Here is a 72,089-nt window from a genome sequence, read left to right on the forward strand (position 1 = left end):
TCCTAGGTTTGATAGACCATAAAATTTCTGTGACTATGCCTGTACATAGGGGAGACTAATTTTTCCACTCCATGGAGTGTCATTGAAAACATTCTTCCCCAAATAGTTCGTTCTATGAAACAGGGAACAGAGCAGTTTTGTATCATATCTATTCTGCCAATGAGTCAAAGAAAAGGCCAGGGAAAATGTCAATTAATTCTTGTAGCCTAAAAAAAGAAGAAATGTCACATCTTTTCTCTGTAATTCTACATCAGTATCTTTACCAAGGCCTGTATGAAATGGCTTATAATAAACCATGAGAGGCCTCTGAACAGAGTGCAATAACCAAAAATGATGATGGAACTTAGCAACATTTCATTCAGAAATACAGTGGTTTCCTGAAAACCCCAGCTTCAGAATTTTGTGGTTTGGAAATCAAAGACAAGGCTTGTTTTGTAAGAATGCTTTGTTTTTAAAACAAAAAGAAATACTGAGTAGTTTGTTGAGTGTCCCACTACCCAAGCCTCCTGCTTCGTAAAACAATGCCAAGGAATGCCAGTGGTCTGGTGCACGTGTGTCTTGGCAGGTGCTTTATGCTTACGGGCACATGAGACTCTGTCAGATTGGACCAAACTGCTCTAGACATAACCGTGGAAAACCATCCCAGGGACATCTTAACTCCATCCCCAGAACATCGGGGAATCTCTTGAAAAATTAATAATGAATCATGAGGCAGAAATTTGATAAGTACTTATGACATGGGCATTAATATCAAATGATTTTTATCATGACTAATTTTACTATAATAAATACTAAGGGAACAAGAAATGATTTAGGCCATCATTTTAGGCCATCACTTACATAGGCCAAGGTACCCAAAGTGTAAACTTGTAACGAATATAGTAGTTTGTTGTGATGCCCCTAAGATGTAAAGTGTCACTTATCTGCATGTGACTCTATTTGGCATTCCAACAGTTCCACTGTTTATAGTTCAGAGCTATCTAATCTTGTGGTGGGGTACATTCCATAGCTCCCTCTGACAGAATAATTCCAGTGTGTCATTTCATAGGAATACTGAACTAGACCCTAACTTGGCTAATAGTTGGGTACTCCAAATTCCCAACGGATTGTTTTTGATGGGAATCTGGCCCCAACTGCTCTGAAATGCTCACGCTTAACCTCTACAACTAACCCAAGAACTGTCTATCCCAGATTTTGTGTTTGGTCCAGTAGGTCGTCCTGGGCTGACAAATGTAAAAATACTCTGTTGAAGAAAAATGGATTTGATCAAAATTCAGGACTACAACTTCAGGCTAATGATCATCACCAAAAGGCTTGTTCTTGTGCCTCAGGGCCACTACACTTCCATGACTGTAGAGATTGCCAGGGTCCACAGAAAGGATTTCATACACGATCTTTATATACATAAACACACACACAAACACACACACACACACACACACACACACAGTTCTCTGAAATGCCTGTAGTACTGAAGTCACAAACTTCAACTGTCTTAAAAACAGACTACATCTCTCTCCACTAGAATTTTTAGAGGTATGAACAAGTGAGAGTTTCACCATAGAATATAAAGTCCCTTTATGACATATTTTAAATTAAGCATAGATTTCTCATCTTATGAAGGTAACATATGTTTATTATAAATCTAGAAAATATGAGTAAGCAAAGAGATAAATTCATAATTGTACAACCTATAGATAACAACTATTAGTATTTTTGATGTTTATTCTTCTAGCTCTTCATTATTCAACATTGTAGCCACTACCCATATGAGGCTATTGAGCTCTTGAAATACAGCTTTTTTTTTCTTTTTTTTATTATTATTTAAGTTTTAGGGTACATATGCACAATGTGCAGGTTTGTTACATATGTATCCATGTGCCATGTTGGTGTGCTGCACCCATTAACTCGTCATTTAGCATTAGGTATATCTCCTAATGCTGTCCCTCCCCCCTCCCCCCACCCCACAACAGTCCCTGGAGTGTGATGTTCCCCTTCCTGTGTCCATGTGTTCTCACTGTTCAATTCCCACCTATGAGTGAGAACATGCAGTGTTTGGTTTTTTGTCCTTGTGATAGTTTACTGAGAATGATGGTTTCCAGTTTCATCCATGTCCCTACAAAGGACATGAACTCATCATTTTTATGGCTGCATAGTATTCCATGGTGTATATGTGCCACATTTTCTTAATCCAGTCTATCGTTGTTGGACATTTGGGTTGGTTCCAACTCTTTGCCATTGTGAATAGTGCCGCAGTAAAAATATATGTGCATGTGTCTTTATAGCAGCATGATTTATAGTCCTTTGGGTATATACCCAGTAATGGGATGGCTGGGTCAAATGGTATTTCTAGTTCTAGATCCCTGAGGAATCACCACACTGACTTCCACAATGGTTGAACTAGTTTATAGTCCCACCAACAGTGTAAAAGTGTTCCTATTTCTCCACATCCTCTCCAGCACCTGCTGTTTCCTGACATTTTAATGATGGCCATTCTAACTGGTGTGAGATGTTATCTCATTGTGGTTTTGATTTGCATTTCTCTGATGGCCAGTGATGATGAGCATTTTTTCATGTGTTTTTTGGCTGCACAAATGTCTTCTCTTGAGAAGTGTCTGTTCATATCCTTCGCTCACTTTTTGATGGGGTTGTTTGTTTTTTTCTTGTAAATTTGTTTGAGTTCATTATAGATTCTGGATATTAGCCCTTTGTCAGATGACTAGGTTGCAAAAATTTTCTCCCATTTTGTAGGTTGCCTGTTCATTCTGATGGTAGTTTCTTTTGCTGTGCAGAAGCTCTTTAGTTTAATTGGATCCCATTTGTCAATTTTGGCTTTTGTTGCCATTGCATTTGATGTTTTAGACATGAAGTCCTTGCCCATGCCTATGTCCTGAATGGTATTGCCTAGGTTTTCTTCTAGGGTTTTTATGGTTTTAGGTCTAACATGTAAGTCTTTAATCCATCTTGAATTAATTTTTGTATAAGGTGTAAGGAAGGGATCCAGTTTCAGTTTTCTACATATGGCTAGCCCATTTTCCCAGCACCACTTATTAAATAGGGAATCCTTTCCCCATTTCTTGTTTTTGTCAGGTTTGTCAAAGATCAGATAGTTGTAGATATGTGGCATTATTTCTGAGGGCTCTGTTCTGTTCCATTGATCTATGTCTCTGTTTTGGTAACAGGACCATGCTGTTTTGGTTACTGTAGCCTTGTAGTATAGTTTGAAGTCTGGTAGCGTGATGCCTCCAGCTTTGTTCTTTTGGCTTAGGATTGACTTGGTGATGCGGGCTCTTTTTTGGTTCCATATGAACTTTAAAGTAGTTTTTTCCAATTCTGTGAAGAAAGTCATTGGTAGCTTGATGGGGACGGCATTGAATCTATAAATTACCTTGGGCAGTATGGCCATTTTCACGATGTTGATTCTTCCATAGCCAAGGCTGGAGTGCAGTGGCACAATCTTGGCTCACTGCAACCTCCACCTCCTGGATTCAAGTGATTCTCCTGCCTCAGCCTTCCAAGTAGCTGGGTTTACAGTTGTGCACCACCATGCCTGGCTAATTTTTTTATTTTTGGTAGAGATGAGGTTTCACCATGTTGGCCAAGCTGGTCTTGAACTCCTGAACTCAGGTGATTTGCTCACCTCAGCCTCCCAAAGTGCTGGGATAACAGGCATGAACCACCACGCCTGGCCAAAATACAGCTATTTTGAGTTGAAATGTACTCTAATGGTAAAATATTGACTGGGTTTCAAAAACTGTACCAAGAGGCCCAGCACAGTGGAAGAAAAAGAAGTCTCTTTCTTTCTCGGTTTTCCAAAAGGTTTTCAAAATATATGACAATATTTGTCCTTCACCCAAAATAGAAAGATGAAAGAACAATAAATATCATTTGCCACAGTGGCTATTACTAAAATATGGATTGGAGCATCAATACAATTAATGGAATTGGCTTAGAACTTAAAAGCACAGTATAAATGCCCCTACTGTCCAGCTTTACTCAAGAGATCACACTCTACTTCAGTAAAATACGTAATATTCTGAGTTTAACCCCAGAAACTGGATGCTGTTTAACTGTGCTCTGTAAACATTTTATGAAAGTAAACCACATGTGTTGGTGGTATTCAGAACATTTTAAATGTGGGCAGAAATAAAATCCTAGAACCTTCATTGGTATTACATCCATTTTTAAGACAGTAAATAGAAGAGAAGTACCTATAAACACCCCCTCTCTTAAATATTCCTGGCTTTAAATCCAGTACTCTTGTTTTCTATTTTTCATTGAAATTTTTTTTGTACCATGTGAAATGTAGGTCAAGTTGTTGGTAAGTGCTGGATAAAAATCTGTTTATACCAAAAGTAAATAGTAAAATCCTCCCAGCCTACACAGTTTAAAAATATAACTCCTGCCAGTGTGCTGTTCAGGGTATCCCCAATAAATTTAATTTTGAAGAATTCTTAACATAGACCTCTCTGGATGCTAGACTTTAATCATAGCCACATAATATTCTCTTAAGGCAAAATTTATAAGAATTAAAATTCATATGGCCTTTTAGTCCTGGGGATCAATGATGAGAAGCACAATTACAATCTTATTCAGGTTGCTATGCTTTGTGTTCAGTAAAGTCATAGAAAGAACCAACATGCAACTAGGGGCAAGAAGGATGCTATGGACTTAATATGTGTGTCACCCCAAAATTCATATGTTGAAGTCCTAATCCCCAATGTGATGGAATAGATGTGGAGCCTTTGGAGGGGGTGGTAATTAGGTTTAGATGAGGTCCTGAAGTTGGAGCCCCCCTAATGAGACTGATGTCCTTGTACAGAGGAAGATACCAGAGGCCTCTCTCTCTCCATCATGAGGACACAGCAAGAAGGCAGCCATCTGCAAACCAGGAAGAGAACCTTCACCAGAAATCAAACCCTGCTGGCACCTTGATCTTGGACTTCCAGCCTCCAGAACTGTGAAGAACAAATGTATGTTGCTTAAGTCGCCCAGTGCATAGTATTTTGTTATAGCAGCCCTAGCAGATCTTAATTCACAAGGAGAAACTCCAGCACTGAAGGCAAGTCAGGCACCATAAAAGCCACCACTGGCTTCAGGTAGAATTGCCCCTAGTTCACATTAGAACCTATCAACATATATTGCTTTCTTAGCAGTGATTTTTGAACACTAGCTTACAAAAAAGCCTCAATGTTATAGCAGTAGCAGAGAATGTGGAAGTAGTATAAAATTTAAGTTCTTTGAAATCCACATATGAAACATTCAGCCCTTCTTCTGCTTGACTTGGGCCAGTGTGCCAGCTACTCTTAAAGTATCTGGAGCAGTGGGTAGTGAGGAGAGACAAAAAGATCTTGACTTTATGAAGACTGCTGAAAGATGTAAAAACAAACCTACGTACATGTGCGTTTCATATATGTATATACAGTCGTGCACTGCATAATGACATTTTGGTCAATGTCATTGACTAAATATACACTACATATACAATGGTAGTCCCACAAGATTACAACGGAGTTGAAAAATTCCTGTTGCCCAGTGACTTTGCAGCCATCTCCAAGTCACAGCACAATGCATTACTCACACGTTTGTGGTGAGGCCGCTGTAAACAAATCTACTGTGCTTTCAGTCCTTTAAAAGTATAGCACATACAATTATGTATAGTACATAATAATGACAATAAGTGACTATGTTCCTGGTTTATGTATTTACTATACTATACTTTTTATTGGTATTTTACCATGTGCATCATCTACTTATGAAAAAATATTAACTGTAAAACAGCTTCATGCAGGTCGTTCAGGAGGTACTCCAGAGAGTATTGTTCTCATAGGGAATGACAGCTCCATGCATGGTATTACTCCTGAAGACCTTCCAGTGGCACAAAATGTGGAGGTGGGAGACAGCAATATTGATGATCCTGACCCTGTGTAAGCCTAGGCTGATGTATGTGTGTGGTCTTAGTTTTTAACAAAACAAAAGAAAAACTAAGGTAAAAAATTTAAATAGAAGAAAACATATGGAACAAAAACATAAAGAATGAAAATACTTTTGTGTAGCTGTGCACTATGAGTTTTAAGCTAAGTGTTATTATAAAAGCATCAAAAGTTTAAAAAATTAAAAACTTTATAGAGTAAAATACTTACAGTAAGCTAAGGTTAATTTATTCTCAAAGAAAGAAACATATCTTTTAGAAATTTAGTGTAGCCTAAGTGTACAGTGTTTATAAAGTCTACAGTACTGAACAGTAGTGTCCTAGGCCTTCACATTCACTCAATATTCATTCACTGACTCACCCAGAGCAACTTCCAGTCCTGCAAGCTCTTCACAGTAAATATTCCTTACAGATATACCACTCCTTATCTTTTTTTTTTTTAAGATGAAGTCTTGCTCTTGTCCCCCAGGCTGGAGTGCAGTGGCATGATCTTGGCTAACTGCAACCTCTGCTTCCCGGGTTCAAACTATTCTTCTGCCTCAGCCTCCCGAGTAGCTGGGATTACAGGCGCCTGCCACCATGCTCGGCTAATTGTTGTATTTTTAGTAGAGATGGGGTTTCAACATGTTGGCCAGGCTGGTCTCGAACTCCCGACATCAGGTGATTTGCTCACCTCAGCCTCCCAAAGTGCTGGGATAACAGGCATGAACCACCACGCCCGGCCAAAATACAGCTATTTTGAGTTGAAATGTACTCTAATGGTAAAATATTGACTGGGTTTCAAAAACTGTACCAAGAGGCCTGGCACAGTGGAAGAAAAAGTACTGAGATTACCGGCATGAGCCATCACCCCCAACCCACTTCTTATCTTTTATACTGTATTTTTACTGAACCTTTTCTATGTTTGGCTACGTTTAGATACACCAGTATTTCCCATTGTGTTACAACTGCCTACAATTCAGTGCAGAAACATGCTGCATAGGTTTGAAGCCTAGGAGCAATGGGCTATACTGTATAGCCTGGGTAATAGTGGGCTATACTGTATAGCCTGGGTAATAGTGGGCTATACCATCTAGGTTTGTGAAAGTACACTCTACAATGTTCACACAACAACGAAATCGCTGAAGGATGTATTTCTCAGAATGTATCCCCATCGTTATTGTTAAGTAACACATACAAATCTAGGTTTGTTTGAAGATAACTTTTGCTAATTTAACCCTCAAATACAATGTTTTTATACAATGTCCAAGCATATAGGTATGGTCATTTTGGAAATGGGAATAAATTACATGATTATCAAGAATTCCTCCAATATAGCAACATAGTAACTATCACAGCTCTTGCTTGAATGATTGTCGTATGTGAGCATTAGAGTTTGTGAAATAGAATCGGTGAAGTGCTGAGCGTGGTAGGAGGGTGTTCTAAAGTAACTCTAGATCCTAGAGTAGTCCATCTTCTGGGTGAAGTCACCTGGCTTACAGTAATCTTGACCTGAATCAAACGATACTTATCTGGCAATACTCTTTCGGTATTCCATGAAGAAAAGTGTCACTGAAAGTAAAGCACCCACTACCATGAGACAAACCAGTGCTTCAACCACAATGGAAGAGAATGAAAACCCATCAAGGAAAAAGATGTGATGCCTACTAAGAAGGCATGAATCTAAAGTTCACAGATGTACAAGGTGTGCTCTGAGCAAGGTGACCCTTCTTAATCTCCAACCATTCAGTTCTAACACATGCTAAAACCGCAACTGTATTCCTGTTGCGAGTAGGACCTATGTTGTTAAATGACAACAGTTCTCCACAAGGACTCGCCTGGGTCTGGTTCTAGTTCTGGCTCCACCCAGACTAGATCATCACAAGTTTTCCATGAAAATGTTGCCAGTGCTTAGAAAATAGGTAGCATAATAGTGAGCCTATAAAGAAGGAAAAAAAAAGCGTTCCCAGTTGCAGTATATCTTCCCAGGGTTTGTCTAGGTTATGAGCCACATAAATTGGAGGTCTCTAATTCAGAGAACAGGAAATGAAGAGAGTTTGTTCCTCTAATAAAAATAGTATCAAATCCTTCCTGTGCATATTTTAAAAATAAATATTTTGCTTGCTTATGGTGATTTAAGTGCCCTTCAGTATATTCTTTTGGAACAACCCTTACCGTGAGTCAAGCCACCTTTGCACCAATAAACCTCAGTGCTCTGGCACATCGCGTTTTCTCAGGGTTTCAGTATGGGTGGCCAGGGAGCAATGCATCACTGGGTTCAACCTAGGGTAGGATCTACTAGCGCCGATTGGAGCCCCAATATTGGAGGTCACATTCTTTCAGGTTAGAAATGCTGTGGGCAAATCCCAAGGGGATGGGCATCAAAGAATCACCCAGTGGGAGTTGATGCTTCTGAAACTCCCCATTCTCCACCAGTACAGTACAAAAGGAGTGAAGCCAAACCTTGGGGGAATATACCAGGGATCTGAAACATAAGCACACAAATCTAGGTTCCCTGACCATCAGCACTCTCAGAGCCACAAAGCAAGGTCTCACTGAATTCCAGCATTCCTTGGATACCTTCTATGAGACAGGGTAGGTGCTGAAGAGACAGAAAAACAAATGAAGAGTGATGGGGTGGGTCCCTAGCCACAAGAAGCTCACCACCTAAAAGATTTTCTCACATGTTTTTGTTTAACAGTTTTGTTTTTTTTTGTTTGTTTGTTTGTTTTTGAGACGGAGTCTTGCTCTTTCACCCAGGCTGGAGTGCAGTGGCGCGATCTCGGCTCACTGCAGGCTCTGCCCCCCGGGGTTCACGCCATTCTCCTGCCTCAGCCTCTCTGAGTAGCTGGGACTACAGGCGCCCGCCACCTCGCCCGGCTAATTTTTTGTATTTTTAGTAGAGACGGGGTTTCACCGTGTTAGCCAGGATGGTCTCGATCTCCTGACCTCGTGATCCGCCCGCCTGGGCCTCCCAAAGTGCTGGGATTACAGGCGTGAGCCACCGCACCCGGCCTGTTTAACAGTTTTATAGTTTTTAGCTCTGACATTTAGATCTATGACCTATTTGGGGTTAAATTCTGTTTATGACGTGATGTAAGGGTCAAGGTTCACTTCTTTATACACAACTAGCCAATTGCTTCAGTGCCATTTGTTGAAAAGATCGTCCTTTTTGCATTGGATTTCCTTGATACCTTTTCTTAAATCAATTGACTATATATGTATGAGTCTATTTCTAGACTTTTTATTCTGTTCCATTGATTTATTTTTTTAATTTATAAAGAAAAGAGGTTTAATTGACTGACAGTTCCTATATGACTGGGGAGGCCTCAGGAAACTTTCAATCATGGCGGAAGGGGATGCAGGCATGTCTTACATGGCAGCAGGCAAGAGAGAGTATGTGAAGGAGAAACTGTCAAACCCTCAGATCTCGTGAGAACTCACTCACTATCATGAGAACAGCATGGCAGAAACCACCCTCAAAATCAAATTGCCTTCCACCATTTCCCTCCCTTGACACCTGAGGATTATTGGGATTACAATTTGAGATGAGATTTGGGTGGGGACACAGAGCCAAACCACATCATTCTGCCCCAGCCCCTCCCAAATATCACATTCTTTTTACACTTCAAAACCAATCATGCCTTCCCAACAGTTCCCCCAAAGTCTTAACTCATTCCAATGTTGACCCAGAAGTCCAAGTCCAAAGTCTCATCTGAGACAAGGCAAGTTCCTTCTGCCTAGGAGCCTGTAAAATAAAAAGCAAGTTAGTTACTTCCAAGATACAATGGGGTTACAGGCATTGGATAAATGCTCCCATTCCAAATAGGAGATATGAGCCAAAACGAAGGGGCTACAGGCCCTGTGCAAGTTTGAAATCCAGAAGGGCAGTCATTAATCTTTTGTTGTTGATGTTGGAAGACAGAGTCTCAATTTTTTTTTTTATCTTTACATCAAGACTACATCATCTTAGTTACCGTAGCTTTATCATAAGTCTTGAAATTAGGCTGCGTAAGTCTTCCAATTTTGTTCATCTTTTTCAAAATTGTTGTTTTGTTCTAGATCCTTTGCATTTTCACATAAAGTTTATAATGAGCTTATCAAAAAAAATTCTACTGGTATTTTGACTAGGTTTGAGTTGAATTTATGTCAATGGGGGAAAATTAACATCCTAATATTGACCATTTCTATTTGTGAACATACAGAATTACTTTTCGGCTCCTATACTTGTGTCTTCCATCTTTCTAAGTATTTTTCTGGGGCTTTTAAAGCACAGTATCTCTAATAGACTCTGCTGTATAACATGCAGTATTCAGGAAATAAATGATGTGTAATAAATGTCAAAATAAATAATACTACCCAAGAAGTGGTGTGAAAATGTATTATGTTTTATAACAAGTAACAGAAAACTAAGGCTGTTTTGTGCTGTTATGCTTTTTTACTAAGAGATTTTTTTTCAGCTAATATACTGTAAAGTCTTTATGTGTTTCTTCTCTTTAAATTGCATAAATAATTCGTCTAGTTTCACTTTTACTTGAAGGATATTCATCTTCACTTTCAGTCTTTCAGTCCCTAAAAGGGTAGATCCTCTGCTTTAACATAAACTGTTAGCAAAATTTGATCCCTGAATAGTAGAAAATGGTGAAAACCTCAAGACTCCACATCTAGATTCTTCCTAATGGATATAAGGGAAAAGTATCTCTCTTTGGATGCACCTGAGTATGACATATGGCTAGAATTTATATTCAACAATCCATGTAACATAGACCCAAAGAGTCAGAAAGGATACCCACCATAACTAACCCATAGAGCAATTTGTTGCAAACCAGCTAAAACTAAACCCTGTTAATAGACATTAGGACAGGTTTCCCTGTGCAAGCTCAAGTGCCTCATAGGAAAAGGCTGAACTTCCGTGAAATTTTAATAGATACAAAGTTGCTTCAACTGCCCACCCTTCCACTTTCTGAATTCCTAGTAGCCTCAGGCAGTTCCTGCTTCCCAGAGACCATCCTTGGAGTACCATGTCCCCACCCCCAGAACTGTTCCATGCTTCCAGTATTTCACTCCAACAAAACCTAGAATTATAGGCTTTCCGTGCTGAGAAGGATCTTAGAAACCATCTATTCCAATCCTCTTGTTTTACAAGCAGGAAAACGGCCTAGGAGCATAAAATAATAGGCAAAGTCATATACCATCTCATGCTAATGCAGAAATTGTAGTAGAACTCAAGGTCTCCATCATTGGCTGACTTCAAGAGCTGTCACAGAATATGGCATAATAGAAATTAGTTTCAGGTACTAATTATCCTGGGATAGCTCTATTTTTTCTTTCTAGTTACAGAATTAATACACAAAAAATTATATTTTATAATTTTTAAATAATGTAAATTATATAAAAGTTACTTTTGGTCCTACAGTACCTTACTCCCCTCTCCTGATGTACTTTTATTCTCAGATTGGTGTGTATCTTTCTCCCTGTGTATTTATATATAGATAACTTATTTTGCACAAGCAAACATTTGATTTAGCCATTTCTGTGAATATTTAGACATAAGGCACTAGTGCCTCAGAAACTAATGCCAAATAGATTACATTCTTAAAGTAGTGAACACTCTGGTAGTCACCAATATCTGGTTTTTAAATTTTTATTTATTTATTTATTTGTTTATTTATTTATTTTGAGACAGAGTTTCGCTCTTGTCACCCAAGCAATTCTTCCACCTCAGCTTCCTGAGTAGCTGGGATTACAGGCGCCAACCACCATGCCTGGCTAATTTTTGTATTTTTTGGTAGAGATGGGGTTTCGCCATGTTGGCCAGGCTGGTCTCGAGCTCTCAACCTCAGGTGATCAGCCCACCTCAAATTCCCAAAGAGCTGGGTTACAGGCGTGAGCCACTGTGCCCAGCTAAATTTTTTTTTATTTTTAGATGACAAACAAAAATTGTATATATTTGTGAGGTATAATGTGATGTTTTAATATGATGTGTACATTGCAAAATGATTAAATCAAGCTAATTAACATATTCATCACCTCACTTTTTTTGGTGAAAACATTTAAGATCTACTCTCTTAGCAATTTTTGAGTATATGATACATTAACTATAATCAGCATGCCACATACACTTTTAAGAATTCTAATAAAATTTTGCTTTAATTTCTGCATATAATTTTGTTTTTGAGGTGTTGTATTAGTCTATTCTCACGCTGCTATAAAGACATACCCGAGTATGTGTAATTATAAATTACCTGAGTATGGGTAATTTATAAAGGAAAGAGGTTTAATGGACTCACAGTTCCACTAGGCTGGGGAGGCCTCATAATCATGGCAGAAGGCGAATGAGGAGAAAAGGCACATCTTACATGGCAGCAGCCAAGAGAGTGTGTGCAGGGGAACTGCCCTTTATAAAACCATCTGATCCCTTTCCCCTGGCTGGCAGCGCGGAGGCTGCACAATGCCTGGGGAATTACTGTAAAGAACGTGAACTGGCCGGGCACGGTGGCTCACGCCTGTAATCCCAGCACTTTGGGAGGCCAAGGCAGGCGGATCACGAGGTCAGGAGATCAAGACCATCCTGGCTAACATGGTGAAACCCCGTCTCTACTAAAAAATACAAAAAATTAGCCGGGTGTGGTGGCGGGCACCTGTAGTCCCAGCTACTCGGAGAGGCTGAGGCAGGAGAATGGCGTGAACCCGGGAGGCAGAGCTTGCAGTGAGCCGAGATTGCGCCACTGCACTCCAGCCTGGCAACAGAGCGAGACTCTGTCTCAAAAAAAAAAAAAAAAAGAACATGAACCAGCAGGAGTTCATCAGAGCTCTGGCAGCCTTTCTCAAGAAGTCCGGGAAGCTGAAAGTCCCTGGATGGTTGGACACCGTCAAGCTGGCCAAGCACAAAGAGCTTCCTCCCTGTGATGAAAACTGGTTCTACACATGAGCTGCTTCCACAGCATAGCACCTGTACCTACAGGGTAGTGCTGGGGTTGACTCCATGACCAAGATCTATGGGGGACATCAGAGTAAAAGCATCATGCCCAGCCACTTCAGCCGAGGCTCCAAGAGAATGGCCCGCTGGGTCCTCCAAGCCCTGGAGAGGCTGAAAATGGTGGAAAAGGACCAAGATGGGGGCTGCAAACTGACACCTCAGGGACGAAAGATCTGGACAGAATCACCATACAGGTGGCAGCTGCCAACAAGAAGCATTAGAACAGCACAGGAAAAATTCACCCTCATGATTCAATTACCTCCCATGACACGTGGGAATTATGGGAGCTACAATTCAAGATGAGATTTGAGTGGGGACAGAGCCACACCATATCAGATGTTTTTAATCAAAAAATGTTGCTGGGCATCATGGCTCAAGCCTGTAATCTCAGCACTTTGGGAGGCCGAGGTGTGCAGATTACTTGAGGTCAGGAGTTTGAGACCAGCCTGGCCAACATGGTGAAACCCCGTCTCTACTAAAAATAAAAAAATTAGCCTGGTATGATGGCGAGTGCCTGTAATTCCAGCTACTCGGGAGGCTGAGGCAAGAGAATAGCTTGAACCCAGGTGGCAGAGGTTGCAGTGAGCCTAGATCGTGCCACTGCACTCCAGCTTGGGTGACAGAGAGACTCAGTCTCAAAAAAAAAAAAAAAAAATGTTATAACTACCTATTGTTGGTAAATTCAGTTTGCCTGTCTGTTTGGTGGCTTGCCATATTGGAAATCTGCCCCATTTACCAAAGTGTGCCAGATGATCTGTTATCCACTCAGCACTATATCTTCCTCTTTCTATGCCCTGCTCAGCATCACAAGAGAGAAGCTCAGAAATGCATTTCCCGGAATCCCTTATAACTATGGTTCTAAGTTAAATTTTGTTCATGAAAAGAGCTCCCTCAGGACTCAGATGGCAATAGAGAAGTTATTTTTCTCCAGCAGTTATTGCAGACATGTGGGCAAATGGAAGAAGATGGGAGCCTATAGCAGTTACTGAGAAAGCTCCTGAAAATCACCTGCTGCCCAACTTGTAAAAAGCCTCATGAAGAGCACGGATATGAATGAAAGACTATTTGAAAGCGAGAAATTCCAAAGATTTTTCTGGACCCAGGTTTAATTCCTGGATCAAGTGGGGCTGTCATCACCAACGTCCCATTGTCCATTTGTCCCTCCCAATCCCTCTTTAGATTCTCTTTTCCTAAAGTTTGTTTTGATTCAATGTCCTTTCAGTTAATCTTGAGGCAGCACTGTAAATCCCATTCTGGTATTTTCTTAGGGATATTGCTGAGGGCGCTGTTTCCTATATAAAGAGACATTGAGAAATTTCTTTCAGAAATAATTGCTGAAGGAAATATTTGCAGAGATAAGAGACTGGTGGATTAATCAATTAACAAATCGCTTTGGTTGGTAGGAAAATCAGAGTTAAACTTTTGCTCAATTTTCAGAAACTGTGTAGGTTTCAATGGCTCATGTGTACAGCATCTTCCTGGGTTTTTACCTTCTATATAAATTTGTTCTTTTTCTGCCCACACTTTTAGATTTATTTATACCTCCCCATTTCATTATGTATACACTGGTACTTTTTCCTAACTTTCCTAATTAAATACATATTTAAAAAATAAGTTTTAAAAAAATGCATGTACATCTGGGCATGGTGGCTGACACCTATAATCCCAGCACGTTGGGAGGCCATGGTGGTGGGATGGGATGGCTTGAGTCCAGGAGTTTGAGACCAGCCTGGGCAACATGGCTAAACCTCTTATCTACAATGTGTGCAAAAATTAACTGGGTGTGGTGGCATGCACCTTTAGTCCCAGCTACTTGGGAGGCTGAGGTGGGAGGATCAACTGAGCACCCAGGAGGTTGAGGTTGCAGTGAGCCAAAATCATACCACTGCACTCCAGCACAGGCAAGAGAGTGAGAGCCTGTCTCAAAAATACATAAATAAATAAACAAACAAATAAATAATACATGTAGCCCAAGTTTCCTCAGACCTCATCAGCATGCAGGTGCAAGGGATGACTTGAACAACAGCTAAAAGGTTACTGGTTTATATTCCCATTTTTTAATAAAAGTCCTTGGGTTCCTATAAAACATGCCTTCTCCACCCCCCAACCAAATGTTTCTGGAAGTCCTCAGTGGGTGTTTCACATGCACACCCATCTGTTCTATCAGGCATCACCATGGTAGCTGAACTTCATAGACATGTATTTCTTCCCTCAAGTAACAGTCCTCAAGTAACAGTCCTAGATGAGTGCTCAGGTCAGCAGGACAACTCCTCTCTTTGTGGGCATTCAGGATCCTAAGCTGATGCCACTCTGTCATTTTCATCATGTGACTTCCAAGGTTGCCCTGAGTGTCAACATCCAAATCAACTGAAGACAGTAAAACTTTATTTTTTTAATTTAAAGGCATAGAAAAACATGCGTGAGAAATTTTTATGAGTCAAACCTGTACATGGAATACATCATTTATGCTCACAAACCATTGGAGAGAACTTAGTCATATGACCACATGCAACTGCAAGGGAGGCTGGGAAATGTAGTGTGCCGTATATCAGGAAGAAGAGAAGGGATTCTGGTAGATAGCTGGTGGTCTCCTCCACAATATATTTTCTTCTAGTCTTATTGCAATACTGTTTCTACAAAATTATGATCATATTGCATTCTGCTATATTCATTTAAAATTATATTCAGCATTTCCCTGTCATAAAATTGTCCTCAAAAACCATTTAAAAGATAATATATTATTTCATCTAATATATACCAGAACTTACTTACCTACTCTCCTCCTGTTGGATATTTATCTTCTTTCCAATTTTTGGTTTAATAAACGAAGCTGAAATTTGAATATTACGTATCAGTTTTTTGTTTTTTTGGTTTGTTTTGTTTTGTTTTTTGAGATGGAGTCTCACTCTGTCGACTAGGCTGGAGTGCAGTGGCACAATCTTGGCTCACTGAAACCTCGGCCTCCCAGGTTCAAGCGATTCTCCTGCCTCAGCCTCCTGAGTAGCTGGGATTACAGGCGCACAGCACCACACCCAGCTAATTTTTGTATTTTTAGTAGAGATGGGGTTTCACCACGTTGGTCAGGCTGGTCTTCAACTCCTGACCTCGTGATCTGCTCACCTCGGCCTCCCAAAGTGCTGGGATTACAGGCATGAGCCACCAGCCCAGCCTACATATCAGTTTTTAGCAGCTTCCCTAAAATTTTTCTTAGGATGGATTCCTGCAAGTGGAAGCATAGGGACAAAGGATATATACATGTAAAAAGGCTGTGTTTAATTTCTGTTCCATTTGGTGAGTGGAGTGGCAGGGGTTGAGGGGGTGAGCTAGGCCTGTTTAGTCATACTGGGGTATAGAGTAGGAGATTTCTCTTTTCAACCATCAACCCTCTGGGTGTGAAGGGCCCCACTTGGAAGGCTCTCACCAATGCTGATATGAAGGGCATCTATGCAGATCCTCAGCACAGGCTACATATAATATTCACTCAAATGAAAACTGAATGGTCCACAGACACTGACTTTGCTCCCAAGTGATTCCCGGATGTTAGCAATAGATATACTCAATCTACTATAGGCTGGAGCCCACTCCATTCCTACCCACAAAATCTCTCCAGGTCCTACTGTGCCTTGACCCTGCCATATACGTATTTAAGGATTTTTCAAATTTTGGGAAATTTGCATTTTACTTACCAGTTGAGCATCCAAAACTCAAAAATTCAAAATCCAAAATGCTCCAAAGAGCATTTGCCTTGGATGTCTTGTCAGCACTGGAAAAGTTGCAGGTTTTGGAGCATTTCAGATTTTAGATTTTCAGATTTGGGATGCTCGACCTGTGCTTGTTAGCTGTGTCAAACTCCCTTTCCAATGCATTGGTCTACAAATAAGTAAATAAGAAAAATTACGTTCTGTAGGATAGGAGGCAGCAAACTACAGTCTCCAAGTCAAATCTGGCATGCAGCCTGCTTTTATAAATAAAGTTTTATTGAAATACTGCCACATCTATTCATTTCCATATTGTCCATGGCTGCTTTCTATTACAACTGCAAAACTGAGTAGTTGTGATAGAGGCCTATGGCCTCCAGGCTTAAAATATTTTCTGTCTGGCCCTTTACAGAAAAAGGTTGTTGACCTGTTCTTCAGAATCAGGCTACAACAATGAAGCTAGGGTGTGTACTCAAATACACCCCTATTTGTTCGATGAGCTTGTTCAGCTCCATATAACTTCCTTATTTTACTTATGAATGTCTTATACTATATTAATGCATCATTAATACATCTGGCCTTCATAACTTCAGACCTTGCCATAATTAATTTTTAAATTTCACTCCTCTCCTCATTCAATTTTGATTCACAATTTATGAACACACTATGTTTCAGTTACCCAAATTAATAATGAACATGCAAAGTGGTATTTTTCTCTGTGGAAATGAAAGACACAAGTATTTTCAAATGCTTGGTGAGCAGCACTATTGATATTTCTCTTTCTCTTATTCCAAGTAAATATTATGCTGCGTCTGTGTGGTCATAGCCATTTCCATCACAAAAGACTCTACTAACCCAGGGTTACCTCATCCCAATAGAAACAAAGGGGAAAAGGGAATTAGGCTGAAGGGAAAGCTGAAGTAAAACCATCTTCAGTGATTTCAAAGGGACTCAGAAATAACAAAGTATATTTCTTTCAAGTAAATGTGCCCTTTTCTCAAAAGACTACTGTGGCAGTCCTAAAAAATGCCATTAAATGCAGAGCATAGAAAAGATCATTAAAATTAAAAATCAATTAAATTCTAAAATTCAATTTGCCTAAATCAAATTAAATCGCCCAAGAGAAAACACACAGCTACTTGAGAAGTACATATAAAATTGCAAGATACTCCCGTCTCCTAAACAGCTAGTTAATCACTGTTTTCCAACTGACGTAACAAGGATGTGCTTGCGTGTATTATTTACAAGACCAAATACATGATTAATAAAAAGACGTAGTTTAAAACACCCTCTTTTAATGTTTTTGTTACACAAGTGGACCCAGATTTGTGATTAAAACTCATCAGAGAAGCATGTGAAAAAGTGGTATGAATCATTACTGATTTCCGGCCTTGCCCCTTTCCAAAGAAACTCATCCTTTCCCCCAATTGAAAACACATAAAAAGTTGACAGTTATAAAACCATGTAGTAAGAAAGCAATTTATTTTTTAAAAATTTTTTACTCTGTAATACAAAGCCTTCTTCCCTAAATGCTAATATGTCACTTAAGTCCTTCCTAGAGGTACAAACATGATTCATAGTTTAATATAGCTAGAGATAATTTTAGAAAGAGCCCCTTTTGTTTAAATGAATGTGAAACCTTTTGCCAAGCCTTGAAACTGCTGCCTTCATTGGCATGTTGACTTTTAAAAGGTGAGATAGTCTTTGGTAGCCTTAACTAGTCTTGTACGAGGAAAAAAAAGGAATGACTCAAGGATCTCAGGAGACTTTTTTTTTTACCCACATTACTGTGGTCCTACTGTCTGATGAAATCCAAGGGTTGTTCAAGTACAAAACAATTTTCACAACTTCACATGATGTTGAAAGATCCATTTCCAAGCCTTCATATTCAGGAGTCCTTCCCAAACTAACATTCATCCTTTTGCCTTTTTTTCCTTTCATCCAGGTGCTCTGGGAATTAGTTATTGAATTCATTTTCTCCCACCATTCCCAGCCCCATGACTACATCCCCTTTATAAAGTGTAAAAAATACCACTTTGGGGCAAAACGTGAAGAAAATGTCTCTTTGGCCTCTCTGATCTACCCTTTTAATATTTCTTTTAACGTTGCTCTTTTCTTCCAGGAATCTAGCACCACATGCTGGGTTCTGTATTAGTTACGTATTGCTGTTTAACAAATTATCCAAAAACTTAATGACTTAAAATAATATTATTTATTACCTCACACAATTTCTGTGGGCCAGGAACTTAGCTTGGTGGGTTCCGCCTCAGAGTTCCTCAAAAGGTTAGAGTCAAAACGTCAGCTGGGGTTGCAGTCACTGAAGGTTGCATTGGGGCTGAAGAATCCACTTCCCACATGGCTAACTCACATACTGCTAACTGGTGCTGGTTGCTGGCAGCAGGCCTCCGTTCCTTACCCCAAGAAACTATGGGGCTGCTTGAGTGTCCTCATGACATCGCAGCTGGCTTCCCATAAGAGTAGTTGATCTGAAGGATCTCATAGAGTGAGGCAGAAGCCTCAATGTCTTTTGTGACCTAGCCTTGGAAATCACACTTAGGAGTCATTTCCACAATGTACTATTGGTTACCAAGGTAACCCTTATTCAAAATGGGAGAGAACAATACAGAGTGTGACTAACAAGAAGTGAGAATCACTGGGGGTCATCCTGGAGGTGACCACAGACCCTAATGGCCCAAGGTCTTCCACCCTGTCCCAGGCTGCCTTTGTCCTGGCAGTCCTCTCCAGATGGCCTCGCCAGCGAAAGCAAATCTTTCATGAGTGTATTCTGTTAGTTCCCTATTCTTTACTAAGGTAATGTTGCTGATCTGTTACTGAAATTTTGCTAATGTGCTCAGAGAATGCTGCAGGGGAAAAGTGTAGCTTTTTGCACACATTCTCCCTCATCAGCAAATAAAAGAGTCAAGGCCTTGACTAAACACTGACTCTCAGGGTGAAAGCATCAGGTCTACTATAAACAGATGGGGAAATGTCCTATTATTTAGTCCTGGAAAATTTCACCATGTAGGCATACACCTGCTTCCACAACTCCTAAGTCTGAGTTTATAGGGACAATTTGGACAATAGGATTTTTCTAGTCACAACAAGTTTTTACTTCAGCTCTCTGACTATTCCCTGTGCACACTTATGCATCCTCAGAGCCTGGCAGAGACCACTCAACAAATACTAATCTCGTGAAATAAGGAAGGTCTGGACAGACTTCATAGTATTGATAGAGATACACACCTCCTTCATAGAAACTCAAGAGGTACAGCTTCAATAAAAAAGAACAGAGGAAAAGCAAAAGAAAAATCACTGAATACACTTTACATCAATGCAACCCAGTTACTATTAGAAAAGAACAATTAGAAGCAGAGCTCTCTGAAATTAAAAAAGCGAAGAATGGGATTACTTCATTCAAGTTATGTCTTTGAGATTAAAAACAAAAGAACTACAAACAGTAATTGTTAGTCAGAGACTAATAATAAATAATTTCACTTACTGAGCTTGGGCCATGTACATCATACGTTATCAATACCTCTTTCAACAACCCTGCAGGGCAGAGAGGTATTAGGATTCTCATTAGAAAAGGAAAAACAAACATGAAACAAATGGCTAGTTTAGAGAGGCAGAGCAGGGATTTAAACCCAGGTTTGTCTGACTTCAAAGCACAACCTTTTTCTCCAATGCCACACTGACTAACCTGTTGTCTTTAACAACAACAACATTAAAAAAAAGAAAGAAAGAAAGAAAGAAAGAAAGAAAGAAAGAAAGAAAGAAAGAAAGCAAGCAAAATATAACCAGGCTCACTGACTACTACCAATGGAAATTAAGGTAGCTCCTTGACTCCTCTATCATCTACCTGGGCTCATGGGTGCAAGTATTATCAGATTGGCTCAGTGCCCAATCACAGGCCTGCTAGAGCCAGGGGCTTGATATGAACATCTCTAACTGTACAATGTTCTTGAGGGGTATGGAAAAAATACAATTGGGTTAAGGCTCACCTTAGCACTAAAGTCTGTAAATTTGGGGGATGTATAAGATTTGATTGGACAAGGGTAGAGAAGAAAACAATGAAATATTTACATTTCTTTAAAAACAGTAAGTTAAATTTATTCTCCCCTCTGTTGGTGTATAGACATACCCAAAGGGTCCATTTTTCTGTACACCATGATGTTTTTATTCGACAGCAACATTCATCCCTATATGAGAGTTCCAAACTGTAATAAAGGACTTTAATGAGAAAGAGAAGAAAAGGAAATTATCCTCCATGCTTACATATGGCCACCAACCGCACAACCTTCCAAGAAAAAAATCATCTCTAAACTACAGATTTCGAGTTTTAAGGATGTTGGAAAGAGTGTGCTGAATAGCATCATCTGACTACTCAGTGCTGGACAACACTGAAATTCTAATGAAAGGAAAAAGCAAAAAAAAAATGAAGAAATTCTCTTCAAGTAGATTACCATTAAACTTGTAAGCTATTTGATCCCTCATTGCAATCAGTAAGAAAGTGTAGTTTTTTATTTCTTAAAATTTCTTAGCTTTTGAAAGCATTTCTATTTTCTTGTGTGTCATTGAAAACTTGTCTTAAAATTCAAGTTAGGTAGCATTTTAGTAACTTCCACATTTCAGCTTTGTCCTGGCATTGTGGAGGATGCCAAGAACTCTAAGATGTGTCTCTTTCTTTCACAATCCTGGTTCTCAAATTTGAACACGCACCCGAATCGTCTGGAGAGCTTGTTAATTAAAATACAGAGTGCTACCCCCTACCCCTGGAATTTCTAATTCTGCAAATCTAGGGTGGAATCTAAGAAATTACAGTTCTAACAAACTCTCAGGTGATGCTAATGTTATGGTCCAGGGACCACACTTGGAGAACTTCTGCTGGAGAACTGAGTCTTTAGTCCTGGTAAAAAAGCAAGACAAAAACACGTATGAAGTAAAGGAATTGTATGCAGCAGCGTAAGCTCAGAAACCAACTCAGAGAGACAATTGCTGTAAGAACTCTCAGGAGGGAGTAATCCCACAGGCAGAAGTCATCAGAAAGGAAGTGAGACTTGGGTAGGTTCTCACTGAATGAGTAGGAAGACGAGGAAGAAAAGCATCACAGACTGGTGTACCTGTGTGGTGTTCACATAGCAACCAAGCCACCTTAAGGAGAGCTTCTCCACTGGCCAGAGCTTTGAAAAAATATACCAGGGCAGTACATGCAGAGAACCATCAAATAAGACTAAATGATCAATGGGCCTTAGGAACCACTGAAGGTTGTATAGTGGAAGGGCGATTGTTTAGGGAAGATTTAGTGATGCTTTAGTGAGGATTAAAAAGCAACAACATACACATTGGATTGGTGCAGGGAGAAACCAGACAGAGGGAGGGTGCCAGCCACAGGGCAAATGCTACGATCCAGGCAAAAGCTTGAGAGAGGTTGAGGCAATGGAAATCCAGAGAGACAGACCAAAGAGGTAGAGGATTTAGTGACTTACCGGATATGAAGGCCAATGCAACAGAGAGAGAGGGGAGTCAAAGTTTACTGAGGTTATGAACCCTATGACTGGGAGGAAAAATATAACAAAACATTTCATTCTGTTGAACTATGCCCAAGTAATTCTGCTGACAATATGATATCACAAGGTATTCACTTTTAGGGAGGAATGGGAGAGTCTATTTTGGCAAGTTTCAAACTTTCCCTAATCTTACAGGGTCAGGATTTCAAGTCTGAATCTCATTTGTGTCCAAACCCATTTAAACTCTTTAATAAATGATTTCCTGTTTTAAAGAGGAAAAATGTATATTTTTTAAATTATTCAAAGGGCTTAAATACTTCTTAGACATCAAAAAGTCTTAAGAAATAATATTTTGATGATTTAAGTAAAATTAAACAAAAACATATGGAATGAATTTCTTTCAAACCTACATCATGTTTAGAAAGTGAGGGTAAGACTGCTTCATAAAATGAATTTGCTGTTCTATCAAACCCAAAATGGCTGAAAAACTCTTCAAACATTTAAAATTCAGCCAGATTTGTCCTACCCTGACTTCTGTGCTATTGAATATCAGAATCTTCCAAGGTCATTTTACTTTTTTAGTCAATGAATCATGACGTTGGTTTCTACAAGATATAATATTTATGGACTGTTTTGACATGTGTATCAGCAAAATAAAAGAATTCAGTTGAATCAGTTGAATGCTCTGATGAGAGGTTCCATACACATCCAAGATTGCCCATTGCTGACAGTAACCTATGATCGTGGTTTTCACATTTGGCAAGAGAGACTGTTCTGAGCAAACCCTCCTCCCTGAGGAGCTATGAGGAAGCTGACTAGCTTGCTAACTGTGGCCCACCTAGCATCTTTACCATCAACCTACACACACAGAAAGAGAGTGAGAGAGCAGCAAAGATGTATTATGTCTTTTGTGCATACTCACCATACTTTCTTATTTCCTTTCAACAGAAACTCCATTACCTTCGTCTTAGATATCGGCATCCCTTAAACACCGTAATTTATCTTCCCATACTCCTCATTGATTCTAGCCTTGTACTCTGTCAAAGCATGGCTCCTCCTCTGCAAAAATACGTAATAATGGGCTATTCATTAGACAAACAAATCTGTGATTTTCTTCACACCTGAGCAGGAGAAAGAACTTTATGGGTCACTTGGTTCAGCCCCCTTATTATCAGCCAAGTGAAGAGAGCTCCTCTATGGGACGCGGCTGGTCAGTAGCCAACCCAGGATTAGCGTGCAAATCTGCTGATTTCTATCCGATTTTTTCCTCTTTACACACACTATCTCTTGGACACCTGCTTTTTACAAATGACTGCATTACTCCCAAGTGACTGTTCTTTTTCTTAAGACAAAAAGGAACCATTTCCCTGGCTGATTGTTCATCATTTGCTCTCAACTTTCTGCAAAACTATCTCAGTTAAAACGTTTCTGATCATCCTTCCTAGAGACACTGAGGGCAGGGGAGGTATTGTTGGTCAGAAGAGCACTTCCATGGTGTTCATATCATATTTCATGATTTACTACTGCTGACTCAACTAATGCCTAAGGCCGTATCTCTTCCACATAACTATGCTCAGTTTAGGATGGTGATTTGCAACCAGGGGATATTTCTGCCCCCCAGGGGACATTTGTCAAAATCTAAAGACATTTTTGGTTTTTACAACTAGAGCATCCTACTGGCATCTAGTGGGTAGAGGTTAGGAATGCTGCTAAACATCCTACAATGCATAAGACAGCTCCCTATAACAGAATTATCCAGCCTCAAATGACAATAGAGCCAAGTTTGAGGTCATGTGTTAGGAGAGGGAGCTGGAGTAGACATCAGTACAAGAATTTCGGTATATCTCTAGCTTTCAAGATAACAGCTAGATCCTTCGGTCTTGGAGCATCCATTCAGCAGCTATCATGTGCCAGGCATTACTCTAGGCACTGCTGCCAAATTTATAATCTGATTGTCTTCCTGCCTAGATATTAGAAACATAGAATGCTGCAGCCCTGAAAGATTCTGACACAGTGAAAGATAAGCGTCTTCAACCAGATATGTTCCTAAGCCTGCCACAATACAGACAAATAAAACGCTGAACCCATTGGAAGGCATGGTGTAGCTCACTCATTCCTGGGATCAACAACAGCCGTTTGGACCTGGTGGAGAACTTTCAAAGATGAATGCCGTGTCAGTGCCCTGAAGCCATCCAAGAACAACTAGACAGGCATCTGTAAAGAATGCTTTGCAAAGTGAAAAACGGCCACGTGGTTTCTTTTGTTGCTGTTGTCATTGTTCTGCCAAGTGAAAAGCAAACGATGCTTTAAATATTTCAAGAAAGAAAAATTTCCCTTTGATACTACATCTTACTTACTTTCACCAAAATGTCATCCTGTTAGGCTGGGTGCTATCCGGGACATATCAAAAGCCTCTTTTATCAGTGTTATTTCTACTTTGAACACATTCCTTTAATTTAAGTCAGTATGGCTGGTTTGTATTAAAATATTGGAAAGGTTCTTAGGTTTCAGACTGATAGTAAATCCATAAAAAAACAAATGGCTTTTCCATTTCCGGGAAATCTAATTAAATGTTGTGAAAACAAATGTGCTCTGGTGTGGTATATAATGGAATAATATCGAAGAATAAATATTAGGTTTCTGTTGTTTGGTAAGCTCTTTGAACTCTGGAGAATGTGAGAAAAATACCTTCCCAAGCTAGGGATCTGGGAACAGGGAGATAAGGAATGACAAATGCTCTCTCAAAACTACTCCAGATTCTCCACACCATAGAAACCTAAATCAAATTAAGGGAAGACCTCCTCTAACATAGCTCTCCTGCTGGGTGGCAAATTTTGTATCCAAGAGGTTTTCTCCTCATAGTCCCTACCAGAATCCTCAAGTGAAAAAAAAAAAAAAAAAAAGAAAAAAGAAAATGTGTCTCAGCCCCTCCCCCACTACCACCGCCTCACACTCAATCCAACTTGGTAATGGTGGATCCCACCACAAGATGGCGGTCATAGTTTATCTTTGTTTTCAGTGCTTACCTCGACAAAATACTTGTGAGGCTCAGTGGTGGTGCTTCAGGGGTCTCTTTGAAACTACGTGGGGTGTTGTAGTACTCCATAATCTACATGGGTTCCTTTCTTCCCAGACCACGTATGACCTAAACAAAAACCAAGTGTTCGCTGTGTAAACACAGCTTCCAGGGAACTCCTCTTCCAACCAGAGGGCTGCTTATAAACCCATTCTATAACAGAAATTCGATGCCAATAGGTAGGATTTCTATTTTTTACCGAAAATAATATCCTTGTGACTTTTGTCTCACCATTTACAAGCTTTTGCATGTACTATCATATTTCATGGTTTATCATACTTCTGACACCCTCCCCCTGCCCCCTAAACCTTACTTAGCACAGTTTCAGAGCCAGAAAGGAGGCCTCTTGAGCTTCTCTGTACTGACCTGGGCAATAAATCCTGCCCACCCCATATCTCCTTTCTGGCCTGCTTCAAGGGGATTGTGCTTTAAAAGAAATAAGCCTACCTACTCTTCTGCCAGCCTAAATCCACGGGGAGATCACTCTCAGTAAGTTTCAACCACCCATCCTGCTTTCCGATTGAAGAAGAGAATTAATTATCAATGACTTTTGTACAAGTTGACTTTTATAATTTACCATCAAGATGTACATCTGCCCTTTTCCTGGACATAAGTCAAGCACTTACTATCCTACTAATTCCCCCAAGTCTCTATAGTTCATCTTAAACTGCAGCACTGATGTGTTAAATTATTTCCCTGACATAACTGGCAGATAGCGATCTCAAATCTCTGGCAAATAGAAATCTCATTGTGAGCCTCTTCAGCTGGAGTGGCCTCCTCACCTAAGTAACATCACAGTCGCATCCTGTCTAGTCCTTTCTCATAATGCCACTTGGTGCAGCTGTGTCTGTGTGGCTCTGTCTGTGTAGGTCTGAGTATGGCTCCTTGCATGTGTGTAGTAAAAGGTCATGGAAGCTGTCAAAGAGCTCTGATCCAATTGGGTGACAGCATCGCTGCAAGTAAAGACATAGTGAAAAAAAAAAAACACTCAATATTGAAATAATTACCTGAAAGACTGTTCTTAGTCCTCTGGCCTTCAGAACTAGTCCTATAAGCAGTAATTTCTGATTTAAATATGTTAAGAGACATATTTAAGCATAAAACACTAAGCTAAAACATAGTAAGCAACTTTCAATATATTGTGGGTTTGCTACCGGAGAGTTGAACTTTTATGCTATTTTCAATCTTTCTCCCTCTGAGATGACTGAGCAATCCAATATTCTTAAGTAGGCAGTTTGTCTAACATGACAGTTTGAACATCTTACTGCATTTATTTTCTTCGCAAATCTGCATTCCCTCCAACCACCCCACCCTTAGGAGGGCAGGGACTCTATATTGTACAACTTTGAGACATCAACACCTAGCGTGATTCCTACATAATGTCAATGGATGATAAATGCTTTTTAATTAAACAAATGACTCTGAAGAGCTCTTCTCAATTAAAAAATAAAAGTTTATAAAACTGAGCAAAAGATATGACCAAAAACATATAAATCTCCACTAAACACATAAAAAGAATTTCACCTATACTATATATCAGGGAAATGCAAACCAAAACAATAAAATATTTTTCATCTATCAGACAATTTAACTTAAACAATTATTGAAATATTACATCTTGACAAGTAGAAAGGACACTCAAATAGTATAAATTGATTTAATTTGACATTGTCTATCCAAACTTGAAATGTGCAAACTCTTTGATCTAGCAATTCCAGTTTGAAGAATCCATATGGGAAAAAAACTCAATATGTGCACAAAAGTAGAAGATTCAATAAAGCATGGTTTGTTATTGAAAAAAATTGAGAAAGCAAATGTCCATTAATAAAGAAATGGTAAATAAATAATAGTGCATCCATATGATGAAACACTGAGGCAACATCAAAAAGAATGAGGTAGACTTTTTACTCATTTTGGAAAAACTTCTACATCTGATTAAGGAGAAGAGCAAGTTAACAAATAACAAAGACATAATCCCATTTTTTTCTTTTCTTTTTTTTTTCCAGAGGGGCCATATATGGGTATATGTGTGCAAAGCAGACTTTATTAAAGAGTACTCAGGTTGGATACAGAGGAAGGGGACATTATAGCAACTCAAATGATTTTGAGCTAAATGTTATTCTTCTCTTGACGAGTCTTAGGATGTTTACACTGACTGCCTTACCTTGTGTAGTGGCCCCCAGCCCCATGCCTTCTCAGTGGTTTTTCTCTTTTCCCAGCTTTTTTTTTAAGTAAATTCATGTATATATGAAGCTATGAAATACAATTATCTTTTTTCTATTTTTTTCTTTCTACTATTTTTGTTTGGTAAATTAGAAGATTTTAATTTGCCTTGTTCATTGGATTCATTCAGCTTGTCATAGTGACTGGAAATACTCAATAATGGCTACATAAATGGATGGATAGAGGAACACAAATAGGCTCCCTTTTTTTGCTTAGTTGCCAGAATCTCTAAAGGTGTTTATTGAAGATGGTTTTCACACCTTAGCCGTGGAGAATGAAGAGGAGGTATCTGCATTTTAATAAGGAATTATGAAAGACAGAAAGAAAGGAAGTTTAGCATGGAGTTTTGTTTGCAACACACCTTCAGTAAAATATTCACTAAATGAATGACAAATTTCTGGTGTTGGAACTGATATAAAGGAGATATTTAGGGAGACTGAGTCTTTCCAGTATCTTAAAAATAATTATTGGAGCAATTCAGGAGGACATTTGTTAAAAGATTTAAAAATCACTTATAATCTATCACTCTTACTCCTTTCTTTCCTATTTTCTTTAATAAGTAATACCTGGTTACCTTTTTGTTTTAGATTCAAACCTTACAGATGTTTGAATAGATAAAAATAAAAGATAAACAACTCTTTATACCCCTATTTCCACTCCCCTCCCAGACGAAACCATCAGCCAATTAGATGTGTGTTTTTTTCTGGTACCCCTCTGCATCTTACAGCTATCTATGTACATGTGCTCACTTTTTATTGTTGTCCTGATCTCCAAGGGGATGTCATACCTAAGAAAATGACTACGAAATTGATCCAAAATTTGAAACTTATTGTTGGAAGGCTTGTATTAGGGAAATGGTGTTATGTAAATAACTCGTAATAACCTAAATTCATGCATGTAGGACTCACACAATGTGAGGACTACTTACATATATCATGAACCACTACCCTCTTAGAAAACTGAGTCTTCAGTGCACTGGTCTTTCACATGCTTTTAAAAAAAATAATATTTCATAATGGATAGGGATATATAAATGTGGAGATAAAAATTGAGATTAATCAAAAGGTCTAGAGTTGACAGTAGGGGAAACAGAGAGTAAGAGAGAAATTTGGAAGAAGGCAGAGAGGTATGCATGGAGCTAGGAGACCAGTTAGGTGTCTAACAGCCAGGCAAAAGAAGGTGGTAGCTAGGGGTAGAGATGTAGGAAAGTAGACAGACTGTGGGGGAATGTTTAGAAAGTAAAGTAGAGGGAATTTGATGAGGAATTATGCAGGAAAGGGGAATGTCGAGGATGAAGCCTACATTCCTAGGCTCGCATGACCAAATGGATGGTGTTGACTTTTGCTGAGCCATGGAGCACTGGAAGACAAGAAATGGTGTGGAGGGCAAGCAATGGCGCTCATGAGGTCAATCCTCAATAGACTAAACGGTCTTTCAAACAGCTAACTAGAGATTCTGAATAGGTGCTCAGAACAGCCTCATAGGCTAGAAATGTAGGCACAGAAATCACTGACCTCTAGATGCGTGTGAGGTGATGTGAAGTGGGACAGACAGCTGCTGAGTAGAAACAGAAATGAGTGGTGGTGTATGGGGCTCAGAAAACAATACTCCAACATGAAAGCCTTAGAAGCAGCTCTCTCTGACTTTTTCCTGCCCTCCTGCCTCTGGCCCCTCATTTTCCTTGGAGGCTAGCCACAGAAACTAGAATCCCTCTTCCCCAAGGCAGGTCATAGAAGCCAGAACCCCTTTTCTCCAAAGCCAGCCATAAAACCTAAAAACATCACTCCAGGTTTCCCCCACTTTCCTGTGTAAAAACTGGCCATAAATAAATTATCTGACTTACCCTATTTGACTGTAGGTCATAAGATCCCCATTCCAGAAAGAGCCCTGCCACATACCCAGAAGAAAGAAACGCATGCTCAGAGATGTCAAGAAGAATCTAGATGAACAAGCCTTACTGGGCTTCACCATTCAGTCTATTAGCATTAGATCATACTCGTTTTGTCCAATCGCATTTTTACACAGCTATCTGTACTTTGTTGAACCTAAACATAAAAATGAGCAGTTTTCTCCTGTATCTTTGAGTCTTCCTTTTGAAGGCTCCCATGTCACTTAAAACTATGATCAAATGAATTTTTATGCCTTCTCTCCTATTAATCTGCCTTTTCCCGGTGATTTTCAGTGAGCCTTCAGAGGGCAACGGGGAGGTTTTTCTTTTGGCCCCAACAGGAGTCAGTGACAAAAATTACCCAATTATGACAGAACCAGATCTGGTAACCACAAAGTCCACTGAGATAAGGCCCAACTGCCCTCTAGTGGAATTCAAGCCATTTTAGCAGCCTGCAACAAGAAATACATTAAGCTGATTTTCACATGACTGTGACCAGAAACACCCGTACGCTTTCTGTGGAGAAAAAAAGTACCTCAAGGCAAGATGCTTACCTCTCTCTACAAGGCTGTCAATAAAATTAAGTTTCTCTACTAGTGGAACTTTTAAAAATACAGTGAACAAATAACTGAGGTTTTGAAATACCTGTCTGCAGTCTCTTTTCCAAAATTCAAATATCTGAAAGTTTCTAAAAACCAAAACTTGTTTGTTTGTTTTCTAAACTCACTTGTGGCAACACCTAACTTGATTTGAACTTATTTGGTGGCAAAATCTGACCTGAATTTCCAATTATTGACTATGTATGCTGGTCCAGGCCCAGATGAGAGTGTTACATGGTAAATGCACCTCATTGCCTCTTTAAAAAATCTAAAATATCTTTTAAAAAATCTCAAATCTAAAAATTCTAAGTCTCATGTGTCCCTGAGGTTTTTAGTTAAAGGATCAGGCAGATTACCAATGGCAGAAGATATCATAACATTTGGTTTATTTTTTTATTTTTTTTCTCTTGAGACAGAGTCTTGCTCTGTCGCCCAGGATGGAGTTCAGTGGCATGAGCTTGGCTCACTGCAACTTCCGCCTCCCAGGTTCAAATGATTCTCATGCATCAGCTCTCTGAGTAGCTGGAATTACAGGTGCCCACCACCACTCCCAGCTAATTTTTGTATTTTTGGCAGAGACAGGGTTTCACCATGTTGGCCAGACTGGTCTGAAACCCCTCACCTCAGGTGATACACCCGCCTCAACCTCCCAAAGTGCTGGGAATACAGGCGTGAGCCACTGCACCCAGCCTAAATTTTTAATCATAGGGATGTTCAAAGAAGGAAACTTACCCTGAGTCATTTAAACAAAAACGTATGCAGGCTCAAGTTATCTAAGACTCAACAGAAGTGCAACAGGGAATCAGCAAAATACACAAGTACTAAAGTTTAACTTTTCCAGGATTCATCATTGAATGGGCTGCCACTGTCCTGATAACGTGTGTGTGTGCACCATGCTTATGAATCAGGAGACAGGCATCGGCTGTAGGTTCTTCACTCTTCCTGAGCTGTAAGCCAAGGCAATGGGTATCCGTGCTTTGAAATATGCAGGAAATACAAGTGCAGTGGACTTAGTAAGAACCTAAGTCCTAATCTAGTTCTCATCTTCATATAAATCTTAAAATCAGAAAAATCTAGATGAAGATTCTATACCATTTTCCCTTAAGAAATACATAATAAATAATAATAAGTATTTTCTACTAAAACCCTGCCAAGGAAAAAACATTGCATGCTCTGAAGGGCCCCTCACTACTTACATGGAAAAATCTATGATAGTCTCATTCGTTGTGTTCTTCCAATTGTTGCATGGCCCAGGGCCGGAAGCAAGCCAGGGCAGAAATATCGTTGAAAATTTTTATTTTATCTGTATATACTAAAAACAGACTAGTTTAAAATGCAATGTGCTCTCCAAAAAAGAAGTACCTTAAATTCATTTAGAATTGGAGACTTTTACATGATGTTTATTCATTCATTCAGCATATATTTATTATGTGGCTCCTAGGCACCAAGAATTGCTCTAGATACAATGAATAAGACAAAGTCCTCCTGATTCATGTATGGAGCAAAAAAGCCAGGTAGCATTATCTGCATTTTACAGATGCAGAAACAAGATTGAGAAACAATAAAGGCAGTGGGAGAAAAAGTTGCCTGCAAGCCTTCTGCCATAAGTCTCTCTCTACTGACCCATGGCCAGTGCTGTGCAGCATTCCCAGAGGCCAAGGCAGACCTCAGAGATAAGGCCTAGAACAGTTGCAAGGTGAGCAAAGGAGAAAGTCACAGAGTGAGCCAGAACAGATACCTCCTAGCCCCAAAGTGAGAGAAGCAACACAATGGCTTCTTTTCGTAAAGAGGAAGGTATTGGGGAAGACTGATCCCAATGCCAAACACATCCAAATCCAAACCTGGATTATTTTTAAATCTTCTTCTAGAACGGATAAGGTGATAATATTAATTTATGACTAGTATAATTATTATGCTTTTCTTCCAAGTTTGCCTTAAGATGAGCGTTCAAAAAAATATATATAAAGTAATCCTAAGAACAACATATCTTGATTTTACAGCCTTTCTTTTTTCTTGCCAAGAACCCTAGAGCATTTTGTGAGAGGGTACTAGATTCCTAATGAGCAGTAGCAAGATAGGAGGTGTCTCCACAGTCTCCTGGAATTTCCTGAAGAAAGTTAAAGGCAATGAAGAGGTCACCAAAGGCCACAGATCCACTGTGTAAAGTCTGCATTCATGCATATTTTATAGACAGGTATGGTAAGAGTTAGAGATGTTACAGTTCTGTGAGCTTTTGGCTCCTAAGGGATTGAGATGGGCCAAAAATGCAGGTAAACAAAATACCAGCTGAAAATTCCTCTACAAGAATGCTTTGGAATATCACACCTGGATTTTGGCTCCAAGCCACCACAAACAGAGTATTTGGGCTTACTGGCATTGAAACAAGAATATCCGTGGGAGAAATCAGGGGGAGTGTAGATGGCTTAGGGGGCTGATAATGGGATATATTTTGTCTCTTATCTTCTGGCTCAAATTCAGCCCAGGTGGAAAGTGACTAAAAATGGCTGCCTTATTGTGGCCTCTGGGCTTGGTAATTTCTACTCAGGTCTGGGTAAACAAGGATCCACCTCCCTCAGACAAAAGGCTCAAAAGAGAAACTTGGAGAAAATGTCTAACAGATCTGCCAAGAACTCAATGGGTCATAAAAAAAAGAAAAATAATAAGAAAACCGAAAGAAAAAAGAGAAAGAAATGGGGGAACTAAAGCTTCCTCACCTTAACAGGTGGTTAGAAACTGGCACAAGAACCCATCTGGGGTCTTGAAGGAGGGCTCTTGTAAAGATGCAGTTGGTTAGGCATGAGAAAGTCAGTAACTAGATTATAACATACAAGGCAACATCTCAGCCTCATGTAACACTCAGGCAGAAAGAGAGGAGACACAGCTAGATTTAACTGAATACCTAATACATGAATGTTTGAAATCCTTTCATCAACTTGCTCATCAGCATGTCCTTCATTTCCAACTTTCTGAGCTACAGCCATCCTTCTGGGCTGGAGTTTCTCAACCTCAACAGTACTGCCATTCTGAGCTGGATAATTCTTTGTGGCTGCTGTGTACACAGTTGAGCAGCATATCTGGCCCTCCCACAAGATGCCAGTAGCAGCCCCCACCTTCCTCAAAATTGTGACAACCCAAAATGTCTCCATACATTGCCAAATGTCCCTGGAGGCAAAACTTCCCTTGATAAGAAGCACTGCTTCAAGTAGAATAGTAAAGAGCATGAGCTCTGGAGCCAGCAGACCTAGGTGTGGGTCCCAATTTCACTTCCTGTCTGTGTGGCCTTGGGCAAACTATTAACCACCTTGACCCTCAGTATCCTTATATGGGCCACTATTACCCTGTTGTGGTCTTGGGAAGATTAAATGAGATATACCCTGGCACATGATAGGTGTTCAATTTTCAGTTTTCTTCCCTCCTGTTATCCACAACTCTCAATTTAGAGATATTTTTCATAGTATTCTAACCTCTCTCCTTCACCTACTTACCATCAAATCTTTTTTTCTTTTCCTCTGGTCTGCCCTCATGGTACAAACACTGAAGTGAAATCAAAAGACTTGGAATTATGCCATAGCTTTCTGCTTACTGGCTACATGAACTTGGACAAGTTATTTAACCTGCTTCTGGGTTCTCTGATATTAAACCAGTCTTATCATCTTGGTATCTACAAAACTGCATGAGGTTATCTCTTCCCTGCTCAAAAGCCTGATCTGGCCCTCTTTTGCTTTGTGAGTCATGCAAAACATGGATTGCAGGCTCCCTTTTCTTTACGCAACAAAATTTATATCTCAGTAAGTTGATTTTCAAACACGCCTTGGCATCAAGATGTCTTGTGAAGATTTTCAAAACAAAACACAAAAGCTCAAGGCCCATCTGCAGACAGTCTGATTTAATAGGTCCAGTGTGAGACTCAAGCGGCTTTATTTATTTATTTATTTATTTATTATTTATTTATTTATTTTGGAGAAAGAGTCTTACTCTGTCACCCAGGCTGGAGTGCAGTAGCATGATCTCAGCTCACTGCAACCTCCACCTCCTGAGTTCAAGCAATTCTTCTGCCTCAGCCTCCCAAGTAGCTGGGACTACAGGCGCATGCCACCGTGCCCAGCTAATTTTTGTATTTTTTGTAGAGACGGGGTTTCACCATGTTGGCCAGGCTGATCTTGAACTCCTGACCTCAGGTGATCCGCGGGCCTCAGCTTCCCAAAGTGCTCAGATTACAGGCACAAGCCACCACGCCCGGCACAAGCAGCTATCTTTAAAAAACAAAAACAAACAAGCAAACAAAAAGCTTCTCAGATGATGCTGATACATGGCCAGGATTAAGACCTACAGTCCCAGATTCTCAATCCAGTTAAGTGGACTGGCTTACCATCCCGAGCTCATGATTAACTCCCTCCTACTTCCAAAGGTTTGCCCAAATTACTGCCCCTACCTGGATTACTTCCCCAGCTTCTCTCAGCCAGTCTATGGCTTTTTCCTTTTTCAAAACTAACTCCCTTTAGGAATCTTCCCACTTTCCTCTGGTACTGGGACTTGCTCACCCAAGCAAATTCTTAGTCCATGCATGATATTGATGCTTAAAAATCAAAATTTATTTTTGAACAAAAATAACCAGGCTTCGTAGAGAACACTGAAGACAGGGAGGTATTATTGGCCAGAAGAGCACTTCCACAGTATTCATATCATTAGGCCTCAGAGAAAAATTTCTGGAAGGACATCTACAAAGGATATTACAAATCAGAACATTACTTTGAACTCTTCTTGTTTAATTGATGTCAAAGATAGTTTATGAGCCATACGTGAAGGACCATGTTGTTAAAGTTGAAAAAATAAAACTCTACAATTCATTTTTATCAGCACACCTTGCTCATCATCCTTGGCTCTAAATATCTATTAGAACTTTCTAAATATTAAGCCCACCATTAATGGATGATTTATTATTCCGGGTAATATGAAGAAATTCTACCACATGATCTGAACAAAACTTCAAAAATGTTTTGAGCAACAGCAATGTTATTGGAATAATTGTGCAGGCTTCCAAGCCAATTACTTGGGTGGAAACGCTCATTTGAATAAACAAATTATGACACATTTTCACTGTAAAAAGTTGTCACTATCCAACACAATATCTTAATAGTTTAATTACTGTTACTAACTCGAAGTCTGTTTGATTAGAGTGGTAGTTCTCAATGAGGGGACATTTGGCAATGTCTGGAAATATTTTTGATCATAACAACTTGGGAGAAGGGTGCTACTGGCATCAACAGAGTAGAATGTAGAGGCTCAACATCCTATAATGACGAAGACAGCTCCTCCTTCCCTCAAACAAAAAATTATCTGACCAACAATGTCAATAATGCCACTGTTGAAAACACTAAATTAGGTGTTTCTATGGCTCTGTGCCATGTTTTCTTGTATATTTTGGTCTGTCTCCTCTCTGTAGTAGGAATTTCTTCTTCCTCATACTACTCAGTGCAAACCTGTATAGATAAAAGCAATGAGAGAAATGCTACGTGACTAGTTAGCAAATTTTCTCTCTAATTGGAAATCCCCATTAATCAGAAGTTATTGTCCCAAGAAGGCATGACAGACAACAGCATAATGTCATGACTGCAAAGGTGGACTCTGGAGCCAACCCTCCTGGGTAGAAATCTGAGCTCTGTCATTTATTTACCAGCTCTGTGACTTGGGGCAATTTACTTACCTTCCTCATGCTCTAGTTTCTTCATCTGTAAAATGGGAACAATACTATCTCTTATCTCATATTATTTTTGTGAAGGCAAAATAAATTGTTAAGTGTTTGTTAAATGAAGTGCTCAGTAATCATTAGTTATTATTATTATTTTAAGTAAAAATCATTGCAAAGTTTAAAATGCTACACATTTGCACAAAGTACAAAGCCAAGTAAACTCGTGATTAGTATCAATAGGGCATCAGAGCAGTGGCCCTTTATCTTGGCTGGACATCAGAATCACCCAGGGAGCTTTGGAGGGGAATAAAACTTAATGTCCAGGCAACACTCTAGACCAATTAAATCAGAATTCCTAGAGATGGGACCCAAGTGTTAGCGTATTCTTAAAGCTCTCTACCTGATTCCAATGTGTAGCTTAATTTGAAGATTACCACATTAAAGTTACATAAAAAGACTGTTTCTAAGTGGGATGATAAAAAGAGGGCCTATTAAGAAAAGAAACAAGGCTTGTGGAAAAAAGTAAGAGATGGAGAATAATCTTTGAGCTAATGAATAAATTTAGATTAATAGAGATACAGAGATAAGAATACAATAGTTCCTATTATTTGAAGTGTTTATAATCCCTTTGCTAATATAATATATAAGGTGCTATGGGAACAGGAAGGAAGAAGCACTGAAATACAGCCATGTGAGAAAGTGACTGTAAAGCAATTTATATAGAGCTCAGTGAGAAAGAAAAAGCTCTGTCGAAAGTTGGGGAGGTAAGAACATCCAACACCAAGAGTTTTCAACTGGAGATAGTCACCTAGGATAGAGTGACAAGATTTTCAAAATTAAAAAGCAATTCCAGCAATCCCACTGACAGTTCAATAACGAGTTCTGAGTAACCAAGGAAAAGCTATTTATTGTTGATTTTTTAAATGTTAATTTCACAGATATTAAGTACCTTGTTTCCTCATCCCAGGAAGCATGACAAACAAGACACACAACCTTAAAAACTGATTGACCTTACTGGTCCCATGTTTCACAACCTGCTGCTGACACTGTGCAGAATTGCAATCCCCAAGGAAACTCAACCACCAGTTTAAAAGCAGATCACCACGTAAATCTACTAATGAAAAGGAATGGATATTTTCTATTCTTATCCCCAGAATCAAATGTAGCAGAAAATAATTTGTATCTCAAAGACTTTTTAACATTCAGGACCAAGCCAACTTTTAAGACAGATAATACCAAAAATCCCAATTTTCAGAAACTTCCTTTTTTTTGAGACAGGGTCTTCTTCTTCTGTCCCTTGGGCTAGAGTGCAGCAGTACAATCACCACTCACTGCAGCCTAGACCTCCCGGGTTCAGGTGATCCTCCCACCTCAGCCTCCTAAGTAGCTGGTACTACAGGCGCATGCCATCACGCCAGGCTAATTTTTCTGTCTTTTTTGTAGAAACGGGGTTTTACCATGTTGCCCAGGCTGGTCTGAAACTCCTGGGCTCAAGCAATCCGCCGGCCTCCCAAAGTGCCGGGATTACAGGCATGAGCCACCGCGCTCAGCCAGAAGCTTTTATCCTATTGACCTGGATGTTGGTCTCTGGAACATCAAAGTTTTGTTTTTGTTTTCTTTAATTTTGCCTTCCACATTAACTTCAAAGTATGTGCAATCTTTATTTGGTAACCACTGAAAAAAGTGACTCTAAATACTGGGAGAAGTTTTCATTTTGTACATTTCGCTCTCCAAAGGCCTGTTAAACAGATCAAAACCTACATACGGGAGGAAAGCTACCCTCACTCACTCAAACAAAGCATGAGCCTTGATATCTTGTTTTATTTTTCTTTGTGCATCCTATTATGGACCTATGTAATAACGCAAGACCACCACACAGGGTAAGGAGCATGAATTATAACAGCTGTGGTCTCAGTGCAGGAACCACAGCACACTGTGAAATTCTCCATAGCTCTGGATCACAGTTAGAGTAACACCTGTGCCAAACAGGTTTCTTCTGATCCCCTAAAAAGCCCTCTATTTTATGCAGGCCCAAATTGTGTTTATTGTTCTTAAGCCAGTTCCCTGCCTCGGAATTTAGACAATCATTCAACTGCTTAATTTCATCCCTCTAAAGCAATCCAGAGAGTTCACAGGAGATATATCAATGAGTCAGTTCATTCCTGCCTCACCCAACCCTTCCCTATGTGACTCCCTGGGCAAGATAACTTTTACAGGGATGAAAAAGAATATCCTTTGTCTATGACACATAATGGCTTTTTATGAAGTCAAATCTTCCATTGCATTGACAGAGTAGGGGAAAGCTGAGCAAAGGATGTGATTCCTCCATTTCTGCAGGACGTATTCCACCAGTAAAAGAGAAACAATTGCATGCCCCAAAGGAAATGGTTACCAAATTGAGGCAATCACTTATGCTAAAAAAAAAAAAAAGTCTGTGGTTTCTGCTTTAAAAGGGTCAGAACAATGTCATTCTTGGACACTACTGAAAACGTGATTAAGACAACCCTGCAGAGGTCCACAATAGGGACAGGAAATGTCAGACTCAAATTTTCAGTCTCAATTATTCATCTCATAAATAAATTTTGAAGATGGGTTTGTCTTATGAAAGTTGAGAAGCACAGTGTTTAGCAATTATACAAACCCTAAGACTTGGCTCCTCAAAACCATTTCTGTTGGTTTTGGAATGTTGTCTGCATCCAAGTAGCTGACAAAGTTTTTTATTATTATTATTAATAACACAAGACTTTAAGAAAGGTATGAGCTCTTTGAGTGAGAAAAGAGACTCTGGCTTACTTCCATTTTTCCAGTCTTACTATGGACCAATGGCTGCTGATTTTCTACTTACACTTTGCCCTTGTGTCTTTTCTACTAATAATAATACATTAGTCAATCCAGGATAAATTCAGAGTCAGGATGTTGGGTCCTTTAAGAAGCCTTATAGAAACAATTGCACAAGGAAATTGGTTGAAATCTCAGTAGGTGATAATTGTAATAGTTGTTCTCTTAGCCTGGCCACTGAGAGGACACCTACAGAACAGCTTATTGCTATTACACATCCATCATAAAGTATCAGAGCCAGCATGCACCCCCTTGAGTCCTTAAGGAGGTTTCTAGTACTCTCATCGTTCTCATTGTTCAATATAGTCTAATACACTAAAATCTGTGAAGCCTTGTAAAAAACACCTGCAAGTCCTAGACCATGCCCTCTAGGGGCTTACATTTTTAGTCAGTAGACCACACTTACTTGTGCAATAAATGCACTTAAATTAAATGCTCACTATGGGTTACACACCACAGGGGTTTCAGAAGTATAAAACATGTCTCATCCTCATGAGGCAATGGACTTGGAGAGACAAGATATTTGCTAGAAAGGAGATCAACAAGGACTGGAAGCATCACAGAAAAGCTTAGGAGAAGGTGTGCCTTTAGCTAGGCCTTGAAAAACGGGTAAGATTTAGGTGGAAGGAAGACATTTGGACAAGAGGCTATGATAAACAAAAAATGTAAAGGCAGGAATGAGGATGGCAGTCATGTGGGACTCAAAGAGGATTCCCCCACACCCTTCCTTTTTATTTTGGTCTTATTAGATCCATCTGATGGGGACAAGGTCAGAATTATTTGAAAGGATTTTGCCCCATCTGCATGGACTTCCTATGGAAACAGAAAGACAAGGGAGCCTTTGAGTGAGGGAACAGTGATAGTTCAGTGGATTGGAAACGTCTGTGTCCAGAAGAAAAAAAAAAGGAGTGGAAAGGGTTGTAATTATAATACAGTGTGTAAATGCTGCCATGGAAACATACAGTCCTGGGGCCAGGAAGGTTCCCAGAAAGATATGACTCTTTTCTTTCACTCAGCTAGGTGACACACACACATACACACACACATTCACACACACACACACATGCACACACACATCATATCATAGATCTGGTTAAACTTAGCTGCCAATTATACAGACTGTGAGGATGCAGAACACTCTGGGTGACGTTGAAGTTTCTCATCCTTCTATCTGACCCCATACTCTCCTATCCATGTGCTCCTGTAATTCCACATCAAACCTCCTCATTGGCTTCCACCAAAATCCACTCATGCCCCAGCATTTCTTGAATTTATTACCTTTATTACAAATTCAGACAGCCATGAAGAGAGATTGCATCTTAGAGCACATGACTTTCTGTCATCCAGGTGGATTCACTAGTACCAATCTATCCTTCCCTCTCTCCAAGAAGTGAGCAAGTTCTTTGCTTGTCTAGCTCAAAAGAACTCTATCCCTATCAGGTATTGTGTTCTACTTGGGCAAGGGGATGATTACAAGCCCAAACCTCAACATTATACAATGCACCCATATAACAAATCCGCACATGTGCCCTTTGAATCTAATTTTTTTAAAGACCTCTATTCATAATATTGAAAGCTCATTCTATACTCCAAGCCCTTTCTCAAACACGATATTTGCCCGTCTTAAGTGAATTCTGGTGAATGCAATTTTCCCCATCTTGTTAAGAGAGAGTAGAGTGGTGGTTGCTGACAGCTGGTGGGAGGGGGAAATGGGGAGGTAACAGTTAAAAGGTACAAAATTTCAGTTATGTAAGATAAATAAGTTATTGAGATCTACTATACAGCAAAGTGCCTATAGGTAATGATATTCTCTTATTGTATACTTAAATTTTGCTGAAAGGATAGATCTTACATATTTTTTTTCCTTTTTAGACAGAGTTTCACTCTGTCGCCCACGCTGGAGTGCTGTGGCATGATCTCGGCTCACTGCAGCCTCTGCTTCCCGGGTTCAAGTGATTCTCCTGCCTCAGCCTGCCAAGTAGCTGGGACTACAGGTGCATGCCACCACGCCCCGCTAATTTTTGTATTTTTAGTAGAGATGGGGTTTCATCATGTTGGCCAGGATGGTCTCGATCTCTTGACCTCTTGATCCACCCACCTCGGCCTTCCAAAGTGCTGGGATTACAAGCGTGAGCCACCACACCCAGTGGACAGATCTTATATTACGTGTTCTTACCACAAACAAATTAATGATAATAATAATAAAGGGGGCAGGGGGAAACTTTGAAAGGTAATGAATATATTTATGGCCTCAATGATCAAGCTATATATATTAAATACATACAGCTTTTCATATGTCAATCATATTGCAATCAAGTGTTTTTTTTTAAACCTTCCACTAAGTGAAGGAGAGAAGGGGAATATTATCAGTCTTTCACAACTTTTACCAAGTTCTCCCTCCAAGGGAAAGGAAAGGAGAAGACACAGCACATTGATGACTCAGCATTCAGTTCCCTTTCACACACACCCTTCTCACTCCACGGCCTTGACGTCCTTCTATCTTTATCCTAAGACCTTGGAGAAAGCCAGTCTCTAAAGATCCTGTTAGAATCCTCATCCAGCTTTGCCTCTTCATTTACCTAATGGGTTGCTTCCACTCAGCTCAACCACAAAGGCCTTTTCTGGCAATGGAGCTCTCCAAAGAACCTAGAGGAAGAGAGTCCTGTGAATATGCCACTATTGTTAATGGAGTTGACAGTGGTAGGGCTCAAGGGAGCCCCAAGAATGGATGAACTCCCAACCCAAACCTTGTGCCACATTTTCTTCACCCTCAGAGTTAGAGGCCTCCCTGAATCTTCGAGTCCACTCAGTGAAAGGATATTGTTAAGTGGGCACCCTGCCCTTTGCAGCTCCTCTCCCTGGGGCCTCATCCACATGCAAGAGAGGATTAGGTGTTTATGTGAGCATCTTAGCTCATGGAGGTGGAGTAGTTTACCTCTCTGGCTTTTCTTCCATTTCCTGACGTTCATTTCTGGAAAAGTAAGGGGTTTTCCTGCCAGTAGGAGTTTGCCACAAAATGTCTTTTCTCTCTCTTAACAAAACCATATTTCAAATCAGGATGTCCTATGTATGTTCTTACATCTCATAAATTGTCCGAAGCTACCACATGTCTTGTTTATGATTCAGCATATTCTGAGCTTCTTTCTGAAGTAGCCAATGTTAAACAGTGCATTTTCCTCCAAAGGCTATATTATCTATCTCAAAATGGTTTCCATAAATTTACTCTTAATACAAATGGAATTTCCAAAATTAGCAACAGTTTTAGCAGATTCCACAAGCTCCTCCTCTCCCTGCACAATGCACTCTACAGTTTGGAAGTCATGGTAAGGCTGTACTCCTGGTTCAGTACAGTCTCTTAATTCAAATGATACTGGACAGAACTCCAAAATAAAACAGAGATGTCAAATGAGAATTTTGAAATCTGTTTAAATTTGGACAACTGCAAATTCTGTAGGACTGTGAAAGGCTGAGTTCTGCGATTCCTGCCAGGGCTCAGGAGTGGCTTCCTTGGGCTTCTGCCTTGCACTGCAACACATCGATCCAGGAAGGAAGCCAAGTCTGGTCATTGGTTTCCGCAAAAATCTACTCACACCCAAACATATTTTGAGTTTAGAACCTGTAGAAAGACTTGCAGAAAGTTTCATGGGCATATATTTCACACCCCCCTGTTCTCTATCTGTATTCTTCTCTCTTTCCTTCTCTTTCTTTCTCTCTCTTTCTCTCTCTCTCTCTGCAGAAACACTTTTCCTTTTGTCCTACATGGAACAATTCTGTGTGCAGTCAGAACCTCTGGCTGGGAGAAGAAAGCGAGTTCAATGTTTTTTGTGTGTGGTTTTTTTGTTGTTTGTTTTGTTTTGTTTTGTTTTTGAGATGGAATTTCCCTCTTGTTGCCCAGGCTGGAGTGCAATGGCACTATCTCGGCTCACCGCAACCTCCACTTCCTGGGTTCAAGCAATTCTCCTGCCTCAGTCTCCCAAGTAGCTGGGATTACAGGCATGCACCACCATGCCCAGCTAATTTTGTATCTTTAGTAGAGACGGGGTTTCTCCACGTTGGTCAGATTGGTTTTGAACTCCCGACCTCAGGTGATCCGCCTGCCTTCGCCTCCCGAATTGCTGGGATTAAAGGCATGAGGCACCACACCCAGCCCAAGTTCAATGTTAAATCTGTGATATCAGAGATGACTGTGGGGCAATGAGCTTGGGATGCCCAACTACCAGTGGAGTGTCAGTTAAAAATCACTTGCATTGTCAACCAAGATGAATTCTATACCCAGGCTGGAGGCAGTGGTGTGGTCATGGCTCACTGCAGCCTCCACCTCCTGGGTTCAAGCAATTCTCCCACCTCCACCTCCGAAGTAGCTGGGACTAGCGTGCCACCATGTCTGGCTAATTTTTTTAAATTTTTTTCGTAGAGATGAGGTCTAACTACGTGCCCCAGCTGGTCTCAAACTTCCAGGCTCAAGCTATCCTCCTGCCTCAGCCTCCCAAAGTGCTGGGATCACAGGCAGGAGCCACTGTGCCCAACCCCAAATCCCCTAATTCTTCTTTCCCAGCTTGCCATGTGGGTTAAAATATTGTCTTATTTGTTTTCTTCAGTCATTTCCATAAGTGCAGTTTTAATTTTATCCACTGGATTATAAATTCCTTAAAAGTAGCAGAGACTTTTTCTTTTCATTTTTCCTATAATTTCTATTATCATAATGTGCTACAGTCTGTCAGTAAATGTTGTTAACTGAGTGACCAACTAACTAGGGAGAAGTACTGTGGAATGTAATTTGCTGCAAGAATTCTGGAGTTGTAGATTGCAGAAATACTTAGAAGGGGGACAGCAGGCCTGGATTCAGAGGAGAAAAACAAAAGTGAAAACACCAAGGAAGAAACTAAAAGAGAGGAAAAAAAATATGGAGGCAGAAGAAAATGAACCCTCTGAAGGGGAAACAAGGACTTGTGTTAGATTAGTGGGGGCAAGCTGAGCCCCTCCAATGGAAGTATATGGAGAAAAGATTCCTGCTCCAAATATTTTCAGCTTGAACCAGCAAAGGGAAGCACATGATTGGTGACTACTGAACTTCAATTTATTAGGTTGAAACATATGACATTGCTAATATTCGGTTATTTTTTTACCTATGGAAACAACAATACCATATGATTCAGCCATAGGGAATTCAATAGATAATTCAGTTTATTGAGGATGGTGGAAAATAACTATGAAATACATGATTCCTTTTTTTTCTTTTTTTTTTTTTTTTTGTCTAGTAGTTCTAAGCTAATGAAAATACAGGGATATACTAAAATTATCACTAAAACTTGACAAAAATCAACTGTTTGTACTTATTTCCTTACATCTTTAGTATTGATACATGTATATTCATATATACTTCATATTAACTGTATGCATAATTATGACAAAATGTATATGACAGTCCCTTTAATTATCAAGCAAAAGACTATTAGAAGGGTCAGGTAACTTGTTCCTTTTACTTTGTATATGAGTATTCCACAACAATCTCCAAGGTCTACGGAGAGTAGAATGAAAAAGACGTCACAGTTGTCATTTATCCCTACCCAGGGAATGAAACGACAACTGAGTCCTGTGTCAGATCTTTTTCCTTCCCCTAAAATGAAAATGAAAGGGGTGGGAGTTGCTAGAATTAGGTGTTTGAAAACTAATAGATGGAATCTGCGATCAAATGGAAATGCAATTCTTATCAGAGGAAAATGTTGCCCAGGGAAGCATAGATGTTATTCTCCAACACAGCTCACTAATGGAATAGGATTCTGTGCCAGTGAGTATAAAAAATAATAATACTATAACTATGTATATGGCTGGCTTGAGAATTTCTCCTTTGCAACTTTACTTGCTCCAAGAAATGACAAATTGAAGTTTAACAAATACAATAATTTTTGGTCTTTGTTTATTTCTTTTTAAGAGAAAAAGAAAGAACAGAAACTTCACAGTTGGGAAAAGAAAATACCTCATGGATATGGGTTTTATTGCAAGCTATGCATCTGAGTTAAAGATGTTAATGCTGAATTCGCCCACCAAGATCAAAACTCCTACAAAACTCTTCCAGCTGCAGCATTTATGGCTCCAGGTTTTGTTTCAGAAAGTGAGGAATATGTTCCAGGATTATGATCTTATTTCTCTTTCTTGCCTGTTGTAAGCATAACCATAGTCTGCTCTTTTAATGCTATGAAAATGTTCAGTTGGCATTGTTTTTCCCACAACCATGGAAACACCTGCTTCCAAATTAATTTATAATCTATTTTACACCTATGGCTGCAAGCCACAGTCTAGTTTATTTTTTAAGGAATTTTGGTAAAGCATATAAGAAAGTTTATAATGTCTGCTTCTTCTCTTTTTTGTTCCTCATGACATAATGTTGGCTTTTACACATTTCGTTTTATGTCCAGCTTTTTAAGATGCTAATAATATGTAAAGATATGTGATATGTTGGAATACATGTAAAGTTCTTTTCTTTTTTTTGAGTCTTTCAAAGCATATCCCAACACAGATATTGTACACCACACATACTTTTCTTGAATCTTGGGCCCAATTTCTCCTTTTATTTGGCCAGACTAAAGCATGCAGTAAAGTATCTTTCAAGTTACTTGAACAAAAAAAGAAATCTGAGTATGCCCACAACTTCACTAGCTTCAAATATGAGTGATTCACTTCTGTAAAAATACGTATTTCCTGCTTAGATTTTATGTTAAGGTAAAGAGAAGTTTTTAATACATCCCAGATGATCCTATGAAAGAAGGATTATGAAAATCAACTTATCTACTGTTTCTTTGACTTTTCTTTGTTCTGTTTATCAATTACAGGGACACAAAACTTCACAACTAAAACAACATTAAGGCTATTTTAAATATTATATTGAGATTACTAATGAGTTCATATATGTCCATTTTTAAATATATTTTAAGAACATTATAAAAGTAATCAAAACAAAGAAAATAACAAAGAAACACAAACTAAATCAACTTCAGTAACAGAAATGTCTGGTCGGACAAAAAAAAAAACAAAAACTGGCAACTAAAATCAATGATTCTTAAACATTTGTCATTGTCCGTTCAAGAATTCTGATACTGTGTTACCAGGTATAGAAAAAGCAACAGTTAGGCCGGGCGCGGTGGCTCACGCCGGTGGGCGGATCATGAGGTCAAGAGATTGGGGGCGGGGGAGGAGGGTGGCTGGGGGGAAGGGCGGCGGTAGTGCGGAGCTTCCAGTGAGCCGAGATCGCGCCAGCGTGGGTGACAAGAGCAAAACTCCGTCTCAAAAAAAAAAAAAGCAACAGTTAAAAATATTCAAGTTGACAATTTTCTAAGTCCTGAACTTTAGAGAAAAAAGGGCAGAATGCAGGGTGGAAATGGAAGCACTTGTTTCAAATAGCAAAACATGAGCTTGCAAGTCAGGGCTAATACTACTACTCAACAATTCCAGATTCCCAAGCTGAGGATGACTCATAATTCATGAGCATCAAGACTAAAGATGATCACTTGCTTCTTTCCATCACTGAAAGATGGGCTGTGTAACGTAAGGATAGAAACAAATATTTTCAGCTTCTACTAGTTTCATGTGGCACTGTTACAAGATAAGGAATTTGTGTTGCAATCACTGCCATTATTCATGATTGTTTTAATTCCCATGCAAGTTAATGAACAGAACAAAGAGGTAGTAAACTAACTCTCTAAAATTAGTGAGTTAAGAGTTTGTGACCAATATTAAATGTTACTCCATTTTTTTCTCATTAAATTTCCATTCAATAGAATACACACTGGTTTTACAAGAGGTTGTTAATATATAACATTTTTGTAATGTGAGATGTAGGTCACAATCACTTAAAGTCTCATGGAATTATGTTGTTGTTATCGTTGTTGTTGTTTTGTTGTTGCATCAGTTGTCTATCATACCAGCCTGCACGTTCACACAAGAGTGTCAGCAGAGGGTACCTTTACAATTCACAGAGTAAGACTCATAGTTCAATCCCTCTGAGCCCTACAGCATTCTTGCTTGATTTGTATATCTTAGTAATCTTTTAAAATTTAAAAAAAACAGATTCTAATGCAGAGGAAACAGATAACAGGTACATAATCAGCCTTGACTTTATAGGAAAGGATTAGTAACATTACCTGGTAAAAATGAGCACAAGTAATTGCCTAACTGGTAAGCCATGCACTTCCAAAGACAATGTAAGTCAACTACCTATTTACTTTTTGTTTCATGTATTATATTTACTTACAGGTTTTTTCCTGTTTAAAGACCCTTCATAACATGCCACATTGGTATTGTTCATGCTAGGTTATAAAACCTCGAGGCTGGGGCTATAGCATAAAGATACATAGTATAAGTGCTTTACAGAGGGTGGGTGGATGGGTTAGTTGTGAAATAAATATTTCTGCAAAGTCTTCAGTACTCATAAGGCACCTACTGTTTAGGACACTATCATTTCAGTGGTTCATTTTAGTGTTAGAGAAAAGTAAATTTCACTTTGGTTATCCATTTCTGAGCAACAAAGTCGTTCATTGCCATCTTCCTGATATTTGCAGAAACTGTCATAAGACATTACCAGAGGAAGATTAAGACTGTGGGACCTTTTAGTTATCACCTACATAACAGAAGTGAAAACATTCATAAGGACTAAGTTCTTTTTCTTTCCTGCCTCTCTTTCTAAACCTGTTGGCATCATGAAGACTGTTCTTCCCTCCCTGGGTCTTCTCCCTTTTTCCAAAGAATTCTAAAAATGGGTAGCCTCCAAGGTTGAGTCTTCAGGCTTGCCTCAATCGGGGATGCCAGCCTCAATCGGGGATGCCAGCCTCAATCACTACAGCTATGCTGGTGGCTCCCAAACATATATTTCCATTCCTAATGTCCCATAAGAATTCTTGGCCTACATTTTCCAGAAAATAATATTACTTATGTGTCCAGACTCACATGTTTTTTGTCCATCTCACTGACAACTATCTCCTTTACCAGCTCTCCTACTTTAATTATTTATCATTGTACCCTCTTCACCTACGCCCCAACTTATTATTCCCTTTCTCTGTTTAAGTTTCTTCAAATAATTCATCAACAGCTAACATGTTAGATATCTTCCTTATTTACATTTTTATTATCTGTTTCACTTGAACATAAGCTCCATAAGGTTGGGGAGATTTTGATATCTTTATTCTCTGTATCCCAGTACCGAAAATATAACACGTACTCAATAAATGTTTCTTGAATAAATGAAAATATTAAGTGGATAAATGAAAGGATGAAGCCATAATGCTCCAAAACTTCTAGACCAGAAAAATTAGAATTATATTTGATTCTGGTCTCACATCTGCTATCTACATCTAATCAGTTATAAAATCCTATGATTCATCCTTTCAACATTTTCTCCCAACTGAGTCCAAACCCTAAAATGCTTCCTATGTGGATTTTTAAAAAGCCTCAGGCCAAGCATGGTGGCTCAGGCCTGTAATACCAGCACTTTGGGAGGCCAAGGTGGGAGGATCATTCGAGGCCAGAGGTTCAAGGCCAGCCCCAGCAACATAAAGAGACTCCATCTCTACAAAAAACAAACAAACAAACAAACAAAAATTTAATTAGCTGGGTGTGGTGGCATGTGCCTGTAGTCCCAGCTACTCTGAAGACTGAGGTGGGGAGGATCGCTTGAACCCAGGAGTTTGAGGCTGCAGTGAGCTATGATCACACCACTGCACTCCAGTCTGGGTAACAAGAGTACGAGATCCTTGTCTCAAAAAAAAAAAAAAAAAAGTGTCTCCAGGCTCCCTCCATTTCAATTACTTTCTTTCTTCAGATAATCTTTCTCAATCCCTAGTTCTCATTCACTCTCAGAATCCAAAATCCTCTATAACCTGCATAACCTGGCCTCTAATACATACTAACTTTACTGATAGATTCGAATTCCCAATTACTATTTATCATTCCATTTGCTCTTTCACTTAGGCTGAACTGACTATTCCCCTTACATGCAATGCTCATTCCTACCTTGATGCCTTTACTTGGGATATTTCTACTACCTAATGTCCTTTTTTCTCCTTATCTTATTCAAATCCTATATATTTTTTGTTAGATCTAATTCCCAGCTATGTTCCATTGAGCTCTTTAAAACCTTCACCAACAACCACAGCCCATATTGACTCTGGCTTTGTCTGGTCTCTGGAAACTCATATTGTCAGAACTTCATAATCCATCACTCCGTTGATCAATGGTTTCATGGCTTCACCTTGGCTCTTTAATACAATGGCAACACAAATATAGCTGAACTATTCTCATGATCAGTCTAAGATCAGTGCTGAATTCAACAGAAACATTAAGTCCAAAACCCGAAGATACTCTTGAAAATATCTTAAATTTTTACTGACATTTTTTCAAAGAGACAGCAAATATCCTAAAGCTCCTCCTTTTCCATCATTATCTCTGATGTCTTCTTAACAGCTGCTCAATAATCATTCTTTTCTCACTTATATTTTCCACCCTTAAAACTCTAGTCCATGCTGCAGTTTATTCCTTTCATGATCCCCTTACCTCTTGAGACTGAATCTATTATTCTTCCAAACATTGCTTTCTGCCCTGTTTTTTCTATACCAATTTAGACTTTGGGGGCTCTTTCCATAGTGGACATAGACATTAACCAAAACAAAATCCTACTTCCTGGAACTGCTGAAGTAAAAATGACTCTTTCTCCTGCAGAAATAGAGAAGGAGGAAAAGCTATCAGTTTTTTACAGGCTTTCTATTCCTGTCATACTTCCCTCCTAGCTAAACTTTGGTGGATCTCCGAAAAGGACATACCGCTTGTTCCCCTGAGGCATTTCCCATTGGATGCCAAGCCTTTCCAATCTTTATTCTTCTTCTATGGGGTTGGAAGATTTATTTTAACAACAAACTTAATTGGGAGGTGGTCTGAGCCAGACCGTGACCTCTTTACCCTGAAGCTCCAGCTATGCACCCTCCACCCCCAGCATAGCAGTGATTTCTGTGCCTCTGTCTTTCACACCCTTGGAGGAGCACATTAGATAAGTGCCTTGCCCAGGCCAGCCCTTCCCTCCAGATGTTTTGTCCTCTGCCAGAGAAAGATCATCTAGTCACCAAGTTGTTTTTTTCACAGTTCCATGACACTGTGGCATCATCTGTGGGCCAAATGGGCTGCCATGTGACAGTGAAGCAGCCTCAGGAGCATAAAATATTGAACAGCTCAACCCCTGGGGAAATCCACAGGCGGAAACATTATAGCAGGAGACCAGTGGGGCCAAAAAATGGTAGACACAGTGTGACAAATGGAAGGGCAGTGGCAAATGCAAAGAAGGCTCTTTTCATGAGTACATGGAGGACACCCCCAGACATTTTCCATAATAGTTGAGGGGGGCTGTGGAAGAGCTAAGGTCTGTCAATAGAGACAGTGTAAGTACAGAACTAGGAGCATAATGATACTGTTTATGTGATTCCAAGTTTACTCCTTGGCCCTCCAGCTGGGAAAGCAAGGGTTTCGTGGAAAATAAAGGCCACATCTATCTCAAAGTGCTCTTGTAAAATGTGCATCATAATATGTGGAAAGTGTAAACATAGGGCCTAGCACATAGTAGGAGCACGGTTAATGGTTCTCTTTCTACTCCTCTGCCCAGCTGCCCTCTCCCCCCACCCCAAGAGCAGCCTCCATATCTCCCAAGGATTTATTCATTCAAAAAATATTCATCAGGCATTTACTCGGCATTGGAATACAGTGGTGAACAGGACAAAAATAATTATACCTTGCTGGAGAGTAGGGCACAGAGCAGGTGCTTAATAAATATTTGTGAATTGACAAGACCAATCCCTAGTAGTCCCATCTCAGACAACTCTTTACTGCAATCCTCATACCCCAGAGAGCTCTAACCAGGATTTGCTGTCACAGGAAGTAGTTCATGTTGACTTTATGCTTAAGGATAACCAAGAGATGGAAATATAAATAGGTGTCCTGGGGAAAAAGAGATGGCTGAGAGATCTAGCTTGCAAATAAATTGCTAAAATGTCTATCTCCATCAATAGAAAGAAAATCTGGAAATTCCAAGAGGGAAAATATCAACATTTACTATATCAAACCATGCCAAAGCCCATCATAAATCAAAGTAAGAAAGAATCAAATGAAAATTGTTATTGCTGAATTGTGTCCTAAGTGTGCATATATCATTCAAGTTATACAAGTTAATTTTTTATCGTAGTTGATAATAAGCATTAAAAGGAGTCAGATTACAACTGGATTTCATTTAAACAAAGGACATTGAATAAAATGAACTCTACATTTAAAATAGACCAAAACTTTTAAATATATCAACAAATTACTATTATACATTATGATTTCTTAAGATTTTAAAAATGTTTGCCACAAAAGTGTCCATGATATTAACCACATATTCTGGGTTCTCACGTTACAAGAAAACATTTTCCCAGTCAACAACCATTTATTGAGTACCTGCTTACCTCTTAGCAGGCACCCATCTACTCTCTAGAGAAATGATAATGACTAAGACAAACTATCATGTTATGTGGAGTCTAGAGAATAGTGTAGAGAAAAATAAAGAAATATAAAATGTGATTATCAGGAGTGAAAAAATGAAAGAATAGCAAACTCTTTCTCTGGGGGAGAGATGATCAAAGTACTCCAAGAAAAATAGTTCTTAAACTAAGTCTTGAAAAATAAATAGTTTGTCAGGCAGATGTGGGTAAAGGTGAAGAATAGAAGGGGCACCCCAGTCACCACAAAGAAATATGAAAGCATATATCTATGATGTACAATAAGAAAAAAAAAGAAAGAAATATGAGAAGGTGACAGGTTCCAGGAACCACACATAGTAGCTATGTATGTTTGTCCCAAAGGGTGAATCTATCATTAGACAATATTTTCAGTAAGAGACAAGAAAATACTACCTTATTCGACTATCATATTTCCAGTGGAACCCCTGGCACATAGTAGGTGTTTAATAAATACTTATTAAAAGGATGTTCCCAAGACATAGACAGGTCCCAAATTGTGAAGGGTTCTATAAGTTGTGCTAAAACTTGATCCTCTGTAGGGCATCCTGAAGAATTTTAAGGCAAGAGTGACATAACTAGGTTTGGGTTTTAGAAAGTTTCCATCTTTGTCCTCACAGCTCTGCAGAAGATGGGCTGGAGAACAGAAAGAAAGCAGACAGACCAGGTCAGAAATAACTGTAAGAAATGATGAGACCTGGACCAAGGCACAGCCAAAGGTTGAGAAGAAGGAATGACTGGGAAAACCATTTGGGAAGTAAAACTGATAGTACCACATGACTGCTTAGATATGGGGGAGTGAAACAAAAAGGGTGACTTAGAACAGCTTCCAGATGTCTGACACTCCACCAGGAAAATGCACTATTAGACAACATGAAGAATATGAACAAGTATCTTCTATGAAACTGTTTATTAAAAATACATTCACATGTATATGCAATAAAAACTCTGGACCGGTTATGTAGATACATGTTGGAAAAATTGGGATTGTTTCATGCTTTACTTATTCACTCAAAGAATATTTAACAAGCTCCTGCTCTGGTCATCGGGGAAATAATTGTGTGGAAATAAACAAATATAAGGCTTCCCTCAATAGAACTTACAGCTTTGCGTAGGAGATAAGATATTAATTATATTACAGCTAGATAGGGAATAAACTATGTGAGGCTTCAAAGGCAATGTTAAGGAGGTTCTCTTTATCTTGAGAGCTGTAAATGGCCATGGAAAGGTTTTAAGAAGTTTGGTGGGGAGATGACCACCATTTGAAAAAGATCATTCTGCATTTGAAAAAGATCATTCTGCATTTGAAAAAGATCATTCTGGCTATTGTGCCATGAATTAGATTACACTAGAAGATCCACTTAGGGAAGCCCCCACTAAATCTATTCCAGAGACAATTGGACCTTAAATTTCAAAGTGCAGGACTCACCAGTTTAACCTTCTTGATTGTTTATAACCAGCCTTCATCCTTACTGGTCAGTGTTTGTGCCATACCAGTTATCAAATATTTTCACTATAAACCCACCGCTAGGGAGGCAGTAGCAGAAAGAGGTGGAATTAAAAAGTTTCTAGGAGGTAGAATTGATACCCTTTTAGGATGCCAACAGGCTTTACCACTGGTCAACAGCTTTCTCTGGCTGTTTGTCCATGAGGGTTAGGGGTAGTGAGGGAACAGGAGGGAGAAGCCAAAGCCCACCCATTTGGCAGCAGTAAAAGGCCACACTGGGAAGTCCCAGCCCCTTTCTTATTTCTATTCCCCCACCCCCTCACTGGCACTTGTCCACCTCCACCTACAGGAATAGCATCACTTAGCTTTTTGGTTTACAAATGAGGAAAATCAGGCATTAGAAACTAAGTAACATTCCCAGACTAGTTCCAGTCTATCGTGAAACAAATTGTCAGATATTTGTTTCCCCAGGTAGAAAGTCCAAAGACTTGTTCAATGATGCACTCAACACACGTTGCTCTTTGATCAACATGACCAGAAACAAACAGACCATCCTGTGCACACCTGATGCTGCTTCTTTCTGACTTGTGTTCCTTATGACATTCACAGTAGCCAAAGCAAGTAGAGCAAACAAAACTCACCAATTTGTTGCTTATTGCCACTCAGCTTAGATAAAAGACTCAGTTGATAGGGGGATAATTAAGCCTTTGTTCTATATGAGCTGACAGGATTATCTCTAGGTTTTAGTTCTCCATGCCATTTTTGTCCCCAGGTGCCACATATAATCCTTTGTTGGCTAGAAGCAGATTTGGCAAGCAGAAAAATTGTAAAGGATAACTAAGGCAAAAGTTAATAACCCATCAATATATTTGCATTAAGCAGCTGCTTTTTGGAAATTATCATGCTACCTTCAATAGAGGGTATAAGCTTCTGTACCCTCAAGAAGCATACAATCTTGATAATAAAAAAGACACAACTACTAAGCAGTATGTGATCTGCATCAAATGAAGCACAAACAGTAAGTCTTTGGGAGTCCTGATAATACGTGGAGTTTGGGGAATGGCCAGAACATGGGGATAGAGCTGCCAGTGATGGCCAAGTCGTAAAAGGGAAATTTAAGGGAAACATAGTCTAAGAATGAACAAATTGAATCTGGAAGAGCAGAAAAGAAAGGACGGGCCTTCTGGCTTTCGGAGGGCTTTAGGGATTTGGGGGGAAGTTGAGGGTTTTGCTTTTTGTTTGGTTGGTTGGCTTTCTGATATATTTTTATCTACTTAACTGAAATGCTCAGGGAGGAGTAAGAGATAGAAAAGAAGAGCCTATATTTTCTACTCTGGCAAATCTTTTAGAATTTTAGGAAATATTTTTCTAATTCTATCACAGAGTTCTAGTTTATCTTTACCCCTTCCCAAAACTCCTAAAGGCTATCAGTGGTTCTCAACAGTAATCTTTAATAGAGAGAGTAGAGACAGAGTAGGACAAAGCAGAATTTCATGGAAAATGCTCTCCTGTGTGGCACTACATTGAGAACCCTGGGATCAAAACATATGTGAGAGATTGTGGTCCATACGGTGATCAATCAGAGATTCCTAGGTATAAAATATTTATGTCCATGCTGTAGTTTGAAAGTTCACAAGGGAAGGAAGACCAAACTGTACCAGAAGCTCATTCCTGAGGGTCTCAGAGATTAATGAGCCAGGGGCATTATTGTCTACAGGCTCTCCAATCTAGAGAATTCTTGTGCAGCACCAAATAACAGAAATTGCTAGCAATGAGAAGCATATCAAGGGCTAGAGAATTATGTTGGCACCAGAGATATGACAGCAAAATCCGATAATATGGTGGAGGCTCCATAGCCCCACTAGGTAGGACTTTACCTAGGACATTCTGAGCTGTTCCAATTGGGACTCCAAGGCTTCAACTCAACAAAATGGCACTGAGAGAACCATGTGCTTTCAGCAAGAAAATTCCCCTGGAAATGGCTTGTGCTTAAAGAGAGAACCCCTTCAAAACTCAGGCAAAGAATACCAGAGGCCTGGTCCTAAGAGAAACCCCTGCCTGTGAGCAGACAGTAGATACCAGATGCTTGTGGATCACAGCTCTTCTTCCTATGCACAAGCCCCCTTACTCTTGGGTCACATGCTTGGGGACATATACTCTGGCTTCCCACTGCTCCTGGACCCATAAACTCAAGAATATCTACATAAGTACAAAGAGCAGGGGAGAAGCATTGTGGGCTACAGTAGTATGAAAAGCTTTCATACAAAAATTTATGAATAATAACAGCTACCATGTATTGAGCATCTATTGTTACAGGTGCTATGCTTGGCTTATGTCTATATTATCTAATTACATTTTTACAACAACTCTAAGACAGAACTATTGTTCTCAGAGCTACCAATAAGCAGCAAAAAGAGGACTTGAATTCTAGCCTGAGTCTGAAAACACCCTCTTTCTACTAAGCTATGCTTCAATTCGGGGGAGCTACTGAAGCACTTAGTATGATTTGATACAGAAAATAATGGGAAGAAAAGAGAAGGAAATTACAAAGGTGATCCAGTAGAAAAGCACAAGGTAAGTCTAGATGAAGAGAAGCGATAGAAGAAGTGAGGCTACTAAGTTAACTGGCAGTTTTTGAGCATCCACAAAAAAGAGACTAGGATAGTGGGTGACCATGTGAATGGATTGATAGGCTTTAGGGAGATAAGGAAGAATGGGGAACACAATCAAGGGAGATATTACCACAAAGAGAAGCTGGTGCGTGTCGCAGGGCTGGGTTCCAACATGACAGGCATACTTGGCTCGACAAACCGGAAAGTGCCTGAAAGAAGAAAGCCTGGATGGAGATGAAAGGAAAAAGACAGACACACCCACCTGCTGGAAAACAGAAATGGACCTACAGCAACAGCAGCTGATACCCCGCATTTTCAAACGGGCTGAGCTCTAACACAAAAGAGTGACAGATTGTCAGCAACTGTTTTCAAAAGAAAGACTATGATCACAAGACCCAGGACATATCTGGATCTACACCACATGTCACTGGGGCCAGAACAAATGAAAAGCCTCTAGGGACTCAGTTAAGTTAAGGGAGTTTATCTCTGAGAATTCTTTGTCTTTCATACATTCCTGTGGTCTAGCACTGCCATTTCCAAAGGAAAGGTTTGCAGTTGCCCATTTTCCTGATGAGAGAAATGAATCATAGAGCCACCATCCAGAGGAACACTAACTCTTCTCGGGACTGGCCCTGAACAGAATCATGAAGGAGCCAAAGCTCAGATTTGACATCTCCAGCTTACCTCGTCTCTACCTCTCTCTTTCACCTTGAAATACTCTTACCTCCCTCCTTTGGTGCCTACTCTGTATTCTAAAGAGTTTCATTCTCAGATGGCTGTCAATTTATCATTTCAGTGATTCTAGAACTTCACTGGGTATAAGAACCACTCTGGCTCACCCATCTTCCCAACTAGAGATTCTAGGGGTATCTCGGTTGGGGCCCCTACATCAATGTTTTTAACAGAGCTTCCAGATGATTCTGTTGGAGATGATTCACAGATGGAGAAACTGCACCAGGGAGTTTGTTGATGATTAAACAATTTGTTGATAATGGCTCAGGTTTTAACAAAGAACTCTTGATGGAAAGTATGTGACGCTGAAGGTATCTACCTCAATGGTGGAATGTTGACCAGAGAAGGATATTTGAAAGGCAGAAGATTATCTCTGGTGCTCTCTCATTCAACGTCATTTATCCTAAAAGAAGAAAATAAGTCTTTCTGTGTCACAAACAAAAATATTTTGCATCATTCCTTTGATTTTACAGCTTTAAATGCAACCAATGTAGTCATTAAAAAGCATGTTTTTGATATATATTTAATCACAGAGAAAGCTATTTACAGCATGTTAGAATGAAAGTAGAATTACAAAATCTTTTTTTAAAAATCATTCATCCTATAAACAAATAGGGCTCCAATCAAACTCTGTAAGAGACAGCTACTCACCAGTTCATAAGGTTGACCCTTAGAGCTTCCCTCCCTGCCCCTACCTGCAGGTCTCATGGTGCAAAGACATCTTTCTGCCTTGATTGCCAAGACAAATACACAGCATCATCTGAATACTTCCAAACTATCCACAAAATTTTATAGAAAACAAAATTGATTTAGTTTAAATGTAACGATATTGCCATTTTTCTCAACGTCACGGTCAAAACCAAACATCAAAACCACAGTCAGTGATCATACCTCTGTTTTTCATAGGTTTAATTATAGTGCCTATGCTTTTTCTTTTTACTTTATTAATTTTACTTTGAGTTATGACTTTTTTTGTGTTCGTGTATGTGTGTGTGTGTGTTTGTTTGTTTGTTTGTTTGTTTGTTTGTTTTGAGACTGAGTCTCCCTCTGTTGCTCAGTCTGGAGTGCAGTGATACAATCTTGGCTCACTGCAATCTCTGCTTTCTGGGTTCCAGCAATTCTCCTGCTTCAGCCTCTTGAGTAGCTGGGATTACAGGCGCTCCCCACCACGCCTGGCTAATTTTTGTATTTCTAGTAGAGATGTGGTTTCACCATGTTGGCCAGGCTGGTCTCAAACTCCTGACCTCAAGTGATCTGCCCACTTCAACTTCCCAAAGTGCTGGGATTACAGGCATGAGCCACCATGCTATGCCACATTATCACATTTCTTACACATTTATAACTACATTGAAAACACAGCTCTTAATAACATAAGCTGATATTTAAAAGGAAAGTAAAATGATAAATTGAATTCTATAGGTCACTTTTGACCTTGACTTTATCCACTTTAAATTGTCATTGCCATTTCCATCACTGCTTCAGAGAAATCTGAGAAACAATATAATTTTCATGAAACCCTTGATCCTAAGACAGGTCTCTCTTGAAACTCCCCCAAGGTCTAAAGTTTAATAAGCATCATTAGAAGGCAGTTTTCCAGGTTCTTGCAAGCTTAGAATTAATCTGGAGGCTGACTTCTCATTGGTTAATCTTCCTTTTTCAAACATATCCCATTATTTGGGGGAAGGAGAGGGTAGCAGGGAGGAGGTCATAATTCCAAAGGGTGTCTTTGAAAACGCCTTTGCAAAATTATGACTGAGACAGTGAAAGAGATCTAACTTAATCGACTCCCTCTTGCTTCTAACTTCCAAGCTGTCCTTATTCATTCTTGGGCATAAACTGAACTAACATTGGGAGAAACTTAGTTTATAGTTTAAAACAAAGATAATAACATCCAAAGCAGACCTTCTTCTTGCCTAGGGACTAGATTGCCTTTGTAGGACTAACACTAGCCACGACTGAGAAATTATGGCTTAGGAGTCATGCAGCTGGAGACTTCAAGATTCTGACCCTCCCTAAACTGCTTCTGACATCAGTGTTTGAGATATTTTGCAGACCCAGCACTTGATGGATCAGCTGGCACCAGCCAGATCAATAAACTGGCCCATGTGATCTTGTGCCTCCTCCTCCTCCTCCCACCAGGAACTGACTCAGTGCAAGAAGACAGCTTCGACTCCCTATGATTTCACCCTTGACCAATCAGCACTCCCAGCTCACTGGCTTCCCCCCACCCACAAAGTCGTCCTTAAAAACTCTGCTCCTCAAATGCTTGGGGAGACTGATTTGAGTAATAATAAAACTCTGGTCTCCCGCACAGCTGGTTCTGTAGTTCCCTTGTCTTGCAGTTCCCTTGTCTCTTGCAGTTCCCTTGTCTATTGCAGTTCCCTTGTCTATTGCAGTTCCCTTGTCTTGATTTCTCTTTTGCAGTTCCCTTGTCTTGATAAATTGGCTCTGTCTACACAGCAGGCAAGGTGAATCCCTTGGGTGGTTACATCTTTTCAGTCCTACCTGATGTTGACATAAGTGCCATGTTCCAAATTTGAAAATTCTGGTTATTTTCTAAAAACTTCTAAAGATTAAATATATGATGTATGTGTCACATTATCTCCTGAAGCAGAATGCAGTTTAAAAATATGTTACTACTTTCTAAATCCAATCATGAATTATTTAATATGTGCACCATGTGAAGATAATTAATACAAAGTGAAGCTGCTGGTTGTCATTTTTAAATAATTTCTCAGTAGAGTTCATTTCCAATAAATAAACATGATATTCTAAGAGTTACTCCTTACTTTTCAGAAAAGTGGTAAACATTAACAGAACACACTCCTAGAACTTTCTGAGAATGATTTTTTTTTCTCACAAATTCAGAGAATTGGAGTTCTCATTGGGGACGCTGATGAGAAGAGCGAAGGACAAAGACTCTGGAATTCCTCTGTTCCTTCTTTTTACAGACTCCAGAGGATCTGAACAAGCACACGTGTTTTAAAGATGCTAGGCTTATGGTAACAGTGTTTGCATTTGATAAGGGAAACCCTGTACAGCCTCCACTTGCCTACAGTATTACCAAGAAATCTTTAACATCTCTTTGAATTGAATCAGGCTTCATTAATTTATTCATCAAATTTTTATTCATTATTTTCTATGTGCCAGAATGGTGCAAACGAATCAACAATGCATTAGTCAAACAAAATTGACCTCACCTCATCTCCAATTGGTTAGGAAAGAGTTTGAGAATGTAACCAAACTAATTCTCAGACTAAGTGTAAAAAGATTGAAAAACGTATTTTTTAAATGTTTTTGTCCTCCTGGAAGTAAAATGAATTTCTACAAACCATAACTTTGTTTGGTAATTGAAAGTTTATTAAACCATGACCCAAAAATCCTTGTCTTCAAGCCATTCACTCCAGGACAAAACCTCCGAGTAGTTATAAAAATGAATTGGGATAGGGATTTTAACATATTTGAAAAGAGCTATAATGTATCATATAGTCATTCCTCCCAGTTCCCAAGCCCTAGCTCAAACTTCATCTCGTTGTTGAAATCTTTCACAAATTTCACTAAACTCCTGCAAGCCATAAATAATCTTTACCTTTGGGGTTTTATAGCACTTACCAAATGCAGCCTGATGTCACCAGTTCAGGTGTATAGTTGTGCACGTGTTTTCCGTTTAATGAGTACCCAACATATTAGAAACAGTGCGGCGCTTAAGAGTGGGGGTTCCAGCCCAGATTTCTGAAGTTGACTCCCATGTCTATGTGGCTACAGTCTCTCTGTTACTCAGTTTTCTCATCTGTAAAAAAAAAAAAAAAAAAAAAAAAAATTGTAATAGTCCTACCACATGGAATGATAATGGTGATTAAAATACCATGATAAATTGCCATAGCCAAGAGGAGCCTAAGGAAATAGGACAACTAAGGTAATGTGGTATTTCGGATAGATCCTGGAACAGAAAAAATAATAATAATAATAATAAGTAGAAACTAAGGAAATTAAAACAAAGTATGGACTTTTCTTAATAATATTGTATCAATATTGATTCACTAATGTGACAAATGTACCATACTAATGTAAGATTTTTTTCTTTTTTTTTGAGATGAAATCTTGCTCTGTCGCCCAGTCTGGAGTGCAGTGGCGCAATCTCGGCTCACTGCGACCTCCGCCTCCCCACCTCAAGCGATTCTCCTGCCTCACCCTCCCAAGTAGCTAGGACTACAGGCGTGTGCTACCATGCCCAGCTAATTTTTGTGTTTTTAGTAGAGACAAGGTTTCGCCATGTTGGCCAGGCTGGTCTCAAACTCCTGACCTCAGGCGATGAGCCTGCCTCGGCCTCCCAAAGTGCTGGAATTACAGGTGTGAGCCACCACGCCCAGCCTAATGTAGGATATTAATAATAAGGGAAATTGAGTATAGGGTATGTGAAACTTTCTATCTTTAAAACTTTTCTGTAAATCTAAATCTACTTTCAAATAAGGTTTATTGAAAAAGTAAGAATTAGGAGAAACTTTAAATGTTAATAAAGGCAAATCATTTAGAAGACTATATGGCCCATAGCAGGCACTCATTAAAAGGTAAGTAGCAACTGTCAGGAGTACTACTAGTAATGGTACTGTGAAGCCAACAAAAGCTTTTAAGCAAAACTGCTGATTTCTTATTCCCTTAGGCTTTCTCTTCTGTTTTTGTTGTGGCTTTTGAGGTTTTATTTTTTGTACAACATTTAGCAAAGGGCTGTAACTGTGAACAAAATTATTATTTAATTTTTCAATCTTATTATTTCAGCATTATGTAGGAATGGGTTTAGTGCCAAAGACTGTATTCATCATCAGGTCTTTTGGTCATAATCATATGCGATATGATTAGATACATAGGCACACCCAAAATGTCAACAGCACCTGTTTGAGAAGCTATAAACCTATTCCATTGGTTTCCATTTCACATGTTCTTTTAATTACTGAATTATAATTTATCGTGTGTATTTCATAGTAACAAGTACAAATCTAGTCATTTCATGCCCTTTAACAGCTTTACATTATCTACAAGATCGAGTCTAAATGTCCTAATTTGTCATTCTAGGACCTGTACAATTTAATCTTCACAGATTCATCGATCACCTGCCCCACAATCCTATGTTCTTCATGCATTTATGCTTTTTCTTGTGCTTTTTCCTGGAATATTTATCTATTCATTCTTCTTATAATAATTCTCATCCTTTGACATCTTTTCCATATGTTATGAGCACTTCTCCTATTTCTTCAGAAAACAATTAATTATTGATGCCTCCATTCTTCCACAGCATTTTATCCATAATGATTATAAAAATTTTAATCTTCTGGGGAACACTAAAATATGATTTATTCATTTTCATGTGTATTTTTTGAATTGGATTTACTGATTCAAAGGATCCTTTCATGGAAACATAATGACCATGACTAGCTAAGCCAACAAATTCACACAGAACATGTTTCTATATTGAAATCCCTTAGACATGATATATATCATCTATGCTACACTGTCACTCACATGGGTTAAGGTTGCTTTGGAATTAGTGCATAGCTGTTTAATGTGTTTAGTCTATACCTTAATTAGACACTCCTTAAGAGACACAATTGCATCTCTCTCTTCTTTTGTTCTCTTGAGAGTCAAAACCATCAGTCACAGTAGCTGTACATAATAAAGTGAATAGCCACAAATTTATAATACTTGGCAACCTTCACTCTTTATTCAACTAGTTTAATTCTTAGTGTTGATTCTCTTCAATTTTATCTTTGGGAATTGCCAGTACTTAATCTGCCTGAATTTTCTTTTATCCTTAAGCAGCTAGGGATACATTAAAAAATGTTGCTTCACTTTATAGAGGGACTAGGGTTTCCTCAGAAAAAGCCAAAGTTGACCAATAAACATATATATTTTTTCTTTACAAAATTAACATACTGAATGAAAATTCAAATAATGCCAAAAAGTAGAAAGATTAATCCCTCCCTAATCCCCCAATATAGCAATTTATTATATAATATGTATACTTCTCATTTCTATATACACTGAAAATCTCAAATATATTAAATATATACATTATTTAATTTTTACACACATAAATTTCTATCAACCATTCAACTTAACAAATAAGAGACATTTTCTTATGTGTATGCTTCACTTCTTTTATTTTTATTTTGACCAAGCCATATAAATCTATTTGCAAAGAGAAGTTTTGATGAGAAGCAGAAATTTTGAATATGGAATATGGTAAAGAAAATAAGCGCCCAAATTTCACATCTGTCTTACAAACATATGTTTTTCCTCAGTGAACCAAGGGGACCAAGTTCTGTGGTATCAGAGACAATCCTCAAAAAGCCCAGAACTTAATTCTTAAATTTAAACTTAATCCTGGCCCACTTTATTTCCACATCTTTGATATTATTGGTTCAATATTCTGTTAACCCAACTCATACTCTTACGCCAGATTCCTAACAAGTAGGTATCTTGACAAGAGAATTTCCCTAAACTCCTAAAATTATGAAGCCAGTATGTTAGATTCGATGGCAGACTTTGCTAAAGTATGAAATCTGCTCTCTACCACCAGTTGAATTCGGTTACATCTATTTGTGCAGTGTGCTAGACAAAACCGTGCTTCTACAAGCCAGAATCAGACTATGCCCAGCATCCTCTTAAAAATCAAGCCAGCACAGAAGGCAGTATCATGTAACGTTGGTGCAATCATTCAGGAACTTCTATATATTCAGTGACTCTACTTCTAAACCCAAAGCAAAAGAAACACATGAGATCCCATGGGATTCTGTCCTAGATGATGCAAAATAATCCCAATGCAAAAATATAATCCAAACCTGAGGTAGTGTAGCCACCTTCACAGAGGAAACCTTCACAAATCCATTGAGGAGAGAACTAAATGCAAATTCCACCACCTAGGAAACTTATTGTTCAGAGATGCTTGGGCAGCCTAAAAAAATAGGACACTTGTTTCAAGAAGCTCCCTTCTTGTGGAAATCACCACAAAAGGACCAAGACATGATGCCAGGCAGTCAACTAAACCTATGCCCTGTAAGCACCTGTTCAAAGGACAAACAACAGTAACTTGGATCCCCACCCACGTTCCCAGCAGTCTCCGCATCAACACCCATGTGCCAGAACTGACATGAGTGGAAACACAAGGGTTCCAAAAACACAGTTCCAGAGTCACTTCATCAGCATTTAAGCTCTGCTCATTGAATCTCTGTCACCGGACATGTGCACTAAACCACAGCAGCTGTGCCAATCACAGGCCAAAGGGGCTTGATTAGAGGCAGAGCCAAGTTAAGAGGAGTGGGAAGAATGTGTAGAAGCTGAACAGTTAGTAATGTGGCAAATACTCTGACTCCTGGGAAACCAAAGCAGTCAACAGATCAATGCTGCATATTTCAAACCTAGAGAAGCTTTTTGTTAACTGAGATTTGATGCAACCCCAGAGGTGAACAGGCAAAGCCACCAATGGTGACAGACAGCCTGTCTACATGTGTACTTAGATGAGATTGTACTGTACGTCATTAACCTGGCAGCTCTGAGCCCCATTCATACACATAAATAGCAATGCTGTCAGCAGCAGCATCTACTAGCACCAAGGACAAAAATAAATACTTCAACATGAAGTATAGACACAGGCCAAGACAGGTCTCTCTTGAGTTTTGAATTCTCATCACAGACTAAAGATGATTGATGGTGATAGTGCTGTGGTTAATGGACATATCACTGTATTTCCCATCACTTTTCAAGTACATGCTTCTGATTCCCTTGATTATTTTCAGTCTTTGCAAATGTTATTCTTCCTGAAATCCCCACTCCACTTTCTCAGTTGCCTCAGCTAACCAGTGGTTTCACTGAGCTCCCTTTCATTTCTGACATGTAACATGTAAGCTTTCATTGTTCAGCTACCTGGGCATTTCTCTTTTCCCCGGCCCCCTCCCCCAACCATTTCACCAGACTGCGCTAGTCTATCAAGATGAAAACAACACTATGACACTCGGAACAAACTTCTCCTGTCAGATGCACACAGGGGGCCCTCTGTTGCACAATCTGCACTTGTTCCTCATGCAACAGAGATTCAACTCACAGATACGAGATCCAGACTGCAGATCAGAGGGGAAACTGACTTCTGCCCTTCATTTGGGCCAAAGAATACTTATCTCCTTATTTCCAACTTCTCAAGTTGCAGCTAGACCTGGGGAGACGTAAATATGTAAGTAAAACCAAAGACCATATTCACAGGTTATCCCTTTCAAAATGCCAGTACTTTTCAGTTGCCTTATCACAGGCTGATTCAACTCTTTATTCATAAAGAGCCAATAGCAAGAAAAGGCAGCTCAGTGTGCGGGAAGGATTGCAGGAGTTACCGCCATATACTGATCTTTTTGTTCTGACACATTGATGTGTGGGATTGGGCTGTGGGCAAAGTTACTATGTCTCTCTTTCTTGCAGCCCTAGGCTATCCTTAATCCATAGCTCTGCTGAAGAGATCCTTTCTAGGGCAAACATAACATAGGAAATTTAAATGATTGTTGCTGGTGTTTAATATTTATTGAACACCCACAACTGGACCAGGCACTCTACCGATGTGTAGCTTGCATCTTATTAGAATTTTCTGGGGAAAAACATCACTTTGACTGAAAGCTATTAAAAAAAAAAAAAAGCTGTTGAGCTATTGTAAGAGCAACAAGAATATACATTTCTCAAATATCTCTAATTGCTTTTCATAACAATACAATTTTCTGCTCCTTCCATTAAGAACAGTCATTAACATGATATACTCAGTGATCCCAGCTCTATAGTGCTTCTTTAAACATTTAGTTACATTTGGTAGTAGCTCAGGCCGAAAAAAAATCACTCTGTTAAAACATATTTGTAAAGGGTTTTTTTTTTCCAAAACATGTGTAATATAATTGAAAATAAATTGACCTCACTTTCAAGCTGCACATCGTTAGTCTTTGTCTTGGTTCCCTGCCTGTCTCTTCCTCAGAACCCAAGGTTGGAGCCTCTGTTGCGCTCCATCTGCAGAAACCAAGTCTACTTTCTTTCCTGAGATAGTCCCAACAGGAAAAGGAAGCACACAGTAGCCATCACCCCACTCTGTATTCTTACAGACCTTGGCAACAGGTAACTTTCCCCAGACCCAGGAACCTTCCGTCCTGTCACCTCTATCTTCACTGACAACCTGATCTGGAACCCTACCTGAAACTCCATCTGCAGGCTGAGAACGCTGAACCTTTGTCTACTTCCTACCTGCCTTCCTTCTCAAAGCTAGACCCTGAATGTTGGCAGGAATCCTGAAAAGTGAAAAGCGTTTTTAACTCCTACATTTTCCAGAATACCCTGATCTCTGCTAGTAAGATGCTGGTTGCCCTGTTGGACTGGTATTGGTGATCTCCTTAGATTTAGAAAAAAACTCTGGATGGGCCGGGCGCGGTGGCTCACGCTTGTAATCCCAGCACTTTGGGAGGCCGAGGCGGGCGGATCACGAGGTCAGGAGATCGAGACCACGGTGAAACCCCGTCTCTACAAAAAAGGCAGGAATGGCTGAACCCGGGAGGAGTGCTTACCATGATCCAGATTGGCCACTGCACTCACGGACAGACGAGATCCCTCTCAAAAAAGAAAAAAACTCTGGATGGATATGCACCAAAACATTAATCATGGCTATCTCTGGGCGGTAAGAAAACAGATGATTTCAATTTTCTCTTTTACTATATTTTCCAAATATTCTGCAGTGACACGTATTACCTTTTTACACAGGAGGAAAAAAAAAAGGTTTTCTTTTTTTGTTTTTAAAACTTACCAAGACATACCATTATCCTTCCCCTGTGTTTCTGTTTCAGTAAATTCTCTTTTTCTCTTTTCCAAATCCAGCCTGTTGAAAAGAGTGTTCTCTCTACAAAGGAGTACAAATCTAAAGACCAAATTCTAAGAGAAAATATTTTTTAAAGGGTTTTAAAATCTGTTATACCATAAAAAAGCAAGGTATTGAAATCAGATCCTTTATAGCATAGAAAAAACAAGTGATTTACTAATGATATCAGGAATCAAGATTTTCACAGCACCATGAGAATGAAAAGTAAAATTCTAACTTAAAAATTATAAGATAAAATATTAATATAAAGTTAAAACTGAATTGGAAAATGTAGATCAAAACCACACAGAGGGGCTGGGCTCAGTGGCTCACGCCTGTAATCCCAGCACTTTGGGAGGCCAAGGCGGGTGGATCATAAGGTCAGGAGTTCAAGACCAGCCTGGCCAAGATGGTGAAACCCTGTCTCTACTAAAAATACAAAAATTAACCAGGCATGGTGGCAGGCGCTTATAATCTCAGCTACTCAGGAGGCTGAGGTGGAGAACTGCTTGAACCTGGGAGGCGGAGGTTGCAATGAGCCGAGATTGCGCCACTGCACTCCAGCCTGGGCAACAGAGTGAGACTCCAGAAAAAAAAAAAAGCCACAGAGGTGAGAGCAAGACCCAGGGAATTATGCCCAGCATGTTTTATGCAAAAGACATTCAGCTGTGAATAACTGTCCCACTCCCTCACCTCGGCTATGGTTTAGTTGCAAGATGTCCATCTTTCTGTGCTGATGGAGAGCTGCCTTCTTATAACCACAAAGTTGGCACCCTACCTGGGAAATGTGTTTCCTTGCAAAACAGATTCCTGAAGTTGTGCTGCAGGCTCTGTAGGCCACTTTCCTCTCTTATGTCTATCAGTACCAAAGTTCACGGTTGTGCATTTGAATTTCTTTAGGCTGAAATTTACAGGTTGCTGCTTTGTGTTTCTTCCTTATAAAATCTCTTTATATGATTTTAGCTTCAAGTAGAATTTACTTTCAAAAATAAAAAAATGAAAAAATGCAATGAGACACTACTTCACACCTATTAAGATTGCTATAATTAAAATGATGATTAATAATAAAGGTTATAGAGGCTGTGGAGAAACTGGAACACTTGTATATTACCAGTGGGAATGTAAAATGGTACAAATGGTTTCCAAAATACTGTTCGGAAAACAGTGTGATAGTTCCTCAAAAAGATAAACATGGAGCTACCATATGACCCAGCAATTCCACACCCAGGTATATACCCAAGATAAATGAAAACATATGCTCACACAAAAACTTCTATGTGAATGTTCATAGCAACATTCGTCACAATAGCCAAAAGGTGGAAACAACCCAAATGTCCATCAACTGATGAACAGTTAAGCAAAATGTCATATATCCATACAATGGTATATTATTCAGCCATTTTTATGAAATGAAGTACCAATACTACATGCTACAACATGGGTGAACCTTGAAAACATGCTAAGTGAAAGATGCAAAATCATACAAAAGGTCACATACTGTATAATTCCATTTATATGAAATGTCTAAAATAAGCAAATCCATACAGACAGAAAATAGACTAGTAGTTGCTAGGGGTTAGGGGAAAGGAGGAATGGGAAGTGATATGAGTAAAGGTTTTCTTTCTGGATAATAAAAATGTCCTAGAATTAGCTGGTGATGACAGTTGTAACTTTGAGAATATACCACACCATAATCCCAGCAGTTTGGGAGGCCCAGGCAGAAGGATCACTTGACTGCGGGAGTCTGAGACCAGCCTGGGCAACACAGTGAGAACCCATCACTACAAAAAATAAAAAAGAACCAAGCATGGTGGCACATGCCTGTAGTCCCAGATACTCGGAAGGCTGAGGTAGAAGGATTCCTTGAGCCCAGAGGTCCAGGCTTCAGTGAGCCGTGATCATGCCACTGCACTCCAGCCTGGGTGACAGGGTCAGACCCTGTCTCAAAAAATAAAGTGAGTTTTATGGTACTTGAATTACACCTCGATAAAGCTGTAAAAAATTTTTGTTGTTTGTTTTTGAGACAGAGTCATGCTCTTGTTGCCCAGGCTGGAGTGCAATGGCACAATCTCGGCTCACTGCAACCTCTGCCTCCTGGGTTCAAGCGATTCTCCAGCTTCAGCTTCCCAAGTAGCTGGTGTGCACCATCAGACCCGGCTAATTTTTGTATTTGTAGTAGATACAGGGTTTCACCATGTTGGCCAGGCTGGTCTTGAACTCCTGACCTCAGGTGATCCGCCTGCCTCCACCTCCCAAAGTACTGGGATTATAGGCATGAACCACCAAGCCCAGCCAAAGCTGTAATCTTTTTAAAGAAATGGAACTGGAAATACCAACCTAAATTTGTGATTTTAAAAAATATATTTTTCTAGCTCTGTACAACTGAAATATCCTAAAAGCAATGTCTAGTAGCAAGGAGTACCTCTAGCACCAGCACCCAGATTTTCACGTCTAATGCCATTCCCCAATTATAAAAAAAAATCAGGTCTTCTTCTTGGAGAAAGGCTAATTCTGTGCCTGGGTCAGCAAAGATATAAGGTCAGTCTAGGACAATTTGCACCAAAAGCAAGCAAACTTTCCAAGATTAACAGGATTGTGTGAAAACGATACAGAGGCTACCTTGAAGGGACTTCCACTGGCCAAGATTATAATGATTTAGGCAATAAAAGAACAATGGTTACAGTTAATTGAAAATCTATGAATACCCATAAGTCCATAATGGTATCTTTTGAGAATCAGTCTTTGAGAAAGGAAAAACAAGAGCAAACAACAGAAACCTCATTTGTCAACATCATTTGAAATAGCCATTCAACCTACGTCTTACTTTAAAAACATGTAAAGGGGGAAAAAATAAACATTTATTCTGCCTTTTCAGTAGAGATTAGGTTTCAAAGTAATTAAATAGCCCCAGTGATAAATATATTTTAGCAGAGACCTGAAGGAAGTGAAGGAGCAAGTCATCCTTGCATCTAAAGGAAAAGCTTTCCAAGTCAAGCAATAAATGTAAAGTTTCTGAGGGAGGAGCACATTTGGAGATCAGTAAGGTTACGGAAAAGAAGAATAAAGAGAAGTTCAATGGGGATATGGGGGAAATACCTAGGAGCACTAGGTATTTCTAGGGTTCATAAATGATCTGTCTAAATCACCTGGAAATGAAAGCCTGTTTTCCCCTTCCAGTATTGTATGTAATTACCTCCTATATTCCCCTTAATCACCTTCATCTTTTTAGTCTAAAGGTGACAAACATATGTGGATAACACACCTCTATATGGTGCCTACCACAGATACTGTTAATTGATTATAGCTTTAGAATCCTTTTCTGCTCCCATTAGATCAAGTTCACCTATTTGTCATTCCTGTCCTATAATCTTAAGAGGTATACACATGTAATCTTTGTCCTGACTGATCCAGAAAGTCTATGTTGTATGAAAAATACTACATGACTTTGTGGCCTCATTGGTTCCCTAAACCTATCAGCAGCATTTCACTTCCACTTAGTGCAGCTTCCCCAGAAACAAAGCCTAAAAGGAGGGCTTAGGTCAAATGTAAGCTGTTGATTGGAGTGTGTGATTCAGGGGAAAATATTGAGAAATGGAGGAGAGAAGAAAGAAGGGAACCAATGCAGAGAGGCATTACTGAGCTGGCCACCTTCACTGTGACTGCTCGCTCAACTGCACAGAAAACCCCAAATTTTTTTTCAGAAAGAAAGAAGAAGCATTTATCCATAGGCTCCCATTATTGATAATATCAGGTCAGTTCTGTAGAATGACTCACCTTCTGGATTTGTCTGTTTGCTTCTCTATTGGGTAGTTCTTCCACATCCTGAATTTCCTATAAATGGGAAGTAAGAGCTAACATCTTGATTAGATTCCATTTACACATTTGTGGCTAAAATTAATCAGAGGTAACGTTATTTCTTTGCATTCCATCACATCAGATCGCAGCTATAGCTGGTTGTTCCATCACAGTAATATGAAGATTGACCACTGGATTTGCATGATGATCCTTCCACTACATTGTTATGATTTCCCCCTTGAAACAATAGAGTCATCTGATTTATTTGGGACCATATAAATGTCAATTCCCCAGCAAACATTTTCCTAATGGTTTTCATATCACTTCGTACTCAGTTACACTCTATAAATACTATACATACTTAATAAATATTGTTTAATGTATGACTAAATGTCAGCAATTGCTGGGGATGGATTTCTCATCTTCCACTCTGTTTACCCTCACTCCAGGCATTGGATCCTAGGTGGCCTTCTGGAGACTGAAATTGGTCTATACAACACAAAGATTCTGAAACAGTGGTGTATCATGAGACAGTGTTTGGATTTCTTTCTTTTTTTTTTTTAGATGGAGTTTTGTTCTTGTTGCCCAGGCTGGAGTGCAATGGCACAATCTTGGCTCGCTGCAACCTCCGCTTCCCAGGTTTAAGCAATTCTCCTGCTTCAGCCTCCCAAGTAGCTGGGATTACAGGTGCATGCCACCATGCCCAGCTAATTTTCGTAATTTTAGTAGAGACGGGGTTTCACCATGTTGGCCAGGCTGGTCTTGAACTCCTGAATTCGTGATCCGCCCGCCTCGGCCTCCCAAAGTGCTGGGATTACAGGTGTGAGCCACTGCGCCCGACGCCCGGCCAGACCTCTTTCATCCTGTCATCATGTAAGTTTTATATCTAGAGTTGCTGCTGTCTCTTAAAGTTAGTGCTTAGGAAGTGCAAGGAGGAACATGTGTTATCTTGGCTATTAGTGAAACAACCACCTATTCTTGTTTATTTGTTTGATGAATTCATTTCAAAGTGCCTTGTATTCTCGGTTGTAATTGGTCATATCTAGATATAGCTGGCTGTTTCCAGAGTCAGCAAGGAAGGCTGAGCTGTGTTACCCACAAAACATTTCTCCATAAAGGTGACCCTGGCAATTTAGGGCGTTCAAAATTTCTTAACTCCCACAGGCTCAGGGAATCCAAGTCTCAAACAGACCTGTCCTTACTCCATCGTTACCTATGTCAGAAAACTATACTACCATCCACTCATTTATTCATACCGGAAACCCAAGAGTCACTTTTGTTTCCTCCTTTTCCCTCATACCCCACAGTCAATCAATCGACAGAATCTATCAATTCTACCTGATAATTATACCTTGAAGGTAACCCTTTTACCACCGTTAATGCCTTCCGATTTATTTCCACAGTTCAAGTGGGGAGAGAGTTTCTAAGTGAAAAGGGACCCATGCCACCTTCTACTCACAATATTCCCATGGATTTCCTCTGGAATACCAGTAAGCCCAAGATTTTACAAGAGCTTATATAATCTAGACCATCCACTTACTAATTTTCTTCAATTTCCACTCTCCTTCTCAAACTCTGTGCTTTGGTCATTTCTAAACTACTTTTGGCTCCTCAAATGATTCCTTTCTTGTCTGCTGGGCTTTGCAAATACTCTTCCATCTCTCCACAAGCACTGCCTTCTCCTGGCTAACCCCTCCTCAACCAAAAATCACAGCTAAAGGTCACTTCATCAAGAAGATTTTCCTTGACCCTCTTCCTCATAATGTATTGAATAGTACTTACTTATTTAATATCTGCCTTCTCTTTCATCCTAAAATTTCCAAGAAAGCTACGACTAGATTAGTCTTGTTTGCTTCTCTGTCTTCATCAGAGAATTTAGAAAATGTAATTGACTTTTTATGCTTGCATGTTTTATGTTCTTCAGCTTTAGTTTTTATGAATAACAGTAGAAAAAAACATTATCTTTAAAAGTATCTTAAGTTGCTTAGAATATGGGAGTAATTACAGATCTGTTTCTTTTTCTCATTAATCCTTGGGAAGCCTAAATTACAATCACTTCCTAGAAGCTGGGCGGTAAAGTACTTCTGACTCAGCCTTGCCCTATTGTTCTGTGGAGGGATCTAGGAAATGGTGATAATAATACTTACCTGGCAGAGCACTTAAGAAAAATAGAGATGATGTATTTCATATGTCTAGCATGGAATGGGCACTAAAACATGGTAGCTATTATTAAAGAATAAAATAATAGATATATGCATAGATTTCAGAGTGCCTGTGGCCTCCTTAAAATGAATGCAACATTTTTTGTGGCTGTGTATGTGTTTGTGTCTGTGTGCTATTCTGGGGAGATGGTCCATATCTTTCAAAAGCTTCTCAAGGGGACTGGGAACAAGAAAAAGTTAAGAATACTGCCCAATGGTTTTATTCAGGAAATCTGGTGCTCTGGCAAAAATGAAAATGTTGACAATGTGATTGTTGTGTCATCTGGCTGGCCAAAGCAATGTTTTCTGCTAAAGCAAAAATTAGAAGTATTGGGGCCAAAATGATCTCAACTAAATGGTTCTTCTACACTATGTTTCCATCTGCCCAGCATGTGAGCCATTAACACATGTTTCCTGTTGATGATTTTCATATCTTTATTTGCAAGGAAACTGCACTGAGACCAGTTCAAGAGAATCATTTATTTAATGTATTGAAAAATGAAAT

At 39.4% G+C, this 72,089-nt stretch overlaps 1 long non-coding RNA gene and 1 pseudogene across 1 annotated transcript; one reads left to right on the forward strand and one right to left on the reverse strand.

Annotated features, from left to right (window-relative positions):
• The first annotated feature begins 9,745 nt into the window (after nucleotides 1–9,745).
• Nucleotides 9,746–13,111, forward strand: LOC116462698 (small ribosomal subunit protein eS19-like; annotated as a pseudogene).
• A 2,550-nt stretch (nucleotides 13,112–15,661) lies between these two features.
• On the reverse strand, nucleotides 15,662–19,006 carry LOC131382393 (uncharacterized). Its single transcript, XR_009211835.1, has 3 exons — nucleotides 18,808–19,006; nucleotides 16,577–16,760; nucleotides 15,662–15,720 (listed from the first exon to the last, which is right to left on the reverse strand). It is a non-coding gene; the product is annotated as an uncharacterized LOC131382393 (long non-coding RNA).
• Between the last annotated feature and the right edge of the window lie 53,083 nt (nucleotides 19,007–72,089).

Source organism: Hylobates moloch, unplaced genomic scaffold (genome assembly GCF_009828535.3).
Source record: "Hylobates moloch isolate HMO894 unplaced genomic scaffold, HMol_V3 SCAFFOLD_23, whole genome shotgun sequence".
Classification (NCBI taxonomy): Eukaryota; Metazoa; Chordata; class Mammalia; order Primates; family Hylobatidae; genus Hylobates; species Hylobates moloch.